Genomic DNA, 71019 nt, shown 5'->3' on the forward strand with positions numbered 1-71019 from the left:
TAAAAAATTGATTAAATGAAGCTCATTCCACTCAGTTACAGCTCCTTCCAAATGCTAAGATCATCAATTATCATCCTAGACAGCACTCAGCAGCTTTCTTAAACTAATGACAATATGCCATATATTGGGAAAGACTACATGTACAAAAAGATATCCAAATTATGCCACAAAGAAGTCATAGGAACAAATCTATATATCCTGGAAAGACTTACAGACTTGATAATTAGAAGCTCGAAATCTTCTCCGGACATTTTTATCATCTAAAACCTGAATTTCAAACGTGAAGTACTTCTTCACGTTCTTCACTATCATGACTAAGAAGGGCAACTTTATGCCAAGAGTTGCATTAGGATCTGCAGGACACGTTATGTATGCTTGCTGGACATTCGACCCAATAATTTCCAGGACATTGGATTGGATATCTTCATCTTGCAGCCGTTTGACATGTCCATCGACAACTGCACACAAGGAATAATTTGCATTGTCAGAAAGGAGAGACGGGATGGAGGTGTTAAAAATTTGGAACAGCAAATCTCTGAAGAAAATAGCTCTCTTTCAATTGCAGAGCGAGTTACTATCTCAACAGAGGATATTTGTGAGTTGGTGTCATATCAGGCACGTCACGTGCAAAGAATCTTGTTGCAGGTTAGTTTGGTAACTATGGACCTTGTAGTCTCATTGTTTAATATCTCGCAGATGTTACCAAGGACAATAGAGAAAGCAATCACGTGTTGGAGATAGTAGAAGATTGCAAATGAAAGGAAGGGAACATGGAGAACAACACAACCATGTCTACTTTAGAGCACAAGGAAAGAACAGGATAGCCGGATAGGAGAATGTTCCATAATAGTGCAAACGATGTAGAATGCATAAAGAGATGTGTTTAATTTCAGTTGTATTATTGGTGTAACAAGAAAATACTGTGTTCTAGATAGAGAGAAATTAAGAATTAAAAGTAAACAAAGGGTGAAACCACAATAAAGTGAACTCTTCAGGTATGTCCAACTTCCAGCAATGAGAAACAAATCACAAAATCCCTACAATACTAATATGATTTAGGAACAATCAATTTTTGCCCAGTGACTCTAAATACTGATCATATAACAAAGAATTCTTTTTAAATTAAGGCTCTCCCTGGTGTATTTTCCTAGTTACATTGTCCGAGAAAGGATTAGAGGATTCAGCAATCAAACAATAGCACTATCACCACATCATATCAACAACACAACTGATTCCAGTAATCCACACTCTCTTGAATGCTCTAATAAAACTACTCCGCACCAACAAATTACACTACAGATATGATCCTCAACAAGAAACAAGTTATATGCCAAAACAAAACAACACAATTTGGGATAAATAAGTGTGCATAAACCCCTCCTTCAGCTGAAAGGGGTAAAAATTAAGTCCCCACAGTAAACCCCAGAACCACCAAGTCAACACAAAACCCATACATGAATCCTATAACTGAATCTCTGGCAAAATAAGTGCAACCCACATATAAGCTTAAAAATTTACCTTCTTTATCCCAAATTTGCAGAGGCTTGCTCCTGGAGGAAAAAAAAACTAATCTTTAATACAAGTAGATGAGTCAAAATCGAAAACTAAACAATAACGTACGAAGATTACATACCCAAGGCTGTACAAAATGGAAAGAAATCCGGATTGGAACGTGTTCTTAAACATTGGAGTCAAATTCTGCAAATCAACCCACAGAATTATTCGAATATAACCTTACCAAAACAATCCCTAATACCTTGAATGAAGAAACGGGACCGAGTGCGGGAGGAAAATAAGGGTTCTAGAATAGACTTTGATTTAGGGGGAATAGATCGGGCGAATCTTGACCCGGCTTGACTCCGAAGTAAGGAAAACGGGTCGGGCTAATTTTAATATCAAAATCAAGACAAATATTAACAATCTCTTAAATATTTTTGGGGGCATAAGATGATAAGGAATAAGGGATTGTTTTGGTAAGGTTTATAAAAATATAATTAAAAATAATGTATAAGTAATGCCGATAAGACATTTTACATTATAGAGATTCATTATAATTGTCAATTAAATAAATATACATATTTTTTCAAACTCAAAAGCCTTTTTCGGATTAGATGAATTAAAAGTCACAAAATTTTGTTTAATCCATTACTTTTATTCTTTTAATATGACCACCAAGATATTTAATAGAGGAATCATACTAATAATCATGTGACCGGGGCGGAGCTACATGGATTCATCGAAACATTACTGTATATATATATGATCGATTTATTGATTTTACGAGTATATATTTAATAATGAATCCCCTTACATTAAGCTAAAGGAATCTGGGTTCACGATTTCATCAAATCTTCTTCGTTGTGTGAGTTCTAGTTTGGGTAGCATTATTTCTTTATCACATTTTAGCTTGTTGCTGCTTCATGTGTTTTATTGTTCTTGTTGACGTAAAATTGAATTTATCTACTTACGTATATCTGACTTTACCCGTTTTATATCTAATCTGACCCATTTATATGTGGATTCTATTAGCGTGCTTACTTATTTTTTTGAACCCCTCAATGAAAAATTTGTCTCCGCCACAGCATGTGACTGTCGTTTTTGGGGGATTTGATATTTTATAAATTGGTTAGTGTCAAATGAGTTTTTTTCTTGGAATCATTACAACGTTATTGAAAGCTTTAAGTAGAAGTGAATATGTAAGAAGTAGTAACTCCGGATTGACAGATAAATACCTTTTCATTTTGAATAAGAGGCATATCAAATTTGTGTCTTGAATATGATGTCGTATTTGATTAACACTTAACCTCAAGGTGATAAATTAATCAAATTTCAAAGTGGTTATCGATCCTCCAAAAAAATATAATTATGTAACAAACAACTATTAGTTATTTCCTACCAATGTTTGATATAGATCATTTTTTCAAGAAAAGACATAAAATTACCACTAAAGTTGTTCGAAATTTTCATAAAGACACTTAAATTTTGCGGGGTCCTATTACCCCATTATTCTTATTTATAATGAATTTATTGTCCCATTATGAGCATAGGTGGCAGGTAGAGTGTAATTCAATCTTCATTTGGGGCGTGAGTCGAGCCAAAAAATATTTTTTTTTAATTTTGACTTTCTCAATTCATTTTTTTCCATTATCTTTTTCATCCAAATTCAAAAACCCAATAACCTTTTCTTTATCTTCTTCAACTTAGAAGATCCATTTACTTCATCCATTTTTATCACTTTTTTTCTTGTCTCTTGCTTTTCTTTGTTTCTTTTTCTTCGTTTATCCTCTTTTTTAAAAAATAAAAATAAAAATGTGAACTCCATTATTCGATTGATTAGAGAGTACTATGAAACTCCATTTTTTTTATTTATTTTGGGTTTGAATATAGAACTCCATTACCTTACTTTAGTAACTTGAGAGCTGAATTGATTTGGTTGTATTTATTTACTTACAATTTTTCACTGATGTGTAATGTTAAGAAAGAAATATATTGTAATGGAGTTTCGCTGCATCACTATTGTAATATTGTTGAAAAGAAGATGGTAGATTGGAGTGATTATTAATATTTAATTTAATAGTGATCTTATCAATTTTAATCTAATTTAGTGATGATTTAGGGGGGAAATAGTGCAATAACAAGGAAGCATCATGGAGTACGTCGAAGGCGGCAATGGTTGCTACTTTAGAGGAACGAAGGTTGAAGAAGAAAGAGGATTTAAAATTGAAAAAGAAAAATGGAGATTTTTTGGCTGCTACTTTAGTTTCATTTTCAATTGAAAATGAAAGAGGATTTAAAAAATTTCACACCTCCTTTCTTCATGTGGGGTGTGTAGAGGAATGAAAGTTGAACAAGCAAAATTGAAAATGATGATCGAAACTAAAAATTTAATACGTGGCAACAACAATTAGTGCGTGATTGCACTTCTTTTTTTGCAATTGAGGTTGGGTGAAAAGTGAGATATTTACAACCATCTTAAATTGTTCAATGGGGATAATAGGACATTCACAAAGTTAAGATGTCTTTTTGAAAATTCGAGATAACTTCATTGGTGACTTTATGTCTTTTTTCAATTTTTTCCTCATTTACCAAAGATAGAGACTATGCATTGATATACTCTTCAACTTTGTCATTTAGTGCTAATATACCGGCGTTATGAAAGTAACCCATGTATACCTCTATTATTACACAAATGACTCACATACACCCTTTCATCTACACGAAGTGAAAAAAAACAATTTAAATTAGCTTTAAATTTTTTAAATATAATCCATGTGTGGTTATATTTGATCCTTTTTACATGTTTTTTTTTTACTATTTTTATTCATCGATTAATTTGAATTTATTTTGATGGTCAAATTAATTTTTCACTTATTTTTTTGTAAAATTTATTATAGACGCCTTAAATTTTACCAATATAAGAATTAAATTACAATGTAGCCGCAAAAAAAATCAATTGAGAAAAGACATAAAGTCACCAATGAAGTTATCCCGTATTTTCATAAAGACACTTTAACTTTGAAAGTGTCCTATCACCCCACAAAACTTTTAAATATCTTTGTAAATGAGCCATTTTGATCCATTCCCTCGTCTGGGTTGTGACCACGCACATGAGGTGCATGATGCAGTGTTTTCACTGCCATTAACCAGTTTAAAAGTGAAACGTATCACTTTATTTCTTTATAATTAATTATTTAATTAATTTACATCATCTTTCCCAAATTTAAACTCAAAATAGCCATTGGTAGCCCTCTCTTCGTGATTTCATCTTCTTCTTTTTTTTCCAAAGCAAGATCAACGTTGGTACTCTCTCTTTGACGAATACACCATCTCTCCCAAACGCAATAAGGTAGAAATTTGTTTTCTCTTTTAATTTCCTGTAGAAAGTTTTTTTTTTGTGTATCACTAAAAACATCAGATTCGATTTCATTGCCAAAAACAACGAAGGATAAAAGTCTGAGAGTCTTCTCAAACAATGTTAAACTAAAAATACACCACTCAGGAGGACAATGCAACTAAGAAAAAGGTTGAGATTAAGATGATTTATCGATCTTCAACAAAATTGTACTTCGAAATAACTATTTCCCAATTCAATACTTTATTGGAGCAATAATGGCGAGTTAAGGTCCAAGCTTCTCCTCAACAACTTTCTCAGCCTTAACTCTAAGTTTTGCCAACTGATTTCTCCTCTAGTATGCTACCTGAGCTCTCTCATTCGAGTTCCTTGACAAAGAGACAAGAAAATGTGAAGAATTTGGAAAGCTGAGAAATAACAAAGAAAAAAAGACTTTTCTATTTTAGTAAAGAATCAGGTCGGGCTGAACGGGTTGAAAAGATTAAGCATCACACGCGACAACCCAGACGAGAGAATGAGTCAAAATGGTCCATTTACAAAGATATGAAAAAGTTTTGTGGGGTGATCGGATACTTCCAAAGTTAAAGTGCCTTTATGAAAATACGGAACAACTTCATTGGTGACTTTATGTCTTTTCCCAAATCAATTTTATAAACTTTTTAATATTTTTTTCATGCACACTTTTTTCTTTTTATTTCTCTTATTTTTACACTAAAGAATGAATGAAAATATAAAATAAGAATAAAAAGCTCAAACAATAATAATTAAAAAGCCAAAAAAATTTTATGTGTGAAAAGATCAAATACATGATTTTTTTCTATTTTTGTAACGGTAGGGGTATATGTGAACTAATTTTGTAACGGTAAGAGTATATGCGAGCCAATTTCGTAACAATAGAAGCATATATCTACCACTTTTAAAACGAAGTTATATCAATTCTAAATGACAAAATCGAATGATGATATTAAATAAATTAGTATAGTTCAAGTTCATCAAAAATAATAATTAGGCAATGGACTTGTGTTTAACAACGTGAAATTTATTTGACATTTTATGCATAAACTAGTAAAATTATCCGCGCTTCGCGCGGGAATTTGATATCACATAATTTATAAAATAATACTTAAAATTTATCAGTCATTAAGACTAAAATACTATATTGTCTTACATACAAGATTACGCAGTAACGAACATTAATAATGTAAAGGAAAATGATAATAATAACAAGTTATCATCTATCCTTCAATCAACCAGCTTTAGTTTGATTTTGTAATTATTCCTTTTGCCTCCAGGAAGCGTTACTAATTAATATTTTTTGGAAATTAGATGAACATCAATATGAAATATTAAATTTTCTAATAAATAAATAATTTTTATTTGTACTAACAAATACTTGTACACAATAATTTTACAGAAACATAAACAACAAAGTTTAAAATATGTACTAAAAAATAACAATTAATATCATGAGCATAAATTAATTATTGTAAAAAAAAAATATACCAGGACCTATAAAAATAGAATGAAACAAAAAAGAAAAAATTGAGCCCACTGAATGCACAATGTCTCCTTAAGGAAATTATTTCCCTCTAGTACCCAAGGTTTAAAGGAATAGATCTTCTCAGGATGAAACGATTTTATTCACAAGTGTATTGATACAAAATAATTATGTCATTGAATCACTCAACGTGAGCNTAATTCAATCTTCATTTGGGGCGTGAGTCGAGCCAAAAAATATTTTTTTTTAATTTTGACTTTCTCAATTCATTTTTTTCCATTATCTTTTTCATCCAAATTCAAAAACCCAATAACCTTTTCTTTATCTTCTTCAACTTAGAAGATCCATTTACTTCATCCATTTTTATCACTTTTTTTCTTGTCTCTTGCTTTTCTTTGTTTCTTTTTCTTCGTTTATCCTCTTTTTTAAAAAATAAAAATAAAAATGTGAACTCCATTATTCGATTGATTAGAGAGTACTATGAAACTCCATTTTTTTTATTTATTTTGGGTTTGAATATAGAACTCCATTACCTTACTTTAGTAACTTGAGAGCTGAATTGATTTGGTTGTATTTATTTACTTACAATTTTTCACTGATGTGTAATGTTAAGAAAGAAATATATTGTAATGGAGTTTCGCTGCATCACTATTGTAATATTGTTGAAAAGAAGATGGTAGATTGGAGTGATTATTAATATTTAATTTAATAGTGATCTTATCAATTTTAATCTAATTTAGTGATGATTTAGGGGGGAAATAGTGCAATAACAAGGAAGCATCATGGAGTACGTCGAAGGCGGCAATGGTTGCTACTTTAGAGGAACGAAGGTTGAAGAAGAAAGAGGATTTAAAATTGAAAAAGAAAAATGGAGATTTTTTGGCTGCTACTTTAGTTTCATTTTCAATTGAAAATGAAAGAGGATTTAAAAAATTTCACACCTCCTTTCTTCATGTGGGGTGTGTAGAGGAATGAAAGTTGAACAAGCAAAATTGAAAATGATGATCGAAACTAAAAATTTAATACGTGGCAACAACAATTAGTGCGTGATTGCACTTCTTTTTTTGCAATTGAGGTTGGGTGAAAAGTGAGATATTTACAACCATCTTAAATTGTTCAATGGGGATAATAGGACATTCACAAAGTTAAGATGTCTTTTTGAAAATTCGAGATAACTTCATTGGTGACTTTATGTCTTTTTTCAATTTTTTCCTCATTTACCAAAGATAGAGACTATGCATTGATATACTCTTCAACTTTGTCATTTAGTGCTAATATACCGGCGTTATGAAAGTAACCCATGTATACCTCTATTATTACACAAATGACTCACATACACCCTTTCATCTACACGAAGTGAAAAAAAACAATTTAAATTAGCTTTAAATTTTTTAAATATAATCCATGTGTGGTTATATTTGATCCTTTTTACATGTTTTTTTTTTACTATTTTTATTCATCGATTAATTTGAATTTATTTTGATGGTCAAATTAATTTTTCACTTATTTTTTTGTAAAATTTATTATAGACGCCTTAAATTTTACCAATATAAGAATTAAATTACAATGTAGCCGCAAAAAAAATCAATTGAGAAAAGACATAAAGTCACCACTAAAGTTGTCCCGTATTTTCATAAAGACACTTTAACTTTGAAAGTGTCCTATCACCCCACAAAACTTTTAAATATCTTTGTAAATGAGCCATTTTGACCCATTCTCTCGTCTGGGTTGTGACCACACACATGAGGCGCGTGATGCAATGTTTTCACTGCCATTAACCAGTTTAAAAGTGACACGTATCACTTTATTTCTTTATTATTAATTATTTAATTAATTTACATCATTTTTCCCAAATTTAAACTCAAAATAGCCATTGGTAACCCTCTCTTTATGATTTCATCTTCTTCTTTTTTCCAAAGCAAGATCAATGTTGGTACTCTCTCTTTGATGAATACACCATCTCCCCCAAACGCAATAAGGTAGGAATTTGTTTTCTCTTTAAATTTCCAGTAGAAAGGTTTTTTTTTTGTATATCACTAAAAGCATCAGATTCGATTTCATTACCAAAAACAATGAAGGATAAAAGTATGAGAGTCTTCTCAAACAATGCTAAACTGAAAATACACCACTCAGGAGGACAATGTAACTAAGAAAAAGGTTGAGATTAAGATGATTTATCGATTTTCAACAAAATTGTACTTCGAAATAACTATGTCCCAATTCAATACTTGATTGGAGCAATAATGGCGAGTTGAGGTCCAAGCTTCTCTTCAGCAGCTTTCTCAGCCTTAACTCTAAGTTTTGCCAACTGCTCTCTCCTCTAGTATGCTACTTGAGCTCTCTCCTTCCTCTTGTTCTCGAGTTCCCAAACTGAAAAAATAGTAAGCATAGATGTGACGTAGCCAACTTGGGATTTCCTGCGAGATCGCTCTACATTCATCAAGCTCGTAAACTCGTGATATGACACCATGCTAGTCGGACGGGAAGTAAGGCTTAGGTAGGGCGCCTAGTCGGAAAAGCCGTAATTAGGTTACCCGAGAAAGAAAGAGACAAGAAAATGTGAAGAATTTGGAAAGCTGAGAAATAACAAAGAAAAAAAAAACTTTTCTACTTTAGTAAAGAATCAGGTCGGGCTGAACGGGTTGAAAAGATTAAGCATCATCACACGCGACAACCCAGACGAGGGAATGAGTCAAAATGGTCCATTTACAAAGATATCAAAAAGTTTTATGGGGTGATAGGACACATCCAAAGTTAAGGTGTCTTTATGAAAATACGGGACAACTTCATTGGTGACTTTATGTCTTTTCCCAAATCAATTTTATAAACTTTTTAATCTTTTTTCATGCACACTTTTTTCTTTTTAATTCTCTTATTTTTACACTAAAGAATGAATGAAAATATAAAAAGAATAAAAAGCTCAAATAATAATAATTAAAGAAGCCAAAAAATAATTATGTGTGAAAATATCAAATACATGATTTTTTTTTCCTATTTTTGTAACGGTAGGGGTATATGTGAACTAATTTTGTAACAGTAAGAGTATATGTGAGCCAATTTCGTAACACTAGAAGCATATATGTACCACTTTTAAAACGAAGTTATATCAATTCCAAATGACAAAATCGAATGATGATATTAAATAAATTAGTATAGTTCAAGTTCATCAAAAAAAAAAATCAGGCAATGGACTTGTGTTTAACAACGTGAAACTTATTTGACATTTTATGCATAAACTAGTAAAAATTATCCGCGCCTTGCGCGGAAATTTGATATCACATAATTTATAAAATAATACTTAAAATGTATCCGTCATTTAAACTAAAACACTATATTGTCTTACATACAAGATTACGTGGTAACGAACATTAATAATGTAAAGGAAAATGATAATTATAACAACTTATCATCTATCCTTCAATCAATCAGCTTTAGTTTGATTTTGTAATTATTCCTTTTGCCTCCAGGAAGTGTTACTAATTAATATTTTTTGGAAATTAGATGAACATCAACATGAAATATTAAATTTTCTATTAAATAATTTTTTTTTATCTGTGCTAACAAATACTTGTACACAATAATTTTACAGAAACATAAACAACAAAGTTTAAAACAAACATAAACAACAATGTTTAAAATATGTACTAAAAAATAACAATTAATATCATAAGCGTAAATTAACGACTGTAAAAAAGAATATACCAGGACCTATAAAAATAGAATGAAACAGAAAGGAAAAAATTGAGCCCACTAAATGCACGATGTCTCCTTAAGGAAATTACTTCCCTCAAGGTTTAAAAGAATAAATCTTCTCAGGATGAAATAATTTAATTGAATCATTCAACATGAGCAAAGTACACGAATATTTAATTGTGCAGAAGAAGAAGAAGTAGTTCAGAATTTTTGTTGTTTTAAAATGAGAGGAAATCCCTCTATTATAGACAACAAAGAATTGTGTGAACAAATGCTTATTGTGCCTTATCAGAAATGTCACAACTCATTGGAAAAGTTACAACCCATCGGAAAGGTTACAATCTTTCATAAAAGTAACAATTTTTTATAAAAGTCGCAACTCTTCATAATAGTCGCAACTCTTCATAAAATTCAAAACTTTTTATAAAAGCCACATCTTTTCATGAAAGTAACATTTTTTCATGACAGGGAAAGACTATTTTTGAAAATAAATAAATTTAAAAGAAAATTCTAGCTTGTGATAGCGCTACCCGAGAGTTTTCATTTATATAAATATATATGATATTTTTTCTTCTATATAGACACAAGTGGCACACACCAAAAAGAGAAATTCTTCCGCGTTTTGCAAGAATTCTCAAGAAATCAAGAAGAGAAAACCCAATTTTGTAGCTATAAAATACTCCCTAAATCCTAAAACCCCCATTTTCAGTCTCTGCTTCCCTTCTTTCTCACTGCAGTGTCTCTCTCTCGTTAATGGAAATTTGAAAAAAAAAGAAGAAGAAGAAAGAGGCACTCAATCTTCAGTATGGTAAGCTATGTGTTGTCTTTATCTTTTGGCAGTGCTTTCTTGAACTTGAAGTGGTGCAAACAAATAGGAACTTGTGTATTGAAAATCTTGAAGTTCTTGTTTTGCTATTTTACAGGATTTGTTTAGGCAGGCTATTCTTCGACAAGGGCCACCTGAAGAATTCGCTCTTCTAACTGTTCAAGAAGCTATAAAACCTCAGGTTTGTTTGAGTATATATACACCCTTTTATCTTTTGTATGTGTGTGCCCTAATTTCTTGATTTCATAAAAAAAGAAACAACACAAAGAAATTCCTGAGACCGTTACTTCCAAGAAAAGAACTAAATCTCTTCTATATGTGTGCCCTAATTTCTCTTGCACAAAGAAATTCCTTTCAAGATTATTACTTCCAAGAAAAGAACTAAGCTATACAAAGTTGTCCTACTTTCTGTTTTGCATAGAACTGCTCCAAGATTGTGTAAATTTTTCTAAAGGGGAAGTGTTCTTTATGCTATTCACTTCTTTTTCACTATTGAGTTGTTGGGAAGGTACTTTGGTCCTGCTAATACTACAAAAGAATGTTTGATTGGTGAATGTGGTAGATTTTATCTCCGCTTTTAACTCTCATTCATTTAAAGATTACTATTTCAACTCTTAGCTTTATTTCCCAAACTAAATAGGACAGTCTAATTGGAAGATGTGGAGTACACATGTATGTTTGTTGATCTGTGTGTTTATTTGGAGGCATGTGTAGATGCAACAGGTGTGTATATGCATCTTGTAATGTGTTATAGAGGTGTACCTGTATGTTTTCTAGTTTCGTTGACTGCTCAAGTAGATTAGAAGGAAAACAAAAAACAAGACAAATTTGCGTATAACGTACAGGATAGTGAAACAGACACAACGACAAATTATACAAATATCGTTGCAGATCGATGAAGATTCATGCAGTGGATCTCAAATTGTCAACGGTAATACATGTCCTTCACATTATTCACTTTTATGAAGAACTAAGACCTGAAAGTGACCAGTCAACCAGATGTTGATATGGGCTAAAATTCATCTAACCCATTAACTTTACCTGACAAAAAACCTTCCTTTTTCCTTTGCTTAGAGGTTGGGGTGCAGGAATGTTCAAGTTTCAACATAAGAACTTGCTCTCTGCTTTTGAATTGGACCTTTTGCAGTATTACAAGTAGCCTACCTTTTCTTTGATCGTGTTCCCCAAATCTATTGACGGTGCCATTTTCCATTTATTGTGATGGTGACACATTTGTAGATTTTTCTGTTTTCTTTGTTTGAGGTGTAGTATTCATTATAAAGAAGTCCATTTTGTGCTACATAATAGTAGCTTATGTGATAAATTATTCATCTAGGTTTCTCTGAGTAGTTATGATTGAGATATGTTTACTAATGTGAGGTTATTGCTATGGAGTTATATTTAGCCTATTGACTTTCTGGTCATCTGCAGAAGCAAACTAAGCTAGTCCAAGATGAGAATCAGCTGTTGGAAAATATTCTCAGGTCGCTACTTCAAGAACTGGTGGTATGTGTGATTTTTCTTAATGGGAATTGCATCGTAATTTATGAAAACGTTGGTTGATGAAAATTGAACTTAGTAATTCATGGTGGATTCTAGTTTAGGGTGACTGGCAATCTCAAATTGTGATGCGGTTGACTAATTTATAATTAGTCTCATCTCATTTGTGAGACTACTCTTTCCAGTTTCTTGATATAAGGCTTTATTGAACAGAGGTTTATCGGAAACAACCTTTTTACCCCGCAAAGGTAGGGGTACGGTCAGCGTACATCCTACCCTCCCAGAACCCACTTGTGGGGTTACACTGGGTATGTTGTTGTTGTTGTAGGCTTTTTTCATATGTATTTTTTTTTATAAGTAACCCTTTATATGTATTTAACAAAACAATTTCCAGTCTTAGATTTTTCCTTGGACTAAGTCAAAGTTATCAACCTTAGCTTTCTTAATTATGATCTTGTTCGGTCCATCTTGCGCACGTTGACTATTCCACCTTGTACCTGCTACTTCCTACCAACACAAGTATCAATTACAGTTGGGAAGAAAACAACATACCCAGTGTAATCCCACAAGATGAATATGATCTTCACGCCCTGCCCTTTTTTATTGTATTATTATCATCTTTCCAGCTTCTATTGTCATCGTGTAGGTCTATTTTCACTAAAACTTGCGCATTCCAATGTAAGTCAATGTTCCACTAAATACATTCTTCTCATTAGAAGTTAGATTTAGGGTAAACGAAAAATTGGCATTATTGTTCCTAGGATTTGTTCATGTGATAATAGTATGTACATGGTAGTATTTTCGTCTAGCTTAGAATCCTTGATCTTGAATATTCCCTAACGAACAAACAAAAGAGAAGTTTTGTTGGAGGCTGAACTTAGAAAAAGACTAGTTGATAGGTCTACCGGTATAGTTTGAACACTATTTGGCGGGTGAGTCCAAAAAATGGTATTTGTTAATGCATAAGTGTGATAAAAGACTATTTGTCTCAACTTATATAGTCAATAGTTTTTATTTTTTGAGAAGGATATATAGGACAAGTTTACTCCTCAACTTATATAGTCAAGGCCCCACTATGTTAGATGAAATGCACTGGCTCAACATCCAGGACAAGTTGTGATTGTGATTGATTCAAGTTCCAAATTGAAATGGAGAGTGTACATCATAATATTGCCAGAATACTTCTTAGGCAGTGGCTCATTTATCAGGAAATTAGGTAATTGTATCTCCTGCATTACAAGAAAAGCTGAAGCTGTTTCTTTCTTGTGCACGAGCTTTGTAGAGTTGGGAAAATTTTCATGTTACCTTTTCACCATTTTTTCTTGTTTTCTTTTGAACTTCTCACCATTGGTCATGCTATTAAGCACTTTTCTGGGTAGCATGACCGTCTTCCGATTAGTGAATTTTCTTTATCCTGTCGCAGGCTGCTGCAGTTCAGTCGGGGCAGAAAGTCATGAAGTATGGAGTGTCAATTGTTGATGGTGAATCAAGTCAGGGTCAGATTCCCCGCCTTCTTGGTGAGTGTCTGGTAGCACTAACGATTTTACTGCAAAGAAGACGTATTGTACTAGCATGTTTCTTGGTCTCAGAATATTGAAAGTGTTTCACCTAAGAAGACATGAAGTATAAGATGTTGTAACTCACAGATCAAGATGCTAGTTGAAGAAAACAAACTAAAGAGGGGTAAATGGTAGATTTGAGAAGGATAGGTAGCCTTCAATTCAACACTTCATATTTGCATTATACCCAGAGTTCACTCCCAGGAATATACCCATCCCTAGCCACTCACGTCTTTGGGATTCATCTGCCTTCAATCTTCTAAGTTCCTTTGAAATTTGAGGACTCATTTTTCTTAAGCTAAGGACTTGAGATATATTGTTTTTTTCATTTCGTAAGGTTATCTATGTTCTTCTCTTTTGGTTGTTATCAGGAAATTGCAAACCTTAAGACTCTGTAGTTGTAAATAGTACTGCTAAGAAACATAATTCATCTTATTGTTATACATCTAATGTTTACCCCAAAGGAAAAAAATCAGCTAAGATCACGGTTGTTGTAGCAGTAGAGGTGGAGAGATCCTTGAGATATGCCTTAATTGCTAATGGAATGGGTACATAGTGCTAGGTGTAAAAATGTATTCAACTAAGATTTAGAAGTTGGATTTATAGAAGCCCATGAATGCTCTGGCTGATTCTCAGAGGAGTTGGTGTTGGTGAGATGCATTTATTATCTTAATCTTGTTTATGAAACTATCATGGATAGCCACGTGTTCCTTCCTTGTAACATTTTCTTTTAATTTATTTATAGATATTGTTTTATATCTTTGTGAGAAAGAGCACGTGGAAGGTGGCATGATATTTCAACTTTTGGAAGATTTGACAGAAATGTCAACAATGAGAAATTGTGAGGACGTTTTTGGGTATATAGAGAGCAAACAAGACATATTGGGGAAGGTATGCATTATTATCGGCGGTTTCAGTTCTATGAACATTTCTCGGTAAAAAAACGTTCTATGAATATTTCCGACTTTAGTGATGGTATGAGTTTATTTTGTGCGGCAAATTCTTGTCATTTAAAATGTTCATGTTCATCATTGTGACATACAGCCAGAACTCTTTGCGCGAGGAAAGCTTGTTATGTTAAGGACGTGTAATCAGTTGCTTCGTCGTCTATCAAAGGTGTATAGTGCTTTGCATTTCAGCTTTGTCTTATGTATTAGATATCAGAAACATCTTTGACTCTATTTGCACATTAATTCATCTGGTGCATGTCATGAAAATGTATCTACTTGCAGCAATACAGGTCATTACTTATTGTCAATGCAAAAAAAGAGAAAAGTTTCTAGTATCCAGGCAATGGCATTGTCCTTTGATTTGATTTATGATGGCAAAAAACTTCATTTTGTTGTATTATACTAAAACTAGTAAAATTATTCGCGCTTCGCGCGGAAATTTAATATCACAGAATTTATAAAATAATATTTACAATCTATCAGTCATTAAAACTAAAACACTACATTATCTTACATACAAGGTTACGTAGTAACGTACATTAATAATGTAAAGGAAAATATCTTATCATTTATCCTTCAATCAATCATCTTTAATTTGATTTTGTAATTTATACTATTGCCTCCAGGAAGTGTTACTATTTGATATTTTTGGGAAATTAGATGAACATCAACATGAGATATTAAATTTTCTAATAAATAAATAATCTTTATATGTACTAACAAATACTTATAACAATAACTTTGCAGAAACATAAACAACAAAGTTTAAAACATGTACTAAAAACCAACAATTAATATCAAAAGCATAAATTAATGACTGTAAAAAAATTATATATCCTATCTACAACAATAGAAAGAAACATAAAGGAAAAACTTGAGCCCACTGAATGCACAGTGTCCCCTTAAGGAAATTATTCCCCTCTAGTACCTGAGATTTAATGGAATAGATCCTCTCAGGATGGAAAGATTTTATTCACAAGTATATTGATACAAAAATAATGGTGTTAGTGAGCCACTCAACATGAGCAAAGTACTCGAATATTTAATTGTGCAGTAGAAGGAAAAAGAAAAAGTTCAAAATTTCCGTTGTTTTAAAATGAGAGGAAATCCCTCTATTTATAATAAATAGACAATAAAGGATAGTGTGAACGAATTCTAATTGTGCCTTGTCAGAAATGTCACAACTCTTTGGAAAAGTTACAACCCTTCGGAAAGGTCAGAACCTTCCATAAAAGTCACAATTTTTCATAAAAGTCGTAACTCGTCATAAAAGTCGCAACTATTCATAAAAGTCGCAACTATTCATAAAAGTCACATCATTTCATGAAAGAGGATGACTAATTTTGGATAAGTCTTCATAAAAGTCGCAACTCTTCATAAAAGTTACAACTTTTCATAAAAGTCACAACTTTTCATGAAAGGGGAAGACTATTTTTGGAAGTAAATAAATTTAAAAGGAAATTCTAGCTTGTGGTGGCGCCACGTAGGCGGGCCTAGGGTTCTCTTTTATATAAATATATGACTTCCCCTCTGTATTTGATCGAGGGGCTATTTTGGTCGTGCAAGCATTAATTCAAATCTATGTTCTTTTTCCTAATGATCAAGAGTTAAAGTTTAATTTAGTTTGTAATGGAATTCTTTGAGAAAGGTAATAGTGATACTGTGCTGGGGACAGTATTTACAGTTCAAAAAGCAAAACCAAACGTGATCCTTGATCGTCTCACAAGGATTTATAATGTCTAATAGTGAGTCTACAACTTCCATGAGTTTTTTGCACTAGAAGTGAAATGAAAGAATATAATTCATATCGATTTTCTGTTTTGGGCTGCTACATTCTTCAAAACATCTCGGGTTCATTTCCTTCCACATATAATGGAACATTTATTTGCTATTGTTAAAATATATCCTTATTCGAACTCTTCGCTTATCCCAAAATAAAAAAGTCTCTAATTTGTAGCTTCTTGTGATTACAATTGGGTATATAGGGGTGCATGTTAAGCAATTTCTTATTTTTTGGGGGGTGGGGCAGACCTCATTGTTTGTTCATTATAGAGCTAAAGAAGAGATATGTATGTATTAAAGCTTTTTGCGAGGAACACTTGTTTTTGTCTTGTGCTGTTTATTTGTTTTTTTTTGAACTTGGTAAGGTTGTATTATATCACAAAACAATACAATTCTGCACACTATTTTCTATGCTCTCAAAACACCTAGAGTTCCTCTCTTTCCATACCATATTGCCCACCATATTGAAGCAGGGATAAGTCTCCATCTGCCTCTGTCTTTTTGCCAGTACTCCTGCTTCCTCCCAGCTCTTTAAAGCCTCTGAAACTTTCCCAGGCATAGTCCAGGAGATGCCTTTGTGACTCAAAAAAATCCTCCATAATTGTTGAGTGTACTTGCAGTGTAGAAACAGATGATTTACATTCTCTAAAGTCTCCCCACAGAGAAAGCATCTAGAGCATAAGGTTATCCCTCCCTTCATGACATTGTCTTGAGTAAGAGCTGCTTCCTTGGCCAACAACCAGACAAAGCAAGATACTTTGTAGGGTATTCTGCTTTTCCATATTTGTTTCCATGGCCAATTTTTAATTTGTTGGTTTGTCTGATCCATTAGCTTATAAGCTCTACTAACTTTGTATACTCCTCTATTGTTTCCTGTCCACCATAGAACATCCTTCCCTGTTTGAAGTCCATTGAAAGGTTCCACAGTGTTAAGAAAATCAGCTACTCTCTGAACCTCCCAGTCATTTAGATGTCTTCTGAAGTTGAAGTTCCACCCCTGTAGTGTCCATAAATCTACTATAAACCCTTGCTGAAATGTAACCAAGTTGTAAACATCAGGAAATAACTCTTCCAAGTTGCCTTTCTCATGCCAATTATCCTTCCAAAACATGGTCTTTCTCCCATCAAAAACTTTCACCTTTGAGTTGTTCTTCACTTCATCCCATAGATTCCTAATGGACCTCCAAAGGCTGTGTCTTTCTGGAGAATGACATTATTGATGAAGATGTAATATATAGGAATAATAAGGATGCTCATAATGGACCAGTGCTATTGGTATAAATCCAACTGTTTTTTCTATACATGTAATGAGGATGAATTGAACCCAATAAAACCAACTCCTTGACAACAACAAACTTGGAGAAAGAAACAAATAGTGCATTCCCCTTTACTTGGTAGGGCTTGAAAGACTGGACAATTTCTTTTACTTTCCTATCTCATATTTTCAATTCAAGCTGAAATAGGAAAAACCGCTAGCACCACTAGGTCCAGTGTTTAATTTCATAAGTAGAGGGGACATTAAGAGGGGCTTGTCTAGTCATGATTAGAATCTCAAAAAAACAAACTTGGAAGCTAGTGTCATAGAAGAGATAGTGAACTAGAGATTTCTCTTTTAGAGTTTGAGTCGCCGACTGAAGCAACCAGAATAAATGTTGGGGAATGACGACAAAGAGGACACATAATTAGTCTCTCTGAATAGATGCCGTTGTCAACCTATCTGGAACTTTGGCTAACTAGAAAGTTTAGTTAGATTTGCAGAACTTTTCCTGCACATCTACGGTTGAAAAGTAATTTTAGAATGATTGACGATCATTGTTGGGAATATTTGCGCCTTGATTCAAAGACACAGATGAAAGGCCATTGGTAGTCATTGCTTGCATCACCTTTTCGATACGTGATGTTTTAATGTTAGGCGATCTATATTTTTATGAAATAAAAATATTTTTATTTAAGCCAATTCACCTATCACGGGTCAAAACTTAAATTCAAATTTCACTGTATTTCATTCCTTTTCATGGCTGGTAAAATCTGAACAATGCTTGTTGGGTATCAGTTATCTTCTCTCTAAGTAAACAAACTGTTCCAGTATTTTCCTGGCTTAACATCTTGTATTGCAGGCAAATGATGTTGTTTTCTGTGGGGCGCATTATCATGTTTCTTGCTCACTTCTTCCCCTTATCTTGCAGGCAAATGATGTTGTTTTCTGTGGGCGCATTATCATGTTTCTTGCTCACTTCTTCCCCTTATCTGAGCGTTCTGGTATTTAGTTTTCTTTCTCTATATGTGGTTAGATTGCCCGTTTGTATATTGGTGCTAATTTGTTTGCTCAAATTCCTGCAGCTGTAAATATAAAGGGAGTTTTCAATACATCGAATGAGACAAAGTATGAGACAGAAGTTCCGGAGGGTAGGTATCTTTTCCCATCACTTTCTTGCAGATTTGGTTTTGCATTCTTTAATGCTAACAGTGCGTCAACTTGTTTGGTTTCAGGAATTTCTATTGATTTCAACTTCTATAGAACACTTTGGAGTCTACAGGTTGGTATCAGGTGTTCTGTTCTTTTGGGGGAATACTTTTGATTAGCATAGTCTGTTAGATAAGCATCCTTAAAAACCTAACATCATGAGATTATTTCTGCATTTCCTGGTTACCCAGTTGTTTTCATGCTCGTTACTTCTGAAGAAGTGTCACAGAGTGTCCTTTTACAATTTTAGTGGGAGCTGGAGGTCCTGATATAACTTCTAAAGAATTTACCGCTAAATATATAAAAATAAAGCATTTCTATGAATCCATTCCAAGTTTTGCTGTTGATTATGATACTGAATCATGAGGTGCAACCTCTATCACCAAAGCAGCAACACAATATTTATTACAAATGAAGTCATCAGTTTGTCTTTGTAACATTGAAATCCTAGTTGATGCTATAGATGAAGTTCAGAGATGAGACTGTTGGTGAGAAACCAGAGGGACAAAGAATTGTAAGCAAACATAGAAGACAAGGAAATAGAAGAATGGATATATATTTTATGTTATATAAATATGTAGACCGGGGCGGGTGGGGAGAATATACGTGTAAGAGAGCACAAATACATTTGAACTGGAAGGTTAGGGTNAGAAACCAGAGGGACAAAGAATTGTAAGCAAACATAGAAGACAAGGAAATAGAAGAATGGATATATATTTTATGTTATATAAATATATAGACCGGGGCGGGTGGGGAGAATATACGTGTAAGAGAGCACAAATGCATTTGAACTGGAAGGTTAGGGTTTCTTTCATGTTGATATTGCTGCAAAAATGCAGTTTGGGTTTTATGATGGTATTACAACATGAAGAAAATTAGAAACGACAAAAGATAGCCATATTTGGCGTGTGAGTTGGGCTTCATTGGGCTTTAGCTTGAGTTAAAAGTACGTACAAGCTGGCTCTAGTTTGAGAAGAAGTGATTTGAGCTAAACCAATGTTTGGGTAGCATGACAACCAACTAAAATCCTGCAGTAAAGTTGCAGGTTTGTACCTATGCAATAGTGCCATGGTTTTATAGCATACTATCACCATTTGGTGAGAATGGTAATTATGATTGTGGATTATTTCGTATTGCATTTGCTTTTATTTTTTGGTATTGGTAAATATTTTAAAAATTGACCCCTGCCCCCAAGAAAGAATCTTACAAGAAGTACAAAAAGATTTAGTAACCAAATCTTGTCCTCTGTGGACATAATATCATCACTATAAATGGCTATAGAAAATGTTACAAACTCTATGGACATAATTTAATCACTTCAATTGGCTTATTTTAAGTTCCTGATTTGTGGGTGCTGTAGATGCAAACCCTGTTTCAATTGCATATTCCCTTTTCTCAGTTCCTTCTGTCATAATATCTGAAGGAGGTTCTCTTTGTGTATGTCCATTATCATTCGCCATTTCATAATCATTTCTTCTCAATTGCATGTTTTGCGGTTGCATTACCTTGAATACAAGATTAAAAAGGAATATGTGATTGTAGGTCCTTCAAGTGGCTTATAAATGCTTTGCAATGAGAACTTTAACTTTCTTTCGTTGTAAAATTCCTCCGTTTGCATGCTTTAGGTATGAGTAGCCATCTTACACTTATGCTGCATTGACTACCCAATGATCTGCAAATAGTGGGTACTTGGTCATCTGTGTTGTATTGTTGTCTAAATCTACTGCAGCCCAGTGAGGTACATCCCTTAGAATTAGCTGTTTCCCAATGAAGATGAAGGCTGATAAGGTGCCTATTTGATGTCTATACAACTATCTATGTGTATTCACCTTCGCTCCATAGAAGCTCAAGCTGTAGCTTAGTTTGTGTAGTCTCCTTCACAGATGTGAGAACACATTTATATGTAGTTTTTGTTTCATTTTTATTTGTCTTTCTAATAGGAGGTAAGAACAGCAATTTATGGATCAAGTGAAAGAGAATCTCGTGGAGCCAAAGTGGGGTGAGAGAAGGCAAAGAGAAACCCATTAAAATCCAGTAATTATTAGTGGTCCAGGAGTTTGATTTTAGCAAGGAGTTAGCTTGCTTTTGGCAAAGCATAAGCTAGAAAACTCTTCCTTATGTAGTATTTCCTTAAAGTTACGGGGAGATATAAAGGAAACTGATACAATCATGTTCTAGCTCTTTGATTCTGTCAAAATTGATTCCCCACCCCCAAAAGAAAACGGATGTAAGCAAAGAGATTCTGTCAAACTTAAATTTGAAATTATCTCCCTATACTCTTCTAAAGCAGTCATGTTTGATAATTAATTTGAGTGGCATATCAGATTAGGGTGATAGGGTCGTCTCTTGCTGAATTCAGACAATCTTTATTTATGTATGAATCACTGTATTTTTGAAGTATCTCTGATAAGCTCTGTGCATGTGCTTCCCCCACCTTCCTATCTTGTTTAGTAATTTTTTAGCTTCGCTAACTCAGGAATACTTCTGCAATCCGCCATCCCTGATTAATGCTCCCGGCAAGTGGCACAAATTTACATCCAGTTTGACGGTACACCTCTTTCTCTGTTTAAATTCTTTGAGATGTTTCTGTTGCTGTTTTTTTCATTAACCATATGTAATGTGTGATCAATTATTCTTTGGGGCTTGCAGCTTGTTCTAAATACTTTTGAGGCTCAGCCTTTAAGTGATGAAGAGGGAAATGCTCATAACCTTGAGGATGATGCTGCAACCTTCAACATAAAATATCTTACAAGTAGTAAACTTATGGGTCTCGAGGTATGGGAGCATTTCTCAATTTTGAAGGTTCTTCTTAAGCAAAATGTTGGAGGTCTCAAGTTCGAAACCGTCGAGCTCGTCGCACCGGGCTTACCTAGTGCGGGTTACCTCTCCTATGTGGTTTGCGAGCTATTGCATAGGAGCGGGGTTTTTACCTTGTGCGCACCCAAAGGGTAGCGGCTGCGGGTTTCCCTTGCATAAAAATAAAAGTAGCAAATTCAATAGCATATTCCTGATCATTCTTTTTGTCTCAGCTGAAAGATCCTAGTTTCAGGCGCCACGTTCTGGTTCAGTGCCTCATTCTGTTTGACTATTTGAAGGTAATGATAACCATGTTGCTAGCTTGAGTTCAAAGTGCAAGTGGATCTTTTAGTAGTAATGTCACCTTCCAACATTAGTTGAAGTTCAGTCAATATTTTATTTTTTTACTAGTTTCAAAAATAATTCTATTGACTGAACTTCAACTAAAGTTGTAAGGTTTTTTTCTCTTTCATGTGTACATATGAGATAAGTTTTTTCTACTTGAATTCACATATTCAAAACATCAAAATTCAGGTGCATATCTTTGATTTCGATCAGGATCATGACAATCCACATGATTGTTTGATAATCATTAAGTTGAAGATTCTCTAATATACTATGTCAGTAGGATTCTTAAATGTCTTTGGTGAGGTGTACATCGGAGAAGAGAGCTAATGAAAACGTGCCAAACTTTGTCTCTGCTGGAGTTTTGCTGAGGGAAGCTGTGAGAGTAAAGTTAGCTGAGGGAGGGAGAAGGAAAAACTTTGTAGGAAACTGATAGAGAGAAAACAGTAGGTTACGTGCTTTGTAACTTATCAAGAAAGTTTGTCCTTGTTTTTTATCTCCTATTGATCTAGTCTCTTGTCATGATGGCCCATTTGGCTATGACCTACATGTCTGATCATTAGTTTTTGTCCATTATTTCAAGTTCACCTTGAAATGGGGAATTTGAAGTTGAAAGCTTGTTTAAGCATGCCAAGTTAAATAATGGTCCGCTCACAAAACTTCAAGTTGTTCCAAGCGAAATTTATGATAAAACACAACTTCAACTTGCAAATACTTTTTCTTTTTTAAAACTTCAACCGAATAGTGTCCAGACTGCTACTTGTTCGTTATCATGCAGGAGCCAGGGAAAAGTGAGAAGGAATTGCCGTCTGAAGCAATGGTTGGTATTGCTTTTGCTGTTTATTTCATTTCATGCTGTATCAGTTTTTAGTGGTCCCTTGATTCCTGCCATCTCTCTCCCTTTGTGAATATATATGTATATATAAAATATAGCACACATACTGATGCATATGGAGATACTTGTGCAAGGGTTTGCCTAGGCGTGAAACTAAAACTGTTAGAAATAACTGTTCGGAAGGACTACTCTTTATGTGCTCCTTCCAAAAGAAAACCAGGGAATAAATGAGGCCTTTGCTCTTTAAGTTATGTTCTGAATAGAAGTTCTCGGAAGGAAACCTTGCAACTGTTAACAGAAGTGATTCTCTTTTACAATCTTTAGACTGCTCTTTTCTAGAATATTGCAACATAATTCATGATGATGTAACTGATGTTCTTAATATACAATGTAGTGGATAATGAAGAGTAATGGTAATTTTTGATGTTGCGTATATCTGGGCTACATGTCCTTTCATAAGTTCTTTTCCCTGTTCTATTCTTACTTCATTCTCATTAGCAGGTGTTATCTTTTACCTGGACGGAAACCTGTTGTTCCTACATATTTTTTTTTTCTTTCAAGTGGAAGAATGAGAAAGTAAAACCCACCATTAGGTGGATTACTATTCTATGGAACAATTACATGCCTAACACAAACTACAAAATTACTCTCATCCTGTCCCAGAACCACAGCTATCAAGAAAAAAAAGAGGGTGGGGTGGGTGTGGGGAATAATCTTATATGAGTGAAAAACTGCTTTCAGGAGAAGAGGACCCATTACCTCAATGATTTGACTTCTCCACTTAAGCAAGGGACTCATCAATAACATGTCTCAATGCATTGGAAACAATAAAATGATAGCATGTACTTTATTTGGTGCACGTCTTAGGATGAAAATGGGGTCATGGCATATTCTGGTTGGAAACTTGTGATCATATCTCATTATTAATAGATCTTATGGTAAGGAGAAAATGCCATCTCATTTATTTCTTTCAACCATTTTGAAGTTCTTGCAGATACAGTGTTGCAGAAGTAGGGATTGATATTTTGTTAATGATTGCTAGTTTGCAAGTCAAGATGCTCTGTGTTTAATATTTGTACCTTGTAGAGAAAATAGTTGATCATTTATTGCTGAACATAGCTTTACGTTAACTGGGGAGTCCCTACGGTCACTTACATAATGTAATAATCATGTGTACATCATGGAGTCCAAATACCTGTCCAACATCGGCTAGGGCGTTTCGTCGAGGTGCTGCAAAGCTCGACTAAGACAAATATTTGCACACAGCATTGTACTGTACCTCAGCAACAAGCTAATTTTGTTTCCTCAAAATTGTAGAAGGAGGAAATAAAGACTAGTGAAGAGCGGGCTAAGAAGCTTCTTGAAATGACTCCACCCAAAGGCATAGATTTCCTCCACAGTATTGAGCACATTTTGGAGCGTGAAAGGAATTGGGTAAGCATCAGTTTCCTCTCTTTTTTTGCTTTCTCATGCAGGAGATCTTAGACATTTGTGAGGATACTAGAAGCAATGTGTTTATGCATACCTTATCTAAAATATTCTTCTTCATCCTTCTCCTTATACATTGCTCTATTTTCTATTAATTGGTTGGCTTATTATGCTTAATATTCTACTTCACTCTTCTCCTTATACATTTCTCTATTTGATTACTGATTGGTTTATTATGCTGTGCGGATGATGTTTTTCCATAGGTTTGGTGGAAACGTGATGGCTGCCCCCCATTTGAGAAGCAACCGGTAAAGAAAAAGCTGGTTCAAGATGGAACTAAAAAACGGTATCTAACTACAAGTTAGCATGTCTTGCTTTTAATCCTTGACTACAACAACATACCCAGTGTAATACCACAAGTGGGGTTTGTGGAGGGTAGAGTGCACACATACCCTACCTCTATCTCATTGAGGTAGAGAGTCTGTCTTCCGGAGACAGCCTTGCAACGTATAATATATTGGTGAAGATATCCAGATCATATGTTTTTTCCTTAGTTTTGCACTTCTCTCACATTGGAAATATTAATTTGTTAACAAGAATGAAAATGCACTGGAGGACCAAGTGTCCTCTATTAGAAAAAATGATAAGTAATGAAAAGTTTGAACAAGCAGTAGGCCTATCCCTGTGAAGATCCAACAACTCCACTCTAGAATACAATCTTTCTGCAAGCACCATAGCAATTCGTAGAAAACTATTCCATTCCAAACTCAGGATGGATGAATACTTCCGCCCAGGAATCTTTAGTATTATGCTGAAGCTTAATACACCACTCAACAGAGAGCATGAAGATTTCTTTAGAGCTTCTTACCTTTAGTCTATGTTACACGAGTCCTTCATTTGCCTTCATGCATCTGTCTTTGAACGAGTGTGATATGTGTGGTATTTCGTGCGAATTCCTTAAAATATCCTAAAAATTTAGCAAAAAAACTTGACATACCTGTACCAAATACTTCCATACGCCATACTGAATACGTACCATATTGAAATCCATGTAAGATGGCCTTTAGTACAACCAAAGTTGCGAATTTAACTAGAAAGTTTCACCCAATGAGCACATGCTTTTGCCATGATACAAGAAATCTCTCCCATGGTTTTCTTGCACGAGTGTAATGACTAGTGTGAACTACAGACCATGTGAAAAATTGTATCAACTTACTGTAATATAAGTCAGCCAACATAGATTTCTGCTACTAAAATTCTCAGTTTTCCTTGTGTGATCGGAATCCTTGTAGTTCTTAAATCCAATGCTGAAGGTTATACTCCTCTCCGTCCCAATTTATATGACACACTTAACTTCCTAGTAAGTCCCAAAAATAATGACTCGTTTCTATATTTAGTTGCTATTTAACTTAAACATGCCCATTTTACCCTAAATGAGATGATTTATAGCCACACAAGCAACTATGCCTTATTTTAGATTACAAGTTTCAAAAGTCTTTTTTTCCCTTAAACTCCATACCAAGTTACCTTATTAAAAAATTAAACTCCGTGCCAAATCAGACAATATCACATAAATTGGGTCGGAGGAGTACTCTTTACACAACAGTTTGTAAATATTTCAATTTTGTGAATTTTAGTTGGTTTGTGATATTTGGTGCTTTTGCACTGGGTAACTGTATAATTTGTTTTAAAATTACTATGTATGCATATCACATCTCTATTGTAGATGATGTCATTCAGCTGTCTTTCAGCAATTTGAATTGTGCTTTCTCAAATCCTGTTGGGAACAAGACATATTGTTTGCTAAGTTGTGCCCTTGTGGCCTATTTCACCTGAACACATTGTGGACCCATCTGCCGGGAATAGTTGTTTATCCCACCCTCAGCAGCCTATGTAACCAAATAGCGACAAAAAGTTCGGTATTCTGCCTTGAGAAGCCAAGGAGAATAAATGGATATGTTTAGTCACTAGTTCCTAGTTCCTTCTAAGCCTTTTTACTTAGTTGATCATCTTTCAAAATTTAAACTGCTGCTGTTTTTTGTCCCCTTTACCCATAACTTAGATGATACTTAACTGTATTCTTTTTTCCTTACTTGCAGTCGGCCACGATGGAGTCTTGGAAACAGAGAACTCTCCCAATTGTGGAAATGGGCTGATCAGTATTCGGTTTGTTTTTCATTAACTTATTGCTTGCTGCTTGCATGAGTCCCGTGTAGCAAGATATTTATCACAATAGTTTTCTGTGGCGCTGTATGAGGCACTTACTGATACTGTCACAATGATACACAAAATAATTAGAACTCTTTCATCGACAAAATCATATGCTAAGGTCCACAGTTCTGTTGCAAATTACACTATAGTAAATGATCCGCGTCCTTTACATGCATTTTGTACACACAACACCGACTCATACTGTGGTGTGTGCCAGCGTAGTCCCTTCATTGAGATGACACTCAATAAGAAGTGGTGTGTGCCAAAGTTTGTCTCAAAAAAAAGAAGTGGTGTGTGCCAAAGTTGATGTCAGTTACAGATATGCACACTCTTTACTCAAATTCTGACTAACAACCCGTCAGCCTTCCATTCTAATTATTCCATGACTTTTAACCTTCACCTTATAAAAAATAATAATTATTCCATGACTTGGAATTTGTATTTTCCGAAAAACTAAAAATATGAATTTGTAGTTTCTAACATGTTTTATCCAAGGCATCCTGACTCTGAAGAAGACAGAGCATCATTTTGACGTTGAATGCTAATGACATAAACATCTCTTTTCTGTTTTTCCTCCAGAATGCTTTAACTGATGCTCAACGTGTGTCCACTCCCGCTATCACAAAATACTGGAAACCTCTGGCAGAAGATGTAAGCATCCATTAGTTCTCTTTTAGAAAAGTTACTTTTGCATGAGATAACAACATACCTAGTGTAATCCCACAAGTGGAGAACTTTTGCAGAAGATGTTCCCTCTAATGTCTACTTTGTGTTAGTCCCTTTGCTGCAGTAGGAACAGGTGTCTTTGTAGTATTTCCTTGATTTCTGAGTTTGATTTTTATCTCTTCTGATCTGATAGATGGATGAATCTGCTGGAATAGAAGCAGAATACCATCACAAAAACAATCGGGTTAGTCTGTTCATCTTTTCTGCTTGTTTTTTTCCCTACACTTATTACCACCATGGCGTTTTGTTCTTGGTTACAGCTCAAATGACCTCTTATTTCCAATAATGGCATGTTTAAGAAGACATTGTTTAGCTGAAATGTTTAGCTCTTTTCTATTTTTGGTGTAAACATGAATATCCTCATCCCTAGTATCTTAGAGTCCTTAATGAGTTCATAGGAAAACAGCAACACTTTTGTATTTCTGATTGCAAGTATTACTGGAATACGTCCTGAGTATTCTGTGTTTATAATACAAGTTACCTTTTCTCAAAAAGAAGACATTGTAGCAACAGAATTCTAGCTGACTCCGATGTATTTCACTGAAATATTATGAGTCATTTTGTATCATAATCATCTATACTTATGCCTAACTGATCAACTCATAACGAAGTATATATGCACGCAAGTAGCTAAAGGCTAAAACTCATTCAACAGATAAAAAGAAGTAGCTAAAGCTCATTTACATTAGAATATAAAAGAACTGTGTTGCCATATATTTATCTCTACATATATATGCAGGACTGGCACCTAATAATAAAATATACAGGACTTGTATAAACCTCAAAGCTGGACGAAGTAAAGATTTTGCATCAGATAAAAAAAGTTGAAAAACACTTTCTCAGTTAAAAAGAGATACGGAAAAGGTTTGTCTCGATATACAGATATAGCTGATAGTTCGTAACTTCAATGAGAACAGAAGTCGCGTACTTCTGATTTCCAAGCTGTCATTTTGTTGAAATGTTTTGGTGCTACACCCTTGAATTATTCTTAAGTTGTCATTTTACTCCATCACATGATCAACTCTTGCCCCTTCAGTTTCTAAACAGTAATTAAGTGGCACGTGCTAAATTCATTGCAATAGTATTTGCTTACGAGCAATCTGTAGTAGTTCCTCTAACTTTATTTACTTGTTTCCTTTTTACTCCTACAAAATTCATGTAGGTTACTTTTTAGTCTTTTTCACTTGTGAGTCCATTCAGAGTGACTAAACATGTTCTTTGCATTCTATTGAACAACATCAACAAGGTCTTCAACTTGCCATTCATAAACCCAGACCAGGAGCCAGATAGTTGGTATGAGAGAGAGGGTAGAAGATAAAGTTTTTTGCTATTAGATAAATTTTGGCTTACTTGAAGATGGATATTATAGAGAGGCCCAGATGACGTATTCTGAATTAAATAATTGATGGTTATTACAAATGCAGAAACTGAGATTTATGTGAGAAGGATAAGTTCATGGGACAGTCTTACTATTTCTTGGCAGTCTTGCTCTTCTCCAGACCATGGAGGTCAATAAACTCATCCCGGAAGTTTTATTTCTCAACCCATGAGGGAGTAGTCACATCACTGTTCACACTCCACTGGTCAGCCCAAAGGGGATAAATGAGTCTTATGCTTGAATATGAAGTATTAAAGCGCTATATACTTGAGGGATTTATTATAACTACTATTTCTTTTAATTCTGTACTACAAATTCTTCAGGTATTCATTGTAAGTGTAAACCCTACACATTTTGTTCAACAATTGTAGACTCTACACATATGAGCTTCACAGAAATAGCTAGTCACAAAAGAGGCGGATTCTTGCGGTAGACTGACAGCCAGTTAATAATCAAATTAGAATGGAGCTGAATTAATACAGAGAATGCATGTAGTCATACTCCAACTAGTTTGGGATTGAGTTTTCATCAGAAGTGTTCTTCCCTCAGGGGTGAGAACCCGTAGATGTTCTGTCAGAAATGTTCCTATGAGCACACCTAATCTTTCACTCTCTCACCTAAAGACGAGTATTCCCAATATACTTGTTCATTTGTTGGGATAGTGTGGTGATCAAACATACACCTTCTAGGCAGGTGTAATAAGGATATTTGTTCTCGTGCTATCTGGAAGATGGCACATATAGCAGTAGGTAATACGTGATCTATAAAGTATAATGGAGAATCCACGGAGAAGATTGTTGTGTTGATATCATCACACATCTTTATGCCTGCTTATGATGCATATTTCTTTGACTTCTCTTTGTTGGTTGCATGTTGTAATGATATCCTGGGATCTATCCAGGTCTATTGTTGGAAAGGTTTGCGGTTTTCAGCCCGGCAAGACTTGGAAGGATTTTCCAGAGTATGAGCTAATTTATGGGTGTGATTTCAAGTCTTTATCATTAAATGTTAATAAATTCTCAATGCAATATGTTACTTGTTCTTTTTCAGTTTACAGAACATGGTATTGAGGGGGTAGTGCCTCTGGAGCTTTTGCCTAATGAAGTACGGGCCAGATATCAAGCTAAACCAAGTGAAAGGACTAAGCGGACTAAGAAGGAGGACACAAAAAACTCAGCACAACAAGCAGACGAAAATCAGGTACCTTATGTTTGCTTATGTTCCCAGTTTCCATTTCTTTTCCTGCAAATTAATCCCTGTGGCAGTTCTGTGCTGACTTGAAGATAGTAAGTGGCATCACCATTAACTCAAGCATCTTTCTGTGTTTGAAATTTCCACAGGTTTTCATGTCCTGTGTGCCACATGGTCTGCACACAATATAAACAAGAATACCCTTCCACAACATTAAACTTTCACATTTGTCAAAAGCTCACCAAATTAGAGTGTATAACTTCAATTATGTAACAATTTTTTAATCGCCTTTTATAGTTCATTCTGGCCTGTCTTGGTTTTAAATTAAAATAGAGATTGTGCTTGCGAATGGTGAAACAAATACAATTTCTTTGGATTTCTATTTCATTAGTCCTCCTTTTTTCTGCTCTTAATGGTTCTTTTCGTTTAATCTCGTCTAGATTGCAACACCACCAAGTGAGATGGACAATGAAGTGGGCCAAGCGGATCCTGAAGCATCTGCTGCTCCCATGGATACAGATGCAGGAATAGCTACTGTTAACATATCTCAGGAAGAAACTCCTACTCCAGAGGATAATCAGAAGCAAAGCTCTGATACAGATGTTGCTCAAGAAGCAGGGCAGACTGAAGCAGACACAGAAGCAGAGACGGCGATGATTGATGGAGAAACAGATGCAGAAGATGTAACAGATACAGCAGGCTAATCCAAGTGCGTTTTGGATTGTGCACCTAGCCTGTGTAACGTGTGTCAACAATCTACCTAATCTGAACTGAATTTGTACCATGTTAACTTATGTCAGTTGCTGAAGAAGCTTGACAGGAAAAAAAATAATTACACACTTTTAGAATTAATTATTCTTGCAGTTGCTGGACGGACACATTGTTGCATAGATCTTAATATTTAGTTGGAGAGAAAGGTGGTATTTGTTGCAAGTAACAATGGTGAGATTGAAGAATGGATGTTGTGTATTAAATTATTAATAATTACCTTTTATGTTGTTTGTTTGATTACACGCAAGTTCTATTTTATTATGAGATACTTGCAAAATGCACAACATGTTATAGTTGTCTTAGATTAAATAAGCTCTTCAAATTTAGATGTAATTATGATTATCCGGCAGAGTTCATAAGTTATCCAACAAAGTTATATAAAACATGAAATCCTATTAATTTGACATGACTTGCATGCCACTGTTGTGACACATCATATCTTATGTTGAAGGTATAACGAAATTGATCTAGCATGAATTAAGCTATTGCCGCCATCTTTTGAGCCCAATTTTTTCTTATTAAACTTGAAGGCCATTTTCGTACAAATATCAAAACTAAAGACAATATTCAAGTACTAGGGGTAAAGATATCCCTTTAATTTTTGTTATTAGCAATCAAATTTATCTCATGGGATATTAATGATGTGAAAACATAAACTTATCTCTTGTGAAAAAAATTATTGTATAAAAATTAAAGAACAAACACGAAATAGGGCTAAAATTGCAAATGACCTATAATAATGCCCCGTTAACTTCATGGAGCTAATTTCACCTTTAAAAAATAGTTGACTACTTTTTTTTCCTTTTATAGATACAATTTAAATAGTAGCATAAGAAGGGCCATTTGTGCAAATGTATCCAAAGCCCAATTTGTTAACCCGAACCCGAAAGAAATAAAATAAAACCCTAGCTAGGTTTCGATATATAAAGAAGACGGAGCAATTTCAGAAGCTTCCCATTGCCAGAAGTTTAAGCAGCCCTCTTCGCCGTCGCAGAATTCTGAGCATTTTCTCTCCACTCCCAGGTAATCTTCATGAACTGCTGTATATTGTGTGTGTGTTTTCTGTGTAGGTTAATGGGAAAATGGGTTGTTTTTGTGCAGAAAGATGGCAGCATATGCAGCAATGAAGCCAACCAAGCCTGGGCTTGAGGAGCCTGCAGAGATGGTTCACAAGATTAGGATCACTCTCTCCTCCAAGAATGTTAAGAATCTCGAGAAAGGTAACCCCTTGTGCTTCATTTATGTACATATGTTTATTTCTTCAATGACATAAGTATGTGATTGTTCTGTTTATGTGAAACTTATTTGGATCCGTTAGAAGGGATGTCTTTGTTGTTATATATTAATTTAGCCCCAATTAACTAGGGTTTAGGTTTTGATTTTTGATCTACACCTAACGAGAAAGTGAGTAGAATTAGTTTGTATATTAGAGTAATGATATTTGTATGACTGTGACTATTGTGATACTGGTTGTTCAGCTTTTATAATGTCAGATGCATTTTTCTCTAATAAATCAACTGATGGTGCTGAGCTCTGTTGGTAGTCAAAAGGACAGATTTTGAAGCCTTTTGTAGTTCTGTTTCAATTTGGATTGTTGTAATTAAAATTATTTAATTGGCCCATGGATTTGTGTTTCCTCGTTATGTTTTATGCATGTATTATATCACTGGACTTGAATTTAGTGCTTTAAATAGAACTAGCTAATATCTTAAAGATACAGATTATTAGTTTGTTTACCATAATGAAACATATAATATGTGCCTTAATTAATGCTAAAAGTACATTTTGAAGCATTGTGTTTCGGAGCCATTGCTTGCAATTTTGTTGATGTTAACTTGTTGTTGTGTTTTCGTTTTTCTTGTCAATTACTAAGAAGTATACTCACTCTCTTGTGACACGATTTTAAACTTTTAGTGTGCGCTGATTTGGTTCGTGGTGCCAAGGATAAGAGGCTCAGGGTGAAGGGACCAGTGAGAATGCCCACAAAGGTCCTTAACATCACAACTAGAAAGTCTCCTTGTGGAGAAGGTACTACTATTCTATACATTATGTTGTTAGATGAAATTTGCCCTTTTAGTCAAAAAACATTTTGCATTTTATTCCTGTGTATGCTTAATAATATATATTCCTGGAGATATTTTATTACTGAATCCAATCCAGATTTTTCTTGTACAGAATACATGTGTTTATTCTTCATCTTTCAACCCCACTAATCATGAAGAAAATTAAGTAGACATTCATTTAGTTTGAATTGTATATGTGAAGATGGTTAGTCTATGTAGTGCTACATCTTCCCTGTTTGTGATTTTATAGGAATATGAACTTGTGTTCCAATGTGTGTTTGGTTGATAACTTATGTTAGGTGCTAACCACCACCATGAACAATGAAAATAGAATTTGAAAGCTTGAGCTGTGTTTGGATCAAATAAACAATTCATTTGATATACTTTTTCTCAAGTACATTTTGATCCCATGAAAACCATGTCAGGAATCTCCCACTCTGTTAACCCGTGCCCCCAATCCACATTTCCATTACATCCACTCGTAATACAATTCAAGGGCTCGTTGTTGCCTGTCTTCAATGATTTTGTTTTTGTTGCTGATTGGTTTTTTGATCCCTCTATTTAAATGCTCATAGTCTATGTCTTTGAAGCTAACTTGCAGAATCTATGGAGGTGGTTTTGCGTCATAATATTGATCTGTGGTATCATCAGTGAAAAATTGTGTATTCTGATCCTCTTTTTTTCTCTTTACCCACAGGTACAAATACATGGGACAGATTTGAGCTTCGTGTCCACAAGCGGGTGATTGACCTTTTCAGCTCACCAGATGTTGTGAAACAAATCACTTCAATCACCATTGAACCCGGTGTTGAGGTTGAGGTCACTATTGCTGATTCTTAGATCTCCAATGTCCTTAGGTAGATGAGTTACTATTTATATGCTCTGGTATTTTGGCCTGCAGACTTGATGTATTACAAGTTTTTTGGAATTACAATTTTGCTGTTAAAAATTTAAACTTTGATAAAAGCAAAGTGGTTTGTTTAATTAATTGCAACTTTCTTGAATTCCTACTGTGCCAACTACTTGTTTTATATTGGCAAATTGATTTCTTTAATACCTTGAATTTCCAAATGAGAATGAACATGACCAATACTAAGCAAGCAGGCATTACCCCATCACTGCCTCTGGAGATAGGCGTAATGGGGTAATGCTTGCATGTTTTCTATCCTCCCTAGATCCTATTGCATGTTTTCTATCCTCCCTAGATCCTACTTGTGGGATTGCATTGGTTAAGTTGCTTATGTGTTTATAATTTTATTAGACTGTCATTGTGGGCAATCAAAGTGAAATTGGTTGTCTCAACAAAATCTTTGGATATTAAAGCCTCTATCTTTGTAAAACAATCTTAACGATATTTCTCAGATATTATACTCATTTTTAGTAGAATCTGAATAAAGTGACTGTTTTTCTTTAACTATGCGTTAAATTTTGAAACGGGAGTATGGCGACTAAATTGAAAAAATCTGAACTGCAACTCTAAACGTCAGTAAGTGGAGTACTTCAAGTAAAACAAATGTTCAAAATTAAATTCTAGGATGGATAATTATAAGAACTATATTATAATTGTAAATAAATTATATGAGTTGATTTAACTTGGAAAAAATGTATGTGCTTGAACTAAATCACGAAAACCAAGATTATAAGCCTCAACTCTCCATGAGGTCATTTGCGAAAGTCCTTCCACTTAAGTAACACATAACAAGATAGTTTGAATAAGACAGTATAGAAAGATTAGAAGTAGTCAGAGCTATAATTGTGTGTACCTATATAAAAATAAGGCATAATAAATAGAGTAATAGAGAAAGTAAAATAGACCATACCTAGCATAATAATGTGATAAATGAAGCACCAGCCCTCCATCACCTTCTACCCTTTTATCCTAATTTGTGGTCTTCACATACTGCATCTTCTCGATGAGCTGAAAATGCGTCATGTTATGTGTAACCGTCTCTCCACACAAACAACTAAATAAAATTAAAGTATAGAATGTTTAAAATGGACATAATATATTCTTTATAGAAGTTGTCGCTTTCAAGTTGGTCCAAGTTTCCTTCAAAACATTTCTAAGTACTGGGGGTAAGTGCATGGAGAGTAATATCTTTATGAGTATAAATGTGTTGCGTTTTCCCAAAAATATACAACACTCTTCATATTCAAGATATGTTTGTTGATGCAATGATTTGAAAATATGTCCAGAGATTTACTAAAAAGTTCAATTTGGAATTATTTGAGGTCCTATAGGGCAAAACACTAGCAGGTTTAATATAAAAGTCAAACTTGAGGGAAAAAATAAACTAAAAGTGAGAAGAGGCAGGAGTGGTGGTGGAGGGGTTTAAGTGAAAGAATTATGGGCAAGCAAATTTGTCATTCCCATTGAATAGCAAATGCTCACACGTTATTTTTAACACAATAAAACATGTCCAGGCATGTCATTGCATGCTTCTAACTACACCATTGAGTTCAATCACTGTCAACAAGTCAGTTTTAAACTGGTTGGATCATTCCATCTTTCATTCCCTAAGTTGACCGCAGGCTCATAAGCATTAACAGGAAACAAAAGGGTTTTGATTGAACTATCCATATTTACTTGGTTGGAAGTGAAAACGTCCACAAGAGAAGTGGAGATTTACTTCCTCAAACAGTCTTTCCGTTTCACTTTTTACATAGAGAGCGATGTGACGATGATCAAGCCTGAATAAATTACGTCATTTTTCTGGTCCTTCAGGACAAGGCCCATTCAAAATACTGGCAACAGGCGCCTCTTGCAGCAGTCCAATTCCCACACCCGAAGAAGAGGTTTCCTTGCTTTGGACCTGGTTTTCGGAATATCCCTTTGCTGCTCCTTACTCCACAGAAACAGTAGGACTGATTTTGCAATACTGGAGAAGGCACGTCTCTCATCTTTTGAGGTTGATAAGAAGGAAATGATGGGTGATCTGGGGGCAGCTTCCATGAAAGGGGTTCATCATTAGATTGATACATAAGAGAATCGGTGATAGAGAATCTAAAACCCTTGTGCATGAGAAAAGCAAGCAAGCGGGCTGTATTTTTGGCATCATCAAGACCACAGTGAGCACGGCCCTGCCAAGCTAAGCCAGCCATTTGGACTGCATCTTTCAAATTGCACCTCGCGCCTCCAAAAACCTCTCCAAAAGGAACCTTCAAGTTGATCCAACTGGAAGATAATCTAAGGTTAACCCCCCCAAAAAAAGGTCCAATTTACAACATAGATAAAATTAAAGTACAAACATACCGGTTAAAATAAGGAGGCTTCCTGATCTTTTTGTATCGGCATTCTGATTCCAACATCACACGGCAATCCCAACTGGACCATGTGACAACTGCAAAGTTGGTATTCTTTATCCCTTTCTTCTCAAGCCACTTGTCATGCCTAAGGAGCGCTTCACTTAGAGTAACACCTCTGTCAACCTGGAAAAGAAAAAAAAAAAACAAATTTGCATGACTCAACTGCTACAACAATAAACCCACACAAAGCAGCAACAGAGTACCAATACGCACAAGACAGGTCAAATCTACTCAAGAAAAGGAATACTCCAAACTACAAGCCTGTCCTTAAAAGTGTAGTATTCTTTCATGGTGTTGTCAAGAGCAAACTGAGTAGAAAGCTTCAAGGGTTTCAAGCAGAAAAACAATGACTGAGGTTCGCTTAAGAGCAATTCAACTGAGTGCTTTAAGGGACGTGCAAATGAAGAAAATATAAGAAATATATAATGCTAAAAAAAAAAGAACTATAAACACAAATAGAATAAGTTCAAGGGAAAAAACTGTAATTAAGTAAAATATATGAAGTGAAAACCATGACATTGAAGTTCAAAACTCATACTAAATTTCTGATTCAGACGCAAAAATGTAGTTCAAAATTTCTCATTCAGATTTCGCAACTAATTTTCTCATATTATATATTATTATTTTTTATAATTAGCACTATTTTCTTATATTAGATTTCTTATTCCTATTTCTAAATAGTATACTATATATTGCATATTGTTTAATAGCAATCAGAGACATTTATAGTTTAGTGCCGCCCATTACAGGACAAAGTCATAAGCATCATTGTTTAACCTTGTTCTTTTTTAAATGTAGTTGATACACTAGTTTTTGGTAAGGCGCATGCCTTACTGCCCTCATTGAACCGCTGCCCAAGTTAGGAGACACATGCAATCTGCTGCACTACACATAGCTTCAGGTCTTTGGTGACACTGATTTGTCATGTTCAAAGATCTCGAACCCTAGTGGAGCATTCCTAACTCATTTCTATGGTGGACAAGGGTTCTCTCATGACTCCCTCTAAATCTTTTCTATTAAAGAAAAATAGGGACCATTCTTGCTTGAGAAATGTGTTCAAAACCTAGATCAAAATACTTAAGTTGGATTAGAACAAAACATACCTAGCAAGGGAAGAAATGTAATCACCATTAATCCAAGAAAGACTAGGATTTCTCATAGGAGTTTGGACTTATCCACCTCTTCTTACAAACTCATCTTTTTAAAACTCAATTACATTAATCTCTTCAATGGTGGTCAGAAAATTTGGTAATCACAAGAACATAGAGATACTGAAGGTTCTATGAAGAGACAAATCTTTCTATATAGTCTAAAACCATGAAAGAGCTTCTTCACATCAGCACGGAGAGCAAGTAGGCATAAAAAAGTTAAAAGGTATATAATTTCCATACATAACCGAAACAAGATGCCAAGTATCCATTAAAAAAAATAATCAAAGGGAGCAAGATATAATCATTTCTCATATAACTAGCTATATGGAGGAAATATCTCAAACCATAGCCATTTCAAACTTCTGAGATAATTGCAGCATACATACAACACAGGAGATAAAGTGATTCCACAAGCCTATAAAGTCTTACTCAGTTTTCTTTGTTTATAACTCGTTTAATAATAATATAGCTAGAAAAGGAAAGGAGGAGCAGATGAATAACATTTACTGCTAGCAGAGAGTTTCCAACTTCAACCCATCGAATTAAGTCAATCTTCATATGTGGAAGGGTTGTACGATACATATATCTTTTTTTGATCAGTAAAGGATATACAGTCAGACACATATGTTCAGTATATGCATATCCAAGGTTCTTCCATTATTATTATTATTATTATTATTATTATTTTATAAGTAATAGGAAGTAAAGATTTTATAATTTTTTGCACTAAGCCAGCGCATCACGCATAATTCCAGGTTGTGCAATTTCTCATATCCAAGGTTCTTCCATTATTAATTACAATTCTATCATCTTAGATGAAATCTAATAATTGGTAGGAAATCAAACACTTGCAACCAACCTGAATTTGCTGGATACCAGTCAGATCCTTGCAGAAGTCACTCAGTTGTTGATTGCATGTCGGCCTCACGTAAGTTTGAAAACAAGCTTCCAGCTGGCCAGTCGTGCTACTCACTATTACTGATGGAAACTCTATTATCTCCTGAGGGTGAGGATTCTTTTCTTTATCACATGTTGCCTCAAAGTCGATAACAACAAAATACTGGAAATCTTGGAACCGATAATCACACTGATAATTTTGAGGGAACATGTTTAATAGGCTATAATGGTAGTGATTATCCACTGAATATGGATAGGGCTGGTTTTCAATAGCATTCACGGAGCGCAGAGGCATATTTGAGTTAGGATAAAAGGCAGACCATAAACCAAAGCCATGCTGATAGACAGTGTGGCTCGGAGATTCTTTTGAAGACTCAATTGGTTCACCAGTCAATGTGCAGTCCAAGCTATCCCCACCTGGATGAATATAGGTGCCATCACTAGGCTCTGGTAAGACTTTGACTGCAGTTCTACTGTAGTGCAGATTATGGGGATAGCTTGCACTCGGAAGGCATCTTACGGATGCCTCACAATTTGTATGCATAGTATCTGCAGTCCAAGGATAAACACAAACACATCAGAGAGGTGCTAATGAAAGTGTTCCACAAACATAAATCAAGATCCCAAAGTACATAATTTCCACAAACTCAATAAACCCAAGAGAAATTTTAAAACAAATATGACAACACCGGCTGATTACATAGGATCAGAATATTAAATCTCATTGCAGCTTGTGAGTTATTTGATGTATGGTCTATGGCTAAACAAAAATCTGCTGAAAAATCAGATAACCAAAGAGGCCTTTCAAAAATTCCAGTTAAATGTTTATGCAGCTCTGAAGCTTTTCTCCCTTAAGATAGCACCCCAAACCACCTATTCAAGGCAGTCAAACTACTTTTCTAATGAACTAGTCTATAACTCGAATACACAAGGGACAAGCAAAGCTCGGGCTTTTGTTTGTTTTTTTATTAAGTTAAGATCTCTAGATTTTACGAGGATACACCAGTACAGCAAGGCCTTTTGCATACAGCAGATAGTAGGCTGTATTCCTTATTTTACCTCTATCACAAGAAAAAAGGAACTTTCTTTCTAAAGCTAGGTATTGCTGTCAGGAAATTTGTTCTTTTTCTTTTTTTAATAAGGTAAAATAGTTTTATACAAAACACGCATTCTTCAGATTGTTGTCACGAAACATTTACTTATCAGACGTCAAATAGTAGGTTCAAGACCTCAAGTTCCCAGCAAGGATACGAAAGCCAATGGTGCTATTTTACAAATAAAATATTCTAAAGTTCTAGCAGAATCTCAGAATTCACTCAATAGATTGAGTTGCTTTGTGTCCACTCAAGCTACTAAAACTCAATAGATCTTTTGACAGAAAGACCGTAATATTAGTGGTTACACAAAGGGGTCGTTTGGTAGAGTGTATAAAAATAATACCCAATTGAGTGTATTAGTAATGCATGTATTAATTATACTTGTATTAGTTATGCATAGATTATTGTTATGCATTGTTTGGTTTGGTGTATTAAAAATAGTATGCATTGTATAAAAATATATATTTACAAAAGTATCCTTCACAATTATGGTGGAAAAGATGTAAAAGTACTTTTGAGGGGTAATTGGGTCTTCAACCATATTAATGCATGTATTAAATCCTTTGCATTACTAATACCTAGAAATCCATGGTATTAGTAATGCACTCCTCAATACACAATAGAGTGTATAACTAATGCAAGCATTAGTTATACATAGCATGAAAAAATGCACCAAACAAGGGATTACTAATACATATAATTAATGCATACATTATTTTTGCTAATACACTCTACCAAACGACCCCTAAATGCAGTAGTAATCTAGAGATACTTTCCTTCTGCTATAGTTTTACTGCCCAGATTGACCTCTCAAAAATGCATTTCCACAAAAAACAAAGCTTTGCTTCACACAGAACATAAGGCGAAAAAAGACAATCAGTCCTGTAATTTAAAAACTAAAAGGGGATATTGTAATATTTGTGATTATTCAAGTCTCAAGCTTAGTTTGACTGCCACATATTTAAATCAGAATCTAATACCGGCAACACTCACTTTACTCTGACTGAGGGTAGGTAGTAGTACTCAAATAGTCATGGACATGGAGTTGAAGGAGTGAACATCAAGTGTTATAATTGCAGAACTGAACACGAGTTTTATTCCTCATACGTAACATAACACATGTAAATCATCAATCACTATCAACCAGCCCAAAAGAGAAGCCTGCATGGCATCAAGAAGTCTCTCGGGAGACAAGTTTATAAGATCATAATTTTCCAAGAGATCTAGAGCTTATTCATTCAGTGGTCCTACTTAGCAAGTACCGGTGGAATAGTGGTGGGAGGTAACCGGTACCTAGTGGAATAGTCGAGATGCGAGGAACATTGCTCAGACACTACCATTATTAACAAAAACTTCTTACCAATTATTCAATCTTAAGGTCTTCCTAGTCTTCCCCTTTTAAAAAAAATAAAAATAAAATAATGGGGAGGGGATTACAATTTACGACCCTCGCCAACTATGGGAAAATTCAGAAAATTCAGGTAGATGGTTAGCTAACCAACTGAGCTACTAAGAGAACATCAATAGCACTAGCTGATCAAAAGCTCACTCTTTCACATCCATTCACAACCAAAAACCACAGTGAACAATCAAACCCTTTACCATTCCATTCAAAAAAATTACACATCAACCCACAATTCCTCTACTTCAATTCAACCCCACAATTTCTACAAAAATCAAGATCCCACCGCCACAAATTCCACACATAAAACATATAACAGAACAAACAACCATATCAAACAAAATCAAAAAAATCATACCTTTATGCTCTACGGCGATCATGATCTCCTGAATAATTAAGATCCACAAGCAAGTACATCAGATCTCCTTCCACAAATTTCCTACACAAAACACACACAGCATTCACTAACCAAAATTCATAAAAAAAAAAAAAAAAAACCATCTGCGCGCAACCGCATACATAGATATAAATTCATAAAAAAGTAAAATTTATCAGAGAAAATCGAAAACCTTCAGCCCCCTTTGTGATCTGAGTTTCGCACAAGGAAGAAGAAAAGGAAGAAGTAAAGTAGGTTATACTTACTGCTTTGCATTTATTATTAGTAAAAACAAATTCTTTATTTTTAGTTACTCTTTAGCCCAAGTAACTAATTTAATTTATTTATTACTATATAATATAATTTTTTATTAACATAAATAAATGTTTTACACGTGTGGTTTATTGAAGCACGTGCAGGGTTTTGTTAACCAAGAAAGGGTGTCCACAAAATATGATATATTGGGTTGGGATATTTTAACAAAGAATATAGACAAAATCAAATCTCTTTTTCTTTTATTCGATATGATTTTTTTGACTCAGTGTGGCATTGGTAAAAGCGGTAAACAATAGTAAAATTTAATTAATAGTAATATTAATACTAAATTATAAGGAGCGTATTACATGGGAAGGAGGAAAGTATTAGGTTTTTGTCTTGATTTTTCTATTCTATTTGAAATTTTTAAGGAAGCATAGTGTATTTATCGAAATTAATCTATTTTTTAAAAAATAAAATACATATTTTTTCTATATTTAGCTTTAAAATTTTGAGGGTAAAGGTTTTAGACCTTCGTATTAGGCTATTTTTTTGTCAATTATTAAGACTTACAAAAGTTATGAAATCTCTAATATGCAAATAATCGCCTTGAACTTAGTTCTTTATTTTTAAACTATTACTCCTATAATAAAACAAATTATTGTTTTTGTTTTCTGATTAAAATAACATTGTATATCAATTAATTATATGTATTTTACATTTAATGTTATATGAATATTGTATAACGAAGAAAAATATTTTGTTTGTTTTATAACTTTATTGCGTTGTTAATGTCAAAATTGATTTTTGTGCTTAAGTTTTGTATTAAACTAGATATAGGACCCCGTGCCAGCACGGGGCCCAATATATATTATTTTTTTATTTTAATTTATGTCATATTATGGAATTTGAGAAGTTATTGAAATTTTTATATGATTNCAATGGAAGGATTTTTTTTGTCCATATGAATTTCCAAGTCAGCAAAAAAATATTGTTTTATGTGATTTTTTAGGTGACATGGCATTTGTTAGTTTTGAGGGGTAAAAGTGAGCCAATACACTAACGGTAAGGGTATTTTTGACCCCAAAATCAAACGGAGGGTATATTTGATCCATTTCCAATAGTTCAGGGGTATTTTTGATCCTTTTCCGTTAGGTTTTTGTCTTGATTTTTCTATTCTATTTGAAATTTTTAAGGAAGCATAGTGTATTTATCGAAATTAATCTATTTTTTAAAAATAAAATACATATTTTTTCTATATTTAGCTTTAAAATTTTGAGGGGAAAGGTTTTAGACCTTCATATTAGGCTATTTTTTTTGTTAATTATTAAGACTTACAAATGTTATCAAATCTCTAATATGCATACAATCGTCTTGAACTTAGTTCTTTATTTTTAAACTATTACTCCTATAATAATACAAATTATTATTTCTGTTTTCTGATTAAAATAACATTGTATATCAATTAACGAAGAAAAATATTTTGTTTGTTTTATAACTTTATTGCGTTGTTAATGTCGAAATTGATTTTTGTGCTTAAGTTTTGTATTATTGATTTTTGTGCTTAAGTTTTGTATTAAATATCACAAAAAAGTATTGCAAGAATGAGATCATATTATTCGGTTTCTTTGAGTATTTAATGCACATACAATTAATAACTCTTCAATTGATTGAGATAGAATAAATGAACTTCAATTTGCAAAAACAATAAAATAAGAAATGAATTATATATAAAAATTTATGTTTTTTATAGTCAGATATATTTTGAAATAATCTCTATTATAGATAGAGATAAGATCCTCGTACATATCATCATTATTTAGATAAGTATTGTAAAACAAAAATGAACTAAAATTTGATACTTTGATGAAAATTATTCCCCTCCACCCCACCCACAGGTGCGAAGGCTGAGGGATGCAAAGGAGTCCAACTAAATTAAAATATTATATTATGAAAATAGGGTAAAATCATTTATTTTGCATATAAAAAATTGTTGAATGCCTTTGACAATATATATATATATATATATAATCCCACTAAATGATTCATAGAGGTTTTGAGTTATTTTGACAGACCTTATTAAAATTTACACAATTGGTGAGAGCTCAAACATGGCTAAAGCCATGGAAGCCCTAACTAGCAGTTGAGAAAGAAAGCAGAAGAAATTGTGATTTAGTAAAATGAGAACTCACACTCTTCTTTGATTAATGACTGAGTATTTATACATGTGAGTATGTAACTAAGTCCTAACTAACAGAACATTCTAGAGATTAGACTATCTAACTAACTCTGACATATGAGCTAACTAACTCCAATATGTACAACAAACTAACTATAACTACTGATTACAATGCTTACTAATTACAATACTAATTACAAATATATTAATAATCTTCAATACCCCTCCTCAAGTTGGTACTGATGATTTCGCAGCCAACTTGTCCAAAATAGCTAAATGTTTCACACCTGTCAAAGCCTTAGTAAGTATATCAGCCAGTTGATCAGTAGTAGGTATATGGTGCAAAGAAATGAGCCCCTCCTGAAGTTTGTTTCTCACAAAATGACAATCCACCTCAATGTGCTTGGTTCTCTCATGTAATACAGGGTTATGAGCTATGTGTATGACAGACTGGCTATCACAGTATACATCAATAGGAGATGGATTGATAATGGTCAAGTCATTGAGTAACCTCTTCAGCCAAGTTAATTCTCCAACTACCTTTCTTAATGATCTGTACTCTGCCTCAGTTGATGACAAGGAAATAGTTTCCAGTTTCTTTGATTTCCAGCTGATAGGACTGTTCCCAAGCAAAATTAAATATCCACTAACTGACCTTCTTGAATCTGGACATGAGGCTTAGTCTGAGTCACAGTAAGCCTGTATAGTGCAATCAAGATCATTGGATAGATACACTCCTAGAGTGGGATCCTGCTTCAAATATCTGAGAAGGTGGAAGGCTGCCTTGAGATGAGTATCTCTGGGATCTTGCATAAATTGGCTCAACTGTTGGACACTAAAGGCTATGTCAAGTCTAGTATTGGTTAGGAAATTTAGCTTTCCAACTAACTTCCTATAGTAAGTGGGATCAGGCTGTGGAGTTCCTTCTTTGGCTCTTAGTTTAACAGTGGGATCAAAAGGTGAGGTCAAAGGAGCATAATTGAAACAATCATATTCCTTTAACAAATCCAGGACAAATTTCCTCTGAGAAATAAGTACCCCTCATGTTGTGTCAAGTATCTCCAGGCCTAGAAAATGGTGAAGTTTGCCAAGATCTTTAATTTTGAATGTGTTGTCCAAATAAATCTTGAGTTGTGTGATCTCATCTGTGTCTGTGCCTGTCAAAATAACATCATCCACATAGACAACTACAAACACTACCAAGGAACCTGATCTCTTGGAATCTCTTGGAAAACAATGAGTAATCATAGTGTGAATGTGTATAGCCCCTAAGGGCCAAGGCTTCAGTCAACTTAGCATACCACTGTCTGCTAGCTTACTTAAGTCCATAGAGGGACTTGTTAAGCTTGCAAACTAACCTTGTGTTCTGTACCTCCAGACCTGGTGGAACTTTCATATACACTTCCTCATGGAGATCACCATGAAAGAATGCATTATTGATATCAAGTTGGAACATAGACCAGCCTTTCTTTACAGCACAGGCGATTAAAGTTCTGACAGTAGTCATCTTGACTACAGGTGAGTATGTTTCTGTATAGTCTATCCCATTTTGTTGTTTGTATCCTTTCACAACCAACTTAACTTTAAATCTTTCAATGCTCTCATCTGCTCTATGTTTAACTTTATACACCCACCTACATCCAATTGCTTGCTTCCCCACTGGTAATTCAACAAGATCCCAAGTGTTGTTAGCATAAAGTGCCTCAAACTCCTGTGTCATAGCCTTTTGCCAAGCAGGATTGAAGGATGCCTCCTCATATGATGATGGTTCACTATCATGACAAACATTTTCAACAAGCATTTGACTGTGAGATGCAATGACATCAGGAGATATGTGATGGTGTTTGGTGAATAAGGCAGTGAGGGAAAGGTTGGTGACAAAATTGGGAATCTTTAGAGTAGGGATAGATACAATGTAATCTTTAAAGTGATGAGGAACTTTATTTTCCCTGTTAGATCTTCTCTGACTTGTTATAGGGACAGTGACTTGTGAAGGTGATGGTTGGTCATGTAATAATAGAGGTGGATGATCAATGGGAAGAAGATGTGGTGATTGAGGATACTCCCGGATGGGTGATGAGTTAGTGTTTAAATCAAGGTCATACCCTTGTCATAAAACCTAGAATCAGTATAACCACTAGGATTAGGACCAGATGACATAAACTCAACAGACCTTAAAGTAGAAGGAAAACTGCATTTTTCAGCATGCAAAGTAAAAGGAAAAATATCCTCATGAAAAACCATATCTCTGGAAACATGTATTCTTTTTGTGGCAAGACTCATTACCTTGTACCCTTTTGTGCCAAAAGGATATCCCACAAATATGTGAGAAGTGGTTCTAGGCTCAAGTTTGTCTCTTAATGTCTTAGGCACAGTAGGGTAACGCAAACATCCAAAGGATCTGAGCTGAGCATAATTTGGCTTTTGATTGTATAGCAGTTCATAAGGACATTTGTTCTTGGAGTGTGTTGAGGGTAGTCTGTTTATAATGTGAGTAGCTGTCAAAACACATTCCCCCCAATACTTCAAAGGTAGTTTAGATTGGAAAATGAGGGCTCTAGCTGTTTCCATTAGGTATTTGTGTTTTCTTTCCACCACACTATTTTGTTGTGGGGTGTATGGACAACTTTTCTGATGAATTATACCCTTATTTATGAAAAATTGGGTTGCTTCATTACTGGTGAATTTCAATCCATTATCAGACCTGATGCATTTAACAGTGGTTTTGAATTGGTTTTCTACCATGTGTATGAAAGCTTTCAATACATGCAAAGCATTACTTTTGGTACTTAATCGGTGGGTCCAAGTGGATCTACTATAGTCATCCACTAAGGTAAGAAAGTACTTGCAATTTTCATAGGTGGACACATGGTAAGGACCCCATAAATCAACATGGAGCAACTCAAATATGGACTTGGTTTGGCTAGTGCTTTGGCTGAAAGGCAACCTTTCTTGTCTTGCCATAGGGCATATGGTGCATAGGAAAGGCTGTTTTTGTGAAAGAATGGTTGGAAGGGTGGAGATATTTCTCATTTTAGCAAAAGGTACATGGCCAAGTCTATTATGCCACAACAGTCTACATTGTTCTTTGCAAACTTACAAGAGTGATTATCAAACTGAATATTCTCATTATTGTTGAAAGTAAAAGTACATACAAGTGGACTATGAACAATATGAGGAACATGACCGTTAGTAGCAGACTTCCTACAATTATTTACATGACATGACTTAGTGACAGAGGAATTGTAGTAAAAGAGAATGAAGAATTATTATTACTGCTACTAGAATGACAACAACATATTAAACTTTCACTGACTCTATCGGTATTTCTCAGGCAGCTTAAACACAGAAAATATAGCCCATCCTTGTTATTACCAATTGCCTGAGGCCTCTTCATTGAAGGGGCCTGCAGCACACACAAAGCACCAGGGAACAAAACTGTGCACTTCATAGATGTAGTTAAGGAATGAACTGAAACTAGATTATACTTGAAAGATGGTACATATAACACTTCATGTAAAATGATATCAGGTGTGATTGATACATCACCAAACTCTATCACCTTGACTTTGTATCCATTAGAGAGTGAGATTAGTATAGGATATGGTAAGGTTTTAATGTTGGTCAAGGTATTTTTATTAAAGGTTATGTGGTTTGATGCTCCCGAGTCTATGATCCACATGTCATTGCTTGATTTAAAACATTTGCATGAAGGTTTATCAAAATCAACAGAGAAAGAGCATACTACAATACCTGCAAATCTCATGGAGCCATTGTTGATACTTGCAGCATTTTGATCTTCTCCCATGTTCTCATTTTGGAAATGTTGTATCAGATCCATGATTTTCCCATACTGCTCATTTGTAATATTAGCATTTTGATGACTGTTACCCTGTGGTTGTTCATCTCTATGAGTAGACATCAGATCGTGGATATATTCAACAAATTAACTGTGAATTACTTGGAAAAGAAAGGATCAAAGATCCAGATTAGTACAAAAAAAATAATATTTTGAGATCTGATACAGAGAACTCGAAAATTCGTATCAGTCGAGAAAGGTAATTTCAAGCAGCAATGTAACTAGAAGACGATGAAGAACAGATCAGCTAATCCTTGCTCTGATACCATATTAAGATTTACACAATTGGTGAGAGCTCAAACATGGCAAAAATCATGGAAGCCATAACTGGCAGTTGAGAAAGAAAGCAGAAGAAGTTGTGATTTAGTAAAATGAGAACTCACACTCTTCTTTGATTAATGACTGAGTATTTATACATGTGAGTATGTAACTAACTAACTAACAGAACATTCTAGAGATTAGACTATCTAACTAACTCTGACATATGAGCTAACTAACTCCAATACGTACAACAAACTAACTACAACTACTGATTACAATGCCTACTAATTACAGTACTAATTACAGATATATTAATANAATTTATGTTTTTTATAGTCAGATATATTTTGAAATAATCTCTATTATAGATAGAGATAAGATCCTCGTACATATCATCATTATTTAGATAAGTATTGTAAAACAAAAATGAACTAAAATTTGATACTTTGATGAAAATTATTCCCCTCCACCCCACCCACAGGTGCGAAGGCTGAGGGATGCAAAGGAGTCCAACTAAATTAAAATATTATATAATGAAAATAGGGTAAAATAATTTATTTTGCATATAAAAAATTGTTGAATGCCTTTGACAATAAATATATATATATATATATATATATATATCCCACTAAATAATACATAGAGGTTTTGAGTTGCTTTGACAGATCTGACCAATAAAGAATTAGACCTTTCAAAGATACATATCAAAGACGCTTAATGAAATAATATTTACTGACACAATTAAAATGGTTGGGCAAATAATATCAAACTTCAAAATTAGGAAAATCATATTTAGTGTCATTAAATATCCACGACTTTTTGCTCAAGTAATGGTTGAAATGTAAGTAGGATAGGAGAGTCAATTAATATATTCCATTCTATTTCACCTGAATACTAAAAGACATTCTCAATGGACAAAATAAAATTCTCTCTTCCATTATACTGTTCATCGATTATTACTTTATTTTCATCTTTTTTTTTGCTTCAATCTTATGATTAAGAGTTTTATATTAGCAAAGAGGGAAGATTTCGTAAGACTCTGTTTGGTAAACGAGTCGATTATTCAGGACGTTATGCCGTTATCGTGGGTCCTTCACATTTACATTGATTGTGGATTGCCTCGTGAAATAACGTAACAATAGAACTTTTTCAGACATTTGTAATTCGTGGTCTGATTTAGACAACATATTACTTCGAGCATAAGAGTTACTAAGAGTAAAATTCGAGAAAAAGAGTCGATTGTAGGTGAAATCCTAATATGATATTATAGACCTCTTTCAAACAAATTCAATTAAATTTTCTAATTAACGAATGTTTAAACAAATACATCTCCTCTTCTTATATCTTAACAAATGCAACAATTCACTTTTGTGAAAAATTGTATTACAACTTAAAAACACCTATTTTGTTTTTAAAAATTAGGCCAAACACCTCAAATTTAGAGAATAAGCACTTTTTTTAAAAAAATAAAATATTTTTTCTGTCCATTTTTAATTGTCATGGTTTCCTTTTTCCTTTTTTATAGTCAAACTATAAAAACTTTGATTAACATTTTACGATGTATTTTTTCATCGTATTGATATGCAAAAAAATTGTAATTTATAATACTTTTCATATAGTTTTTGAATATCTAATTTTTTTGTTTAAAATATCGAATTAATGTAATCTAATTTAACTTTGAAAATTAGTCAAATTGACTTTTGAAAAACGCTACATGACAATTAAAAGTGGACGGAAGGAGAAATACTTTTGACTTTCGAAAAACTTATAAAATAGACAATTAAATTATTTCAAGCAATGAGTTTTGGAAACAAAGTTCTACCACTACTTTAAAAAAAAAAAAAAAACTCAAATATGCCATTAAATTTTTAGAAAAGCCTTATTCATGACATTTTTTTAACTCCGATTTTACAAAACCATTTTTTACACCCCAAACAAGATTTAGCACTTTTTAATTGGTGTTTTTGGATTAAATGTACATTTTTTGCTTCTACTTCTTTAAGAACAACAAGAACACATAAAGAACATTAACAATTCCTAAATTTCAAACTTGTTCAAATCTTCATGAAATCGCCTCAAATTTCAAGAGTAGTTTCCCTCCGAGCTAGATACCAAAACTCAATATCTTTTGAGCTCGAATTCAACCTAACTCAACAAGACCACTTGAAATTTCTTCAAAGTTTCAAAACTTCAATATTCTTTAATGGTATAACTTTCTCCACAATTTCAAATCATTTGAAATTTTGAACATAGACTCAAAAAACACTAGGCAACAAAGATCTAACGTAAAAAACAACTACAAAAACACTAATCAAAGCAAAATTTTAAAATTTTGGGACTGATTTTCATTTTTTGGAATTTTTTTTAATACGGGTGAATTTTTAAATTCTACAAATGATTTTAGATTCTTTGTTTTTTTTTAAAAGAAGAAATTAATGTTATAGCCGAAATTTGAGATAATTTCGTGAAGATATTGAAAATTTGGAAGTTATTTATGTTCTTCATGTGTACTTGGTGTTTCTAAAGAAAAAGAAGCAAAAAGTGTACATTTGATCCAAAAACTCTAATTGAAAAGTGTTAAATCTTGTTTGGGGTGTAAAAAATGGTTTTGCAAAATCGGAGTTAAAAAAATAGCATGGATGAGCCTTTTCTTAACAACAATGGCATAGATGAGCCACACTTTTAACGGATGACATAAATGAGTCTTTTCTAAAAGTTTGATGGCATATTTGAGCTATGGATAAACTTGATAGCTAAGCATCAAATTTTGTCACAAATCATATATTTAACAGCGAATTATCAAAAAACAAATTGTTAGCTACAAGTAATTTAGTGATGAAGCATTACCCTAACGATTCATTGTTTCATGAATATGCAAACGCTAGAAAATATCAAGAGTTTACAAGAACTCTCATCAAATTAAAAACAGTATTCCAATTTATAAATCGGAAAATAGTTTTACAAGTTACAATAATATATCATCCCTCTACAAAATAAAAAAAAATTATAAACTACTCAACATTCACTGCAAATACCATCTTAACCTTATGAAAGCCATCTGACCATATTATAAATCCAAAATTATAACCTTTTGATGCTTTTTTACCGTCAAACGATATTTCAAACGAAACTTTCTTTATTTCTTTCACAAATTCAATCTTTCTTGGAAGAACCCTAACAATCAAACCGGGTGGACCAATAATCGAGGAAGTATACGTGGCATTTGGAGAACCAACATTCATCGCAACTCGATTAACTCTGGAGACCCCATAATTTTGATCAAGTTTTTCTATAGAGATTGAAGGGTAATTCATGTGTGATATGAGTTCCTTTTTGGTAGTACTAGTACTATTTCTTGGACAATTAAAATTATTTTTCTTTGATACTATTAATCTAAGTTCTTTTTCTTTGTATCCATAATAACAAAGGAAGTTATAGTAATCAATCATGGTTGTTTCAAATATTAAGCCTGGATTTAGAGCTTTAATAGGGTTTAATTCACCAGCACCAATTTCATGTGGACTTGCATCAAGATTTGATGTATTTGTCAAGGGCTTTCTCAGATTATTAGATATTGTTGCTGCAGAGAAAAAAAAAAGAAAATGAAAATTCAGTTACTACGGAAAGGATTAGTTGAACACCTTTGGTCAAAAAATTATGTCATTTATTTTTCTTATGGTATATATTAAATTTTGATGAAATTTCTGATTTCGTCACTGGTCAGACTACATTTTGCATCAATAAGAAAAAAAAGAATCGATCGAAAAACCTTTGATAATGTTATACGTTAGGAATTAAATTTCGATGAATTTTCAACAAGCCGTAACTCGATTTAATATGTAATACCTGTTGTCATTATAGCAGATTTGATCATTGAGAAGGTCCATGTTGGGTGAATTGATTTAATGAAGGCCATAGCTCCACTTACATGTGGACATGCCATTGATGTTCCTGATGTAATACCAAACAAAGATGATCCTTTTTCAGTATTTGGAATCATAGCTGATAAAATACCAACACCAGGAGCTGTTATATCAGGCTGCACATACATCAAAAATCATATTTTAAACTCATAGTCAAGTTGTAACGCATAATTTATCAATCGAGTTTAACTTATATACATAGATGACGATATAACTAATTAATTAGAACCTTAATAATATTCTCGGTAAGTGTGGCAGGTCCACGTGAAGAAAAATCTGCGACTACTGGAGCTGGCTTAAATCTTCGGATCTCATTAGCAGGAAATATAGTCGCATGTGGATTTCTGTGATTTAGTGTAAATATTGAGTGCGAGTAAATTTTTTTGTCTTACGTAATTTGTAAAAATGATAGATGAGTCTTACTGGGAGGAATTAATATATTGAAGAATTTTTGCCCCAGCTATTTTTCCAAATTCAGCAAATGGGAAACTGCCTGAATCAAATGGGGAACTTTTCTCTTGCTCATCAATTAAAATTAAACCTTTTGCATTGGCATCTTGCACTACTAATTTCTTGATTAATCTTGATACTGACCAGCCATCATTCATACAAACAATTATTTTCCCAGCAACTTTTTTAGCATCAAGTGACCCTGGCATACAATACCTGCACTTGCATATGCAATTTCACAGTCCGATGCACAAAATATTCCGCGATAACAAAGGATCAGAGATAAATTTTGAAAATAAGAAAAATACCTGGCTTGAGAAGTTAACGAGGGGTGGAAATGAACATTTTCACCAAATGCAAGGGGATAAGTTTTGGCGTGACCACTAGTATAGAAACTTATTCCTGTTCCCTATTGAAATTGAATAACAAAAGTACGATTAGGATAAACTTTAAATTCTAAATCCTCATCTACTCACACTCATTAGGAAACTAAGTAAAACTCCATGTAGACACTTTATTGAGCTTTGTGAATTGATTGAATGCTCTGTTTACCTTCAAAGTGACATTGTTTCCCAGGGCAACATTGGACTGAAATTTTCTATCAATAGTAGAAGCAGCAACAGTGAAAATCCAAGGAGCAGAGTTGGTAACAGTGTAAGGATCAGGCCCTTCATTCCCACCAGAACAGACAACACCAATACCTCTTTCAGCAGCATGAAAAGCCCCAATTGCAATTGGATCATCCTTAAAATCAGTTTGAAAAACAAAACTTCTTCCAATAGATATTGAAATTATGTCAACTCCATCTTTGATTGCATCATCAATCGCTTTAAGTATTGCAGAACCTGCATTAACAGTGTGATCTAGTGGTCAATAAAGTGAACTGACAATCCTAATGTCTCCAATTTAATTTTATTAGGTGATTTCTTCACGTCTATCCAAACATTGGTTCAAATGCGTGCAAGTTGACCCAGCCATCATGATTATTAAAAAAACAAATACAAACCTTGACAATATCCCTCTGAGCATGCTTTGTAAGTTGCTATCCTAGAAGAGGGTGAGCCTCCCCTAGCAATGCCACTTGCTAGGCCATAGTAAGTGGCATTAGGGACAAATGCACCTGCTGCAATAGAGGATGTGTGTGTTCCATGCCCTACTCTGTCCCTTGGTGTTCCATTTGGTTTTGTAGTGTTTTTAGGTAATTTTGTGATGTTGGAATCTTGATCTTCAATATCGTAAAATCTTGCTCCAATCAACTTCCTAAGATAGATTTAATTTGAAGAATGTTAATTAGGTAGAATTTTTATAGGGAATTTGGAGAAATTGTGAGACTCCAGGAGGGGGATTAACAAAATTTCGCGAGTATCACATAATCATATATTGAGATAGTTCACTATCTAAATATAATTTATCGAAATTTGCCTTATCGATAACGAGCTATTTGTTGATAGTGAAATAAAGTGATGACCTATTGCAGTTTGACTTGTGAAAGTCAAATCCTTCCATGCAAACTCCTTTCCATCTTGATGGTACTTCTCCAATATGTTGGTCATCAAAACTAGGTGACTCTGGCCATATGCCTAAAAATAAATAATATGCAACAATTTGATTAATGGAAAAAAGTAATTTTTTTGTGCACCCAAAAGTTTTAAAAAATAATTATATTTGATAAAAATAACGTAACCTGTGTCAATAACTCCAATAATAACGTCATAATTAGAAGAAGCATGGTAATTGTAGTTGTTGGTAGAATAATAAGATCCCAAAAAATCCCAGGAACGTGTTGTATGAAGTTCAAGTATAGGATCTGGAAATACTGATACAACCTCTTCATAACCTGCTTCATTTTCCAATTAAATCGAGTTATTAGTCATTACTGTCGCTCCCAATAGAATATTTTTTTCCCATTCCAGTAGCTCAAAACTTGGCTAAATGGGCAAGTAATATAAAAAAAACTTAAAACTTATAGAGAAAATTGTGGAATAAATTTTGAACTATTCTCTTTAAATATTTTTTACATTATTATATGCAATTAAAAAGGAAAAAGAAAAGAATATTACCAGACAAAAGGGCGGCTTCTTGTTTAGTAAGCAAGGCACAAAAGCCCCTATAGGCATGATGAAATGAATGCTTCACTGAGATTCTCTCACTTTCTTCACTGTCCCAAAAGTTAAAACAATATTATTTTAGTTTGTTATGTTCATAAATAATACATTCTTTCACGTGTTTGTTTTATGTGTAGTAGATATTACATCCCTTTAGCTGATCTTCCTTAACGAAAATCCTGACTTTGTTACTGATCATCAAATTATACAAGTTGCTAGCTATTTCATGATCTTATAATTAGTAGGATGTCTAGATTTAATTAATCTAATGTACTAATTACTATATGTTTTGTTTCTTAATTTTTATTGCTTATTGTCTAACCAAATGAAGAGGAAAAAGAGTATAAAAGCAAGCATAGTATATATATATATTAACCTTGGGATAATGGATGACAACATTTGTAGATGCGTTAATTCTGAAATTTCAGCTGAGTCTCCGTTGTTATTCAAAGGACTACCCATATATACAATGTAAGGCTGCATACAATATAATTACGGTTACAATAGGATGAAGAAATTAACAATTTGTTCAAATACTCGATTTTTTCACTCTCTAATATAATTAGTTTTGCCAAATTCTAAAAAAAAAAGAGGAGAAAATTAATTACGTACCTTGGGAGTTTGATCATTTGATGCTATGCAAGAAGTGATCATAAGAAAGAATGTGGAGATAACAATAGGAGAAAAATAAAATAGAAAAGCCATAGCATATAACTCATGCAAGTAATTAAATTCCTTAAGAAGAGAAGTATATATAGGCTTTTATATAGCTTGTTTTTTGTCTCATATTTTTTATATATTATATTTGTATGTGATTAAGTTAATCTTGCATGATTAGCTAATATTACTGCAATTAATTAAATGGAAGAGAAGAGGATTATTAAAATGATTAATCAAAAAGGGGAAAAAGTTGAAGTACATGACAAGCAAGCTCTTTAGCTCTATGCATGCACAAGTGTTTGTGTCATTTGGATACACCTCAAATTGTTAATATTCTTTGATCAGCCACCTAAGTGATTCCTTATTTCACTTTTAAGTACATAAAATATACTTGATTAATTTGTGACTCACGATCGATGTTGGTTGTGTTAGGCTTCGTTTTGTCTCACAAATTATCAGTATAAAAGAAATCTCACACAATTAATAATTGGCTTTGCATATTTTGTGCCTTTTCAAGATTAATGTCAAATACATGTATTACATGTGGTCACTGCTAATTTTGAAAGAAAAAAAGAGAAGAACCAAACACTTGAAATCGAAATAATTAATTCCTTGGAGAAGAACTCTTATAAGAATAAATGAAATGATTCACTTTACAGCTAGGGTATGGAAGTAGCTGAACATGCAAAATGCTCATACCATGTTCATCGCTGTCTAATTTGTTCCCTCATCTATAATCACAATTCACAAGTGGCTGGTGTTTTGTGATAGCACCCCAGGAAGGAATCAAATGTCAACTCAAAAAAACAAAATTACAGATTTGAGTTAAACATAAAATAATACAGCAATTACCACATAAAAAAACGCAAGTAGTATTAATATGGATACACAAATGTTAACTAAATACTAGTCGACTGATGTAAAATTTGACCTCGAAAGAATTTTTTTACTCTAATACAAGTAACCAAATGACATATTTCGTGAATGGTTAACCATCAACTGAAAGACTCTTGAGGAAAATTACCAGGAAGAAATAAGGATAGAATAAGACTTATATAAAAAATATTACCACAACAAAGAAATCATTTCTCATGTGTTTGAATATGTTGATTCTCTCTTCTACAACTGCTAGCCCACCAAAGTGCTCAAAACCAACAGTGCCAAAATAAAAGGCGGGCAAGACGGGTATTTCTATGGTTTGTGCTTACTCCAAGAAACTTGGAATGATCCACGTCTTCATCATGCATCAACAATGAGACGAAAATAATCCACTCACTAGCCCCGAGGTCCTCCTGTCAGGTGCAAGCAGAAATGTATGGTAGGAGCTTGAGTTTGCAGTCAAATGGTTTGGATCAACTTACAATACATTAAACATTTGTGCTGGCCAATTTCGTTTTCTACCAAAAGGCCCAATTCCTGATAGCTCCATGGAAATGTCAATGCTTCGATGCTGAGCAGCACGAACTACACTGATCCGACATTGTATTTTCACTGCGGGGCAGGCATCAGTACCAACTGCTGCCATTTTATCAACATTTAGTGTTCCTGGGGATACCATTGCAATTGGTTCTGAGAAAGTGAGGATAGTCTGCGACCAGTGAGTGCTGGTAGTATGGGGAGATGTGGACAAGTTAGTTGGCTTTTCTTTACAGAATCTTTCTGTAAATCCAGTCTCAAACCAAACGACAACTCCATAACACCAGTTTGTTACAGGTTTTGAACCTGTAGACCCGTTTGCAGAAGTTTCTCCCTTCAGCTCCAGTTCAACCATTCCTGTAAAATCCATCTCCTCCAGCTTCATAGTCACCAGATCAAAGTTCTGTTCATAAAGTATACTAGATGTCAGTGAAATATTGTAAAACCTTAAAGAGATCTCTCTCAGCTTTTAATCTGTTCAATGAGTTGTCCTCTAGAAAAGCACGTTTTCATTAGCCAAGGGATTTGTGGGGAAAAATGAAAATCTAGGGGGACAATCATTCCAAGCAACAGTTGTCTTCACAGTTCACTCAATTCTCTCGTACACCACTTATTTCTCAAATAATTACATCTACATAACTATTTAATATTTAAAATAAAATTCATATAGCCTTCAAAAGCTCTCACTCGAACAATTTAATTGTGCTTGTTATAATCATAAGTGAATCCTAGAATCAAGTGGAAAGATGAGCATTAGGTAATAAAGTATTAAATTAAACAAACTTCAGGCTTGACATATAAGACTATCGTGATATCGCATTTAAAACCTAAAAAGTTTGACAATGCCAATATACTGTAATGCAGACAACTGATACTAAAACAAGGACCCTGAGAGGTCAAAGTACTACACACAATTTTCATGCTTCTCCATGCAGATAAAAAGACAAACCTGGAGAACTTTTGAATTGGTTATTATATCACAACTGTCAATAACATCAACTATTGGAATTCTGGAAGCATCTTTAACGATTTCCTCGCCGATACAAGACAAATTAAAGCCATAAACATTTTCCCAAAATGGAATGCTTGTACCACCTCTTCCAAACCCAGCAGCAAACTAGAAAAGAAATGTGGACACAGAATTTAGCTCCAACATACAAACACATGATTTGTTAAACACATGCAAAAAAAGCTTGTTGAGGGTTACCATAGTTGCCGTGTCAGGAAGAACGGCACCTCCAGGCTTCAAAAATTGATCACGTGCATACAGGACAGAGCTGAGCATTGACTCATAAAGCAGGCAATAACCCATCCATTCACTCACTAACACATCAACACTGTGTGGCTGAACTTTCTGGGTACTCTTTAGCTCTTCAACCATTCCTTGAACCACTTCCATTACACCATTGCCTTGATCATAACCTTCATTCTTGCTTCCAATCCGCAAAAGGTTATTGTCTTTAGCGATCTGTAATTAAAGTAAGTTCATAAAGTAATGGAGTTTAGTTAATAAAACTGGAGCTGCAAGTGAAGAGAAAATAGTTAAATTCGGAAAAGCAACGTGACAATTTGATAATGAGAGATTGTTGACCTGAGCTGCCACAGCTGCCATCTTTTCACTTGCTTCAACTGCAATCACCCTTGACGCACCTGCTTGGGCTGCAAAGAGACTAGAAACAGCATGAATCAGTTCTAATTGTTCGACTCCTCTTTAGATTTACAAGTTGAGATCTACTTCCTAATTGGTTGATTTCAAAAGAAACAACCAAGATGACAGTATCAGTGACCTGTTAGGCATTCTTTCGAAAAATCCCGAGGCATATTCAGGATTTATAGATAATGGGTGCACTATTACAAAAAGGTGGATCTAAGACANCATGAATCAGTTCTAATTGTTCGACTCCTCTTTAGATTTACAAGTTGAGATCTACTTCCTAATTGGTTGATTTCAAAAGAAACAACCAAGATGACAGTATCAGTGACCTGTTAGGGATTCTTTCGAAAAATCTGATCACCTGGGGTCTTTGCTCATGAACTCACGTGCAAATACTAAAATCAGTATTTGCAAGTTGAAGTTTGGCAATCAGTATTTGCAAATACACATTTCAATGCAAGTAATGGTTTTCACTCGCAAAACTTCAACTTATTTCCAAGTGAAACTCATGTCCAAATACAACTTCAACTAACCAATTTTGTTTTTTCAACTTCAATTTCAAATGCCCTTTTATCAAACCCAATCAGACACTGTCCAAGTGCCAATCGAAAAGCATCAGGCTGAAAGGATGGTTAGTTGAAATTGAAATATGATTTCCTATGAATCCTTCCTCCTTGAGCCACTGATTTTCAATTTTCTTTTTTGATCAGGTAGAAGTATTTCATCAAAAAGCATCCAGAAGGAGCAAGGATTACAAAAAAAAAGAGTTAGCTCCTGTACAAGTTATATCTCCTAGCAAAAACTAAAGGACTAAACATACACTAGTTTTTTTATGTAATGTTGAAATACATACACTACTTGAAGCTGCAAGGATGGTTTTCTCACTCAAAAAACATACGGGTGTGCAGATAGAATAGGACAGCTAAGAGATCACTTGGTGGGCCAATCTCTACATACTTCCTCATACTAGTGCAAACCAAGGAATAAAATATTTGAAATCAGTCTTGAAGAGATTTTCAAGCGTTTTCTTCCTCCGTTTGCAAACTGCTCTTCCTGAATCCTGCTAGTGGCTCATCTAAAGATTGAAATAAAAAGATACACGTACGACTATTTCACCTTCTGGTTAAGGCAATAAGACTTAATTCTCCTTTCTTCAGCTTGGCGTAATGTAATATAAAAAAAAATAGATTCAGAGCTTATTGCTCGCCACTTTATGTTCTTTCAAGTCTAACTACCTCCTTTCATAGTTTTTAATATTTGTCTTTTCTTCCTCCATGATTTATCCCCTAAAAGTAGAACAAGAAATTCAGCCAAGGATACAAGTACTCACAAATGAAAGAGGCCTAGAAAGGATTTAAAGATCTTCAGAATATTGCATCAAATTAGTGGCTACACTGGTAAAAATGTAATGGGATAAAGTAAATATGAGCAAAACTCTTCTAACCTCAATATGCCAGTACCACAACCTACATCCATGACTACAGCACCTTTTAAGAGAGAAGGATTCTCCAGAATGGCTTGCCGATAAGCATCAGTTCTTACCTGCATAAGCCACAATATTGACAATCTTGTTACCAAATAATTCGGTGGTACCCTTTTTTCTTAAAAGAAGGCAAACATTATTATGTCCAGGCACAAAGAAGCAGAAATAGATTTTGGCAATAATGTGAGTTCAATGAAGAACCTACATCAGCTTCACAACAATGTTTTGGAGGCAACAGCAGGAAATTTATGTTAATTAGATTTGAAAAGCTGGTGGAAGAAAATATTGCTTTAGTGCCAATTGAAGAGACTGGAAAGCAGTGTGGTTTAAAATAGCGGTATAGATACTCAGGGTGATAGGCTATATACAATGTACTTCCTGATGAAGACAAGGGGCTAGGCTTTATACAATGGTTGAGTCTGGAGCATAGAATGCTTTGATGTATGACAGTTGCATTTTGTTGGTGCTTCTTCTGTTCTAGTAAAATTAAGTCCTGATCCAAAATAAGAAAATTCCAAGGATAAGTCAACCGCAGAATAACTAGATTATTCTTATTCCCTTAGTTTGGTGAAGTATATTCACTTTGTCTTGACATAGGTAGCAGTTGATTCTTGTTTGACACGAAATACAAGCAAAATTCATTCAAGTAAATATTGGCTTAGAGTAAACTAATATACCACAAATAGAGATTGAAAAAGTCCTTAGCCTAACATGGGGAAAACAATTTGGTTGACTATTTCTTCCACCATAACAAGATGGTTGCTAATACATCAAAAGTTGGGCCAAAGCAGCACCTAACAATTAAGCATAGAAAAGGTTTAATCAAGGGAAACTAGTTGTTCTACCTTACTAATTAAGTATGCACAACACTGATCAGGGTAGAACTTACCTTATCACTTATCATGTCCCTGTGGATACCATACGAACTATAACCACCAAAATAGTTTTTATTTACATCCTTGATCTTATTTGCTGCAACTTTTGCAATATATAAGCTGGAATCTAGGTCATTGTTGTTCCTATATGAAGAAACACCAGCTTCTGCAGAGACAATGCCACTGCTGAGAGTAGTATCGGTCATTGAAGCAGATTTCCCTCCACTAAGACTGGAGGCTGTAGGTTTGTTTTCTTCTGTTTCGAGAGTAAAATCATCCTCATCGATGCTAATTTGTTCAAGATCCTTAATTAACTCCTCTTTGTCAATAGGCATATTGTCCACATCATCTTCACCTTCATCATCTTCATCAAAGCTATACAAAAGTGCATCCTCGTTCAAGAAAGGCTTCAAAAACTCATCATCATTCCAAGGAAACTGGCCATTATCAAAACTAGCAACTTCGTGCAAGTGATTCAGTAAATCTTCCTTTGACCGACAAACAATGCCACAACTCCAGCATTTGTTCGCAGCAACCTAATAGCAACATATATGTATATGGAAAAAGGATTCAATTTATATAAAGTAAGAATTGAGATAAAACACACAAATCACTAACAGCTTGTTTGGATGGTTGTTACCTATTGTATTGTATCGTGTTCTTAGTTCAAATACAATATTTGTTTTGACTGTTACTTAAATTTTATTGTATTGTATCATATCATTATCATTAAATCCTATTTTATCCTTTACCCTACCTTTTATACTAGCTCATGGAAAACGATACAATCTATCCAAACGGCACATTCATTAAAACAATAAAGTACAGTACGATACATTATGTAACAACCATCCAAACAAGGTGTAAAGAGCAGGTTAGTTACCACTTTTACCAGATTACCAACTAATAAATGACCTGATTGTATAAATATTCTTAAACTCGGGGGAAAAAGGACATTAGTTTCAATTGAATTGCACGTGATAAATTAATCAAAGAGTTGAAAAATAACATCTTTTTTAGCAATAAAGATGAGTTAAACGAATACCTTAGACCTAACATAATTAATTAGCTTAAAGCAGCCATAAAAATCCAAGGCAAGCGTGTTCTTGAGAGTGTTGAAATGGAACCGATGTTCGGATGCGCAGTGCTCAAAGAGCGCATTACTGGAATCGTAAGTAGATTCACAGAACAAACAGAGTAATTTCGAGCTCATAGCCTCCTCTTCATCTTCTTCGTCTCCGTTTTCCCAATCGTCCCAGTTCTGGTCCTTATCGTCGTCTGAGTTATCACCTTCTACTTCCATATATACGGTGTTCCATTCCTCCATCGCCGTGGGAAATTAGCAGAAATTACAATCTCGGAATGGTAATGGTTGGTTTGGGAACTTGAGGAGAAGGCGAAGAATGAAAAATATGGTCTAAAACCCTTTAAAACCCTACTCTTTGTTGTTTGACTATTTTCTCCTTTATTAAAATTTAAATTTAATACAATCCCCTCCATTTATTTACTTTGAATATTCTTTTAAATGAATTATTTGTGATAAATATTTCATATTTCTCTTAAGGGTCTGTAGGGATATAGATTATTTTTTTTCAAAACATTCTTTTATTATACATTTGAATGTTTTTTGGTTAGTTTGAAGATGAGGTTTTCAAGTTTGAAAATTGTATCTAGATAATTTATTTATTTTTTAATTAGAAAAAATTAATTAAAAATCAAGTGAAATGTATATTCAAACATTATTTTTTAATTTTAATTTTAAAAATTATTTTATTTCAAGTTTCAATTAAATTTATGTTCAAACGTCTACTTAGTGTATAAAATGAAGATAACAAACGAGGATAATAAATTTTGAAATTTTATATATATGAAAAGTTTATCATACAAGAGGAGTTGCAACTCAAATAAACAGTTCAGTGCTAATTATTAAAAACATCTTAATCATTTTAGCATCCTTTACAATGAGACGTTATAAAGGGTGAATATAATATGAGAACTAGTATTGAAAACAACGAAATCTACATCATTTTGGTTGAAAAAAATTAACAAGTTGATTATCGAGACTGTCCTAGTTGTTGGGCAAAAGGTAATGGATGCTTCGAGAAGCTGACTGAGATAGATACTCTAGTTTCCTACTTGACTAGTATATCAGTAACAATGTTAGCCTCCCAATATATATATTGCACTTGTTGATCACTCACTAACGCCATCAATACCTAAAATTATTTATAATGTTAGCTCCAAAAAATATGAATATCACTCATAGTTGCTAAAAATTGGTTATTACGTAAATTGTAGTCCTTACAGTAAAGTTAGGAGTTTGACTTGCATGTTAGACAAATAAGTCTCTTAAAGCTCATAGAATTCTATCAATATCTCAAAAATATATTAAGTAATTTATCGTGTCATTTATATTAAGTTTAAAATGGCTCGAGAGCAAAGAAAATTCAGTTAAAAACGAATGCACATTTCTTGTTCTTACTATTTAGTGTGATTCTTAGGGAGATTTAATCAACTTACAAATTTCACAACTAATAAAACACGTCTTGACTTAAAATCTTCTAATAAAATAAGTATTGAATAATATAATATGTGATTGATATTTTTTGTTTACATACATAATAATAAATGCATAAATCATGCGGACATATAATATTATTTTAGTGGGCTCAGAATGTAGAATTAAAACGTGGTATTAGGCTATTAGCAATATATAGATTAAAATTCCAAAGGATAATTTTTTATTATATTTAAAGAATAAATAAGTATTTTAAATTATATATTATTCACATTTTTGTAATTTTATACTAGTATAGTAATTGGATTTTATTGATAATTCAACAAGAATCAGACAAACACTTGTTCCTGCTAAATCGTTTTTCGAATCAAGAAACTTGGTTATGGTGTTGAATCTTGAATCGTATAGGAGTAATAAATAACAAAAGATTCTGGATAACCCCTTCAATGGCGGGAATAGCTATTGTATTGGATTTACTGAGGAAAAATCCAAACTTTACTGGTCAAGCCTTTCATTCTCATGGCGTCTTCTCAGCCAAACTCGCTGCCTCAGCAGCTGCAGCTTCTGTTGCTGCCAGTTACCCTTTTGCTTCTAGGGCTTTTTTTGGGTAATGTTTAGAATATGCTATGTTTACTTTGTGTCCATGTTATGCAGTTCATGCTGTCACTGTAGGCACATTATAGGGGCTTTGTAGGAGTGACATTATATTGGATTTGGCAGTGTTCAGAGTCTTATAGTTGTTTTGGGGAGGGAGTGATCTAATGAACTAAAACCAAAATTGTTTCGTGTTTGATGTGTTGAAGTTTGTAATATTTTGAAGTCATATTTGCAATGTGAAATTTGTTAGTAAGTCCACTCATTTTTCCGCTGGACGAAAACTAGATGGTTAAAGAAATTATGTTAGTTTTGATGTCATTTGTGAGTGTAATCCTTGAGTATTTGGCTCTATTCAGTTCAATTTGTGGAGGCAATCCTTTTGCGTATATGACATATTAAATTCTATATCTCGAAGTCAGATTGGACAACGTGGAGTCTGGATTTTGTTGATTTTATGCTCTATTTTCTCAATTGTATAGATTTTGGTTGAAGAGTAATATCAATTATGATGTCATTTGTGATTGCATATCATAGTAGTATGTCTCTATTTAGAGTTCAGTTAGTGCTGGTGCTTGTGTTTTACAAAGCTGCTGATAGTTCAGCCTCCTTTATTCCCTCATCTTTTACTTATAATGTGAACATGTATCATTTGCGCATTTATTTGGCTTGTATTTTTTGCCAATAGTAGGAGCATTCAGAGAAAGGTAGATCAGCCTTTATTGGGTGGAAAATTTACTATGTTGTGTTCGCAGAGCTAATTAATTGAGAAGTTCATGGTATGTGTTTTTTACTGGATTCACAATTTTTTTGATTGGTAAGCAAGAACCTGAGGCCTGAGGTTGTCACCCATTCATAATGTAGCAAAAGGCATTCCATATATAATAATTTGCAATGCACAAGTAACCCTTAGAAAATCCCTCGTGCTATGGCGACAACCATATAAAATAAGTTAAATGCTTGCAGAGACTACTAGGACTCACTATTGTGGAGGTGTATCTCCCCATATTCTCATTATTGATGTTACGCTGCCAGTCTCTTTAGCTGTTGAGCTAATTTCCTTCCTTTTACCCAGGGATGCTTCTCTCTTGAATTTCCTAGATGTTTCCCTTGTTTTGTCTCATTTTTCTAAGTTAGCTGAAAGGTTGGGCTTTTTATTGTCGACATTGATTTTGTGTGTATGTATGACTGCAACGGCCACATAATTTCTTCCACACCTTTAATATATTATCCTCCTCGGAGCGATAGTTTATATTATCTCTATTCTCAAATTCTACATGGATGAGTTACTATTCAGAGTATTGTTCACTAAGTAGTCCCCCCATAACTCATAACAACCTTTCTTATTTGTTGGTTGTTTCGTGCATTGGTCATCTGACCTTGCCAGCCCACTAGATTTTCTTCATTTTTCTTTTCTAAGATGGTGGAACTTCTTAAAAAAAAAATCAAGTGGTCTTTGGGCTAAGCTTGCTTGCACCTTCTTCTACCACTGGGAAGCCAAGGTAATCCTGCCCACCAGGGTTAGAGCAAATTGTGTCACACCAAGTGTTTGTAATTGGGAGTGAGGAAATGGTACTCCCTTTTATCAAGTATTATACCATCTCCTTTGTGACTAATACGGTCAAATTCTATCAGGTTCCATCCCAAGAAAAGAAGTGGATGCTTGACTAAATGGTGCAGATGATTATCAGCCAATTACATTCCTCATTCGCTTGATTCAGCTCTTCTTTGTAATACCAGCCTCTTATCTTTAACTGTTGTAAAAGCGCCCTTTTATCTTTAACTATTATAAAAACGCCAACTTATCTTTAACTGTTCCCATACAGAAGTTTAATTTAGAGTCGATCTGAAGGAAATATAGGATTCATTGCATACTACTTTGTATCAGTTTAGTTGTACCATACCGGAACAGAGGCACAAGCGTAGTACATTCTTTCGTTATGCTTATTCCCATGTTCTGTCATAAGAAATAAATTAAACTCTTATTCGTTTAGACTATCAGCAAACCTTGACAATGTGTTGTTTTGACAGTAATGGTGCAGCACAAGTTGCACTTTGCGATGCTGGCACGGGATTTTCTGAAGATTATATATCTAGCATGAAAAGTGAATCGATAATTAACTTTCAACATGATTCATTGAAGCACAGTACCAAACAATACAACCTTGAGTTAAAATCTTTATTCTCAGCATTTATGTGGAGGAATCTTGCACTGACTTCCTTGAGAGCTCTCCTATCATCTTATTTACCTCTTCTGGAGCCTCGTGCTAACATGGAGGATGAGGATGAGGATGATGAAGATTTCCTACAGGATACTAATGAAGATCGCCGTGTCGATCTGGTGACTCCTTTCAAGAAATCAGTGAAACAGATTGGTCGTGAGGTAACATTTGCAAGCCCCTCCTTCTCCATGCAATGCGCTTGTCACTTATAACTTCATGTTTTTCACTGCTTAATATTTTCTTGATTCCTTCAATATCTTTTGTTGGAAAATTGTAAAATGATACATCTCTAGTGATGCTTCTTCTTTCATCCAGTAATCACTTTTGTTTGATTTGGTATTTGTATTTCCATGCGTTGGTCCCAAAGATGGCAGGATGAGTTCTTGTAATTATTGTGGATTTCTGATCCCCGTTTCTCTGGCAGATGGAAATGTGTTTTCATCTAAAATTGGAGGTGCTTGTTTTGTTGCAGTACTGTGTCAAGTCCGGTATAAAATGCCACAAACTTTTGGTGCTACTTTTGTCTCACCCTACATACATTCCCTGAGATACCAATTTTTTTTAATGAAAGAAAGCTCTTTGTAAATATCACAGCATCTTCTAGTAGATGTTTCGACATGATCTGGTTGAAGTTTGAAAAAAGAAGAGTATTTTGAAATTGAAACCGAAAGTATGTAAAAGTTGAAGTTGTGTTTGGACATGAAAAGTTGAAGTTTTGTGAGTGAAACCATTCTTTCACTTGAAATACTCTTCAAATCTGTTTTTTAAACTTCAATTTTCGGTTTCAAGTTTGAAGTTGGAATAATCGATCAGATTGTAAGGCAAACATATATTTGAAATAATCTTCAAATATTTTTTTTGTTACTACTCCAAAAAAATTCGAAGAAATTACTTTGGTTTAGTGCGTCTCCGGCTGAATATACATTTCCAACTTTTTTTGGTTCTACTACAGACAGAGGACTGAAGATGTTAGACTAGTCTTTCATATTTCTCATCTTCTTCTGCTTAAATAGTTTACAGTACCAATTAATTTTATTGAGCTTAGAGACACTAACATGCCAAAAAGACCGTGTGATCTTGTTCTACTTGTATCTTACCTTAAATATAGAAGATTGCTTGTTAGAAGGACTGAGCAGTAATTTGATAGAAATTTCAAATTTATAATGCTTAAGCAAGTTTGACTCTTGAAGCATCAATTGAATTGTTAAGTCTTGATCTATTTCATTTGAGTCTAGATATTCACCTCAACCTCTATTGTAACTTGTCTTCATTTGGTGATCACAGGTTCTAGATAAACAGTGTAGCAATAATGCATAGTGGTTGAAAGTGTAAATGTAAACAGCTGACAAGTAAAAGTGAACAGAAGGAGTAGTAACTAAAAATGAGATGACAGTTTATTTCTGTTGCTTTCGGACTATATGCTTCCAATATATGCTTCAATCATGCACTTGCATGTTATACCAGCTCTGAAATCGTATACTGAAAGATCTTGTGTGCAATTAACGTTATGTATCTTCTGATCAGACTGCTGTTGTAACTACGAGACGCGTCCTGGAAAGATTAGCGGTCTACTATGTCTCACAACACATGGCATGGAAGCTTCTAAAAGGTTATTTTTTGTTTGTCTCAATGCTTAAATCTATAGTCCTTGTTGATTGACATTGAAGAAACCTAGCGTTTATCAATTTCTGCAGATGTTCCCAAGTCAGCTGCACGCAAGGCTCAAAGGGGAATGTCTAGTGTGATCTACTTTTGCAGTGTTACAAAAACAACATGCAGAGGTTTAACATTATCTGTCCATTAATCTTCTTCTCTTGTGGTTCACCTAGACTAGCCTCAATTCCTGATTCTTCACCTCCCACTATCTAATCAGGTCATTTTCTGGGAGTTTTGGCATCATGGTTTGTGCAAGTTGGCATTGATATCTGGCGAATCTTCAAATCTAAACAAGATGGTGACACACTTGATAGATCGGAAAAAATTCAGTTTCTAAGAAGGAAGATTTTCATTACTACTGTCAGCTGTAGTGCATCTCTTGTTTTCGCTTCTATAGGGGCAGGAATAGGAGCAATGATAGTTCGCCCTACAACTGGCCAGTGGATTGGTAAGCTCACAGTATGCTTTTCAGTACCTACAACGAACATCATCTTTACTTGAATTACAATTTTCAGGATGTGCTATTGGAGATGTGTCTGGACCAATCATTGTAGCCTTTTGTTTTGACAAAGTTCTTCATTTGGAACTGCGATGACTCTCTTCTTGGTTAATATAAGGGTAATGTGGTTGATCTAGAGCCCCCCTTGCCTCAAAGAAGTGCAATTCAGTGCTTTTATATGACTCAAGGTTCCTTTAGCTCCAGAATAATATTTGTCATAGATATACAGTACACTAACCAATTTATAACATTACGAGTGCTTTCATGCTTTTTGGGTTCATAACATCCTTCCTATGGATCGTTGTAGTTGGTTCCGCACAGAGAGATGATTCATAAGTATTCTTGAAGCTATGTATTCAGTTGTTCTTGATAGAGGCGGATCTAGGATTTAGAGGTCGTGGGTGCCACATCACCCAAGTAAGATAAACGGGTCGGTTCCTTTAATTTTGGGTTACAATTCAGATTATTTATCTTTTTCGATTTTTATAAAACAAATTGATTAAACGTGCATGTTAGTAATATTTTTTTTTAGTTATTCTGAGATTAGAGATAACTAAACAATTCAACTTTTTTTTTTTTGGGATTTAGAGGCATTCTCTAAAACTTTGAGGGAAAAAAAGATTTTCCACATTAAAAATTCGAATTTGTATAAACAATCTAATAGTGTTAACTTAATATATTCATATTTCATTGTCTTTATGTGTTGTTGCATATATATAGTAGAGAAAAAATTAAAATTGGTTTCAACCCAACCATCTTACTTATCAAGAACGTGAAGATCGGAATAACCTTAAAATTAAAAGAACTCTAACATAATAATATTCATCATTTTTTAAAACTTNATTACTACTGTCAGATGTAGTGCATCTCTTGTTTTCGCTTCTATAGGGGCAGGAATAGGAGCAATGATAGTTCGCCCTACAACTGGCCAGTGGATTGGTAAGCTCACAGTATGCTTTTCAGTACCTACAACGAACATCATCTTTACTTGAATTACAATTTTCAGGATGTGCTATTGGAGATGTGTCTGGACCAATCATTGTAGCCTTTTGTTTTGACAAAGTTCTTCATTTGGAACTGCGATGACTCTCTTCTTGGTTAATATAAGGGTAATGTGGTTGATCTAGAGCCCCCCTTGCCTCAAAGAAGTGCAATTCAGTGCTTTTATATGACTCAAGGTTCCTTTAGCTCCAGAATAATATTTGTCATAGATATGCAGTACACTAACCAATTTATAACATTACGAGTGCTTTTTTGGGACTCAATTTCATGCTCTTTGGGTTCATAACATCCTTCCTATGGATCGTTGTAGTTGGTTCCGCATAGAGAGATGATTCATAAGTATTCTTGAAGCTATGTATTCAGTTGTTCTTGACAGAGGCGGATCTAGGATTTAGAGGTCGTGGGTGCCACATCGCCCAAGTAAGATAAACGACCCGGTTCCTTTAATTTTGGGTTACAATTCAGATTATTTATTTTTTTCGATTTTTATAAAACAAATTGATTAAACGTGCATGTTAGTAATATTTTCTTTTAGTTATTCTGAGATTAGAGATAACTAAACAATTTAACCTTCTTTTTTTTTGGATTTAGAGGCATTCTCTAAAACTTTGAGGGAAAAAAAGATTTTCCACATTAAAAATTCGAATTTGTATAAACCATCTAATAGTGTTAACTTAATATATTTATATTTCATTGTCTTTATGTGTTGTTGCATATATATAGTAGAGAAAAAATTAAAATTGGTTTCAACCCAACCATCTTACTTATCAAGAACGTGAAGATCGGAATAACCTTAAAATTAAAAGAACTCTAACATAATAATATTCATCATTTTTTAAAACTTATGTTTTTTTTAAAAACAATTTAAATATATTCGTAGTAATATTTATGTGACTTTCATAATACAATACTCATTAATTAATAAAGAATAAACACATAATATTCATATCAAGAGATCAATAATTAGTGATAGAGAAAATAAAATAAAAATTAAGAACTAATCACAGAAAAAAGGAGTCAATTTGAATTACGTAATAAAGAATAGTAGCAAATAAATAAGAACCAATCGGAAAAAAAAAAACAAGAAAAAACAGGAAAAAAAAAAAAGAAAAGAGCTTAGAAAGCCTTCAGTTCATACAAGAATCCAAAATATAATGTTGAGAATGAGAATCAAACCCGCATTGTGGGTGCGGGGATCTATGTCTTTTGCGAATGGCACCAATCACCAATTCGTTCAATGAGTGGCAAATTTTATTTATAACGATTTCTTAAACATATATACATGAAGCTTGAAGCTTTAATCGAGATCATTGGGTGCCGTGGCACCCCCACACATACATATAGATCCGCCCCTGGTTCTTGATTATAAAAGTGGAAATCAAAGAAAGAATGCATTTTTTTTCTCACCTAAATATATTTTGTAACTCAAAATAATCCTAAAAAAAGAAATACCAACTAATGAAAAGGGTGATTTTTAGTAGGAACCATAACAAATATTGTTACACCACTTATTTATGTATTAAAATTATACCTGCTACATGTATTTTTTATTTGTTGCATTTATGATAAAAAATACAGAAAATGGTAAAAAATGTTCATGGACTGTTACAAAAGGTTATAGTTGTATACTATTCGTTTATTTATTTTGCTTAAAATAGTCTTCTAGTTATATTTTTGGCTCATTTAGGCCCTTTGACTAACAGTCAATACTATTTTTTCTAAAAAAATAATAGTTAATCCATGTGGCATTTTGTTATTGATTCAAGTTAAACTCTGACTAATAAATTAAATTATAAAAAAAATTAAAATCAACATTTGAAGGCCGGTTCTGTCAAATAATAATAATAATAATAAAAATTGGTTGCATTTTTCAGTTTCTTTGGAGGTTATTGTATCAGATAAATACATTATTTAATGTTTTGATAAAATTAAACTTTGAAAATCGATTTTTTTATTTACATGAATTAACCTCTAAAGATATGTTTTTTCACGAAAAATGATTTTGAAGAATATAAATAAAAGTAAGTTTCGTAAGAGCTTGACTTGAAACATATAAGTGAAAAAATCAAGTGAATGAATTCATTTAATTTAGGTAAAAGTTTAAAATTAAACAAGTAATAGAATGCCACATGAACTTTTAAATCATCTCTTAGTTAACCATTAGTCAAAGATATAAAAAGGCAACAAATATAACTAGAGAGATATTTTTTAGCAAAAAAATAAATGAATAAAAGTATGTGACCTTTTAACAACTTTAATTATTTGAAATTTACCTACTTGTAATTTACTTACTTGTGTATAGAACTTGCAT

General features: G+C 33.9%; 7 protein-coding genes across 9 annotated transcripts in view; 3 read left to right on the forward strand and 4 right to left on the reverse strand.

The window, feature by feature from the left end:
- Positions 1–1817, reverse strand: part of LOC125853330 (uncharacterized) — a 2989-nt gene extending 1172 nt beyond the window's left edge. Inside the window, exons 1-4 of the mRNA XM_049532999.1 lie at positions 1757–1817; positions 1634–1698; positions 1519–1550; positions 217–458 (exon numbers count right to left, since the gene is read on the reverse strand). Coding sequence (XP_049388956.1) covers positions 217–458; positions 1519–1550; positions 1634–1686 — 327 coding nt within the window. The 5' untranslated portion in view covers positions 1687–1698; positions 1757–1817. The remainder of the gene's footprint in view (positions 1–216; positions 459–1518; positions 1551–1633; positions 1699–1756) is intronic.
- Positions 1818–10638: 8821 nt separating this feature from the next.
- On the forward strand, positions 10639–31089 carry LOC125867447 (THO complex subunit 1). Its single transcript, XM_049547957.1, has 21 exons — positions 10639–10851; positions 10967–11050; positions 12301–12375; positions 13793–13886; positions 14674–14819; positions 14973–15044; positions 18847–18919; positions 19001–19066; positions 19151–19197; positions 21601–21672; positions 21774–21899; positions 22154–22219; positions 23044–23085; positions 24418–24534; positions 24792–24874; positions 26628–26694; positions 27319–27390; positions 27599–27649; positions 29745–29804; positions 29894–30043; positions 30475–31089. Exons 1-21 carry the CDS (start codon positions 10849–10851, stop codon positions 30736–30738), a joined length of 1830 nt encoding a protein of 609 aa, XP_049403914.1. The 5' UTR covers positions 10639–10848; the 3' UTR covers positions 30739–31089.
- Positions 31090–31695: 606 nt separating this feature from the next.
- LOC125842608 (40S ribosomal protein S20-2-like) lies at positions 31696–33872 on the forward strand. 2 transcript variants are annotated; one of them, XM_049521916.1, is made up of 4 exons: positions 31696–31828; positions 31907–32025; positions 32720–32833; positions 33566–33872. In XM_049521916.1, exons 2-4 carry the CDS (start codon positions 31911–31913, stop codon positions 33706–33708), a joined length of 372 nt encoding a protein of 123 aa, XP_049377873.1. In that variant the 5' UTR covers positions 31696–31828; positions 31907–31910; the 3' UTR covers positions 33709–33872. The 2 variants fall into 2 exon arrangements, with proteins under 2 accessions (XP_049377873.1, XP_049377885.1); XM_049521928.1 differs by having other exon boundaries at positions 31734–31828; positions 31911–32025.
- A 1341-nt stretch (positions 33873–35213) lies between these two features.
- On the reverse strand, positions 35214–41348 carry LOC125866231 (uncharacterized). Its single transcript, XM_049546564.1, has 5 exons — positions 41291–41348; positions 41080–41160; positions 38185–38771; positions 36122–36297; positions 35214–36043 (listed from the first exon to the last, which is right to left on the reverse strand). The coding sequence occupies exons 2-5, from the start codon at positions 41099–41101 to the stop codon at positions 35590–35592; spliced, it is 1239 nt and encodes a 412-aa protein (XP_049402521.1). The 5' UTR covers positions 41102–41160; positions 41291–41348; the 3' UTR covers positions 35214–35589.
- A 9314-nt stretch (positions 41349–50662) lies between these two features.
- Positions 50663–54844, reverse strand: LOC125877271 (CO(2)-response secreted protease-like). Its single transcript, XM_049558619.1, has 12 exons — positions 54742–54844; positions 54506–54606; positions 54085–54182; positions 53709–53861; positions 53493–53604; positions 53031–53284; positions 52577–52869; positions 52333–52433; positions 51998–52240; positions 51804–51918; positions 51498–51690; positions 50663–51231 (listed from the first exon to the last, which is right to left on the reverse strand). The coding sequence occupies exons 1-12, from the start codon at positions 54832–54834 to the stop codon at positions 50663–50665; spliced, it is 2325 nt and encodes a 774-aa protein (XP_049414576.1). The 5' UTR covers positions 54835–54844.
- Positions 54845–55843: 999 nt separating this feature from the next.
- On the reverse strand, positions 55844–61631 carry LOC125847898 (probable protein arginine N-methyltransferase 3). The gene is made up of 7 exons (XM_049527624.1): positions 61263–61631; positions 60232–60753; positions 59304–59401; positions 57797–57875; positions 57413–57673; positions 57155–57322; positions 55844–56608 (listed from the first exon to the last, which is right to left on the reverse strand). Exons 1-7 carry the CDS (start codon positions 61542–61544, stop codon positions 56147–56149), a joined length of 1872 nt encoding a protein of 623 aa, XP_049383581.1. The 5' UTR covers positions 61545–61631; the 3' UTR covers positions 55844–56146.
- A 1411-nt stretch (positions 61632–63042) lies between these two features.
- LOC125841526 (uncharacterized) lies at positions 63043–69076 on the forward strand. Of its 2 annotated transcripts, none has more exons than XM_049520691.1 (6): positions 63043–63342; positions 65361–65712; positions 67076–67160; positions 67246–67332; positions 67425–67655; positions 68713–69076. In XM_049520691.1, the coding sequence occupies exons 1-6, from the start codon at positions 63182–63184 to the stop codon at positions 68790–68792; spliced, it is 996 nt and encodes a 331-aa protein (XP_049376648.1). In that variant the 5' UTR covers positions 63043–63181; the 3' UTR covers positions 68793–69076. The 2 variants fall into 2 exon arrangements, with proteins under 2 accessions (XP_049376648.1, XP_049376640.1); XM_049520683.1 differs by lacking the exon at positions 68713–69076 and adding an exon at positions 67723–67963.
- Positions 69077–71019: the final 1943 nt, after the last annotated feature.

The sequence above is a fragment of the Solanum stenotomum genome, chromosome 1, assembly GCF_019186545.1.
Source record: "Solanum stenotomum isolate F172 chromosome 1, ASM1918654v1, whole genome shotgun sequence".
NCBI classification, from domain to species: domain Eukaryota; kingdom Viridiplantae; phylum Streptophyta; class Magnoliopsida; order Solanales; family Solanaceae; genus Solanum; species Solanum stenotomum.

Bases quoted from the DNA above. Each gene is read 5' to 3' on its own strand.
- LOC125867447 (XM_049547957.1), top strand. The intron at 12,376-13,792 runs GTATGTGTGATT...ATCCTGTCGCAG, and splicing joins CGCTACTTCAAGAACTGGTG to GCTGCTGCAGTTCAGTCGGG. The intron at 19,067-19,150 runs GTAGGTATCTTT...GTTTGGTTTCAG, and splicing joins TGAGACAGAAGTTCCGGAGG to GAATTTCTATTGATTTCAAC.
- LOC125842608 (XM_049521916.1), top strand. From the start codon at position 31,911: ATGGCAGCATATGCAGCAATGAAGCCAACCAAGCCTGGGCTTGAGGAG. The intron at 32,026-32,719 runs GTAACCCCTTGT...TTAAACTTTTAG, and splicing joins TGTTAAGAATCTCGAGAAAG to TGTGCGCTGATTTGGTTCGT. The intron at 32,834-33,565 runs GTACTACTATTC...CTTTACCCACAG, and splicing joins AAAGTCTCCTTGTGGAGAAG to GTACAAATACATGGGACAGA.
- LOC125866231 (XM_049546564.1), bottom strand. From the start codon at position 41,101: ATGATCGCCGTAGAGCATAAAG. The intron at 38,772-41,079 runs GTATGATTTTTT...CTTGGACTGCAG, and splicing joins GATCGCCGTAGAGCATAAAG to ATACTATGCATACAAATTGT. The intron at 36,298-38,184 runs GTTGGTTGCAAG...TTTCTTTTCCAG, and splicing joins CTGGTATCCAGCAAATTCAG to GTTGACAGAGGTGTTACTCT.
- LOC125877271 (XM_049558619.1), bottom strand. From the start codon at position 54,834: ATGGCTTTTCTATTTTATTTTTCTCCTATTGTTATCTCCACATTCTTT. The intron at 54,607-54,741 runs GTACGTAATTAA...TATTGTATGCAG, and splicing joins CAAATGATCAAACTCCCAAG to CCTTACATTGTATATATGGG. The intron at 52,434-52,576 runs GTAAACAGAGCA...CAATTTCAATAG, and splicing joins GAAACAATGTCACTTTGAAG to GGAACAGGAATAAGTTTCTA.
- LOC125847898 (XM_049527624.1), bottom strand. From the start codon at position 61,544: ATGGAGGAATGGAACACCGTATATATGGAAGTAGAAGGTGATAACTCA. The intron at 60,754-61,262 runs GTATTCGTTTAA...TGTTGCTATTAG, and splicing joins TTAATTATGTTAGGTCTAAG to GTTGCTGCGAACAAATGCTG. The intron at 57,674-57,796 runs GTCAACAATCTC...CTTTAATTACAG, and splicing joins TGGCAGCTGTGGCAGCTCAG to ATCGCTAAAGACAATAACCT.
- LOC125841526 (XM_049520691.1), top strand. From the start codon at position 63,182: ATGGCGGGAATAGCTATTGTATTGGATTTACTGAGGAAAAATCCAAAC. The intron at 67,333-67,424 runs GTTTAACATTAT...CTATCTAATCAG, and splicing joins TACAAAAACAACATGCAGAG to GTCATTTTCTGGGAGTTTTG. The intron at 67,656-68,712 runs GTAAGCTCACAG...TACAATTTTCAG, and splicing joins TACAACTGGCCAGTGGATTG to GATGTGCTATTGGAGATGTG.